The sequence below is a fragment of the Lepidochelys kempii genome, chromosome 3 (genome assembly GCF_965140285.1).
Source record: "Lepidochelys kempii isolate rLepKem1 chromosome 3, rLepKem1.hap1, whole genome shotgun sequence".
In the NCBI taxonomy this organism is placed as follows: Eukaryota; Metazoa; Chordata; order Testudines; family Cheloniidae; genus Lepidochelys; species Lepidochelys kempii.
The window spans coordinates 60086081-60158169 of NC_136382.1; the positions used below are offsets into that span (position 1 = coordinate 60086081).

A 72089-nucleotide genomic window follows, 5' to 3' on the forward strand; every position below is an offset into this window, starting at 1 on the left:
GAAAGAGCAGGGCAAATTATTCATTGCAAATAGGACAAATTTGACAGATTGACTTTCTTCCTGACTGCAAACAAATCACATTGTTTATGAAAATATCAAAATGTCATTTATTCATCTCTTTTTGCAAAATTGTTTGACAGATAATTTCTGAGAACATATTTCAGAAGATTTCACAAAATTGTATTTTACATTTCACATTTGTATTATACATTTCACAAAATGTATGTATCTATCTAGGTTGTTATATCATAGTATTTGAGTGCCTCTGTAATATCTGCGTACTTTTAGGTATTCCTTTGGAATTTACAGTGTCAGCAGTGTGACCAGTTCGCTCAGACACATGATATGGTTTCTGTTCCTTGACAGGATATTTAAAAATGAATGCCTGAAAAAATCCCTGGGTTCATATTCTCTCTGGAAGAGAGTGGTCTTGGAGGCAGCATTATAAGGATAGCGTGCGCACACACAAACTTAGAGAATTTTAGCACATATGCAATCTTTCCCTGTTCTCTTTTCCGCCGAAAGGAACATTATGTTTGGCTACATATATGTAAACTCACATTGGAAAATATCTGTGCTCTTGACTGAGGGAACAAAAAAAGAAATATGAGCTATATGTACTGGCTGTCTAGCAGAATTTACATTCTTTTTTTCACATTTCTATAAAGTACTTGTGCCTGCATGTAAATTTAGAATGTTATTGAGTCACATTTTTTTCTTTCTTATTTAATTGACTCCCTGCCTATATTACAGAAGTGAAAGAGAAAAGTATTCTAGTAAAGATTTTACCACAAGTCTATTTAACTGTAGTTATGTCACCTAATTGTAGTAGCTGAAAATAATGTGGTAATTAAGATAATTATGATGTCATTGTGATTAGATAAGACATTCTCTTAAAAATGATATATTTAAATGGTGCTCTATATTTTTTCCACCACAAATTTACAGAGAAAAACAAAATGTTTCTAGCTGCCAGAAGTTAAAGGAGAATCCCAGACCAAAGGAGTTAAGTCCTGTTCCTGTGCTTCATAAATCATTAGTCATAACCATTCTGGAATCAGAACTCAGTTGGCAGTTTTGCTGATGATAAAGGAGGCAGAAACACACAGAACTTGTTCTTCTCCAGCTACCACTACTCTCATTGACTCAGACAGTGACTTGCAAAAACTTATTTTTGTTAGAAAATTAAAATTATATTACTTTGAAAATGAAATGTCACTTATATAGTGATTTTTCTGACTTGGCTTTAATTTCCACTTAGACTGGAAAGCTACTGAGAAGAAATGATACTTGCACATTTTCATATATTGCATGCTAAAATGGTACTCTTAATTTCTAAAAAAAATGATGTAAATGCCGATGACACATAGTTGTATGATTTTTAATTTTTTTCTTTCCAAACAAATCCAAGATTTCCAGATCAGTGATAATTTTGTGTCAGTGACATACACTTCTAGATGTAGAAAGGCATTCCCAGAACATCTGCATGTTTATGACCTCCATCATACTTTCTAACCTGTTTGCCAACTTTACATCACATGATAGTTCTCTTCATTTCTCACAGAATCATTGGTATGCTTCATTAATTCTGCCTCACTTTCCTTCAGTTTTATTATTTTCTTCTCGGTGGAATGTATATGTCCTCAACGGTGATGATTCTTCTCTACAAAAAAAAAAGAAAGAAAGAAAGAAAGAAAGAAAGAAAGAAAGAAAGAAAGAAAGAAAGAAAGAAAGAAAGAAAGAAAGAAAGAAAGAATTCTACATGCACTGTTTTCTTCTTGGCATAATATAATTGTGCACATGTACAAATCCCTCTATTACTGATTTCATCTTCTATAATAAATAGAGATTAGGAACACATATAGTGAAAAGAGTTACTTAGGTATAGTATAACTATTTACACTATTTTGGATCATTTCATATGGCATGATTAAGTTACCAATAAATGTTTATTCTAGCACAGATGCTAATTGTATAAATCCAGGAGCCTTGACTAGGAAATCTCAGTTCATGTTTTGTTTAGAATTAGATGGTTTGGGTTGTTACATTTGCCTTAAACTCAATATTAACAGGAATGTTTTGCTTTGAGCCATATCCAAATAAAATACTGATGACAGAATTTGGTAATAACATGACAAACTAAATTAAAATGAAGTTAGCATCTGACTTGAAACTTAAAAAAAAACAAAAAAAAGGGAAATTCAGAATGATGGCTTCTGTACTTTGTCCCTAGCTCACCCCTTTATGCATTGGAGAACTGTGTAATGCTATGCACCACATGTCCCACAAATATTAAACTTATACACATTAAGGGGAGTTAAGGACATACTGGTTGTTTTCCTATTTCTGTTCAGTTATTTATATAGATTTACATGTCTTTGACATGGCTGCTTTTTATCAGAACTTTGAGTGACATGATGGCATTATATATGTGGTATGTTTCCTATAGACTGCATTATCTATCTTTAGTTACCCCTGAGGGTTAAGTGTTTGATCAGCAATATACTGGTCACAGATAGAAAGATAGCTCTGGATAGAAGTATTCCTTAATTTGGTGTTATGTCTGCCTATCCATGGAGGTGCTTTTGTTGTCTTTAACCCTGTTGATCATGGAATTTAGGAAGCTCTCCAGGCAATCAGATGCAGTCAGAGATCTGATCTCAGATTTGTCACCAAAAAGTTGGTAGTACTTCTAGGACGGTGGCCCTACTGTAGGATACTTGTTGCACTTTTGCGTCTTTTATTGTGGTGTCATTCACGATTCAGATAGCCAAGAAGAGCACTTTGAAACCTTTCAGAGAAACAGCCATGTTAGTCTGTATTCACAAAAAGAAAAGGAGTACTTGTGGCACCTTAGAGACTAACCAATTTATTTGAGCATAAGCTTTCGTGAGCTACAGCCCACCTATGCTCAAATAAATTGGTTAGTCTCTAAGGTGCCACAAGTACTCCTTTTCTTTTTGAAATCTTGGTCTACTGTGTGTGCTAATCCTTTCAGTGCTATCCTTTTCATGTGGGAGGGAGTCAGTTTGACTTCAAGGACTTCAGTTAAACTGGTGTGAATCCAGGGTAATTACATTTTCACCAGTTTTATTGAGAACTACATTTATCTATGATCAGAGAAATGGTCACAGTTTCAAAAGAAAGAAAGAAAAATCTGCAGCAGGAGAAGGATTTCTGTAATAATTGGATAAAAGGTGAATTCCACCAGATTTTATGGCTCTGATCGTAAGAGTGAACACAGCATTTTGTTTCAAGGATTTTGAGTGTGTCCAGAGCTTCTGCTGAGAGCTGGTAAGAAAACAGAACTTCCATCCTGCAGGATTTTCTGATGTTTCAAAATTTGTTTTCATCCCAGATCAGAATGAAAACTTTAAATCTCAAAATTATTTTGTGGAATGAAATATTCTAAAATATTTTGATTTGGAAACACTGAAATTACCTTATTGAAACGTTTTTGATTGATAATGCAACACAATACAGTACAATCTAATCTAATATTGTCTGTGTGAAAGAAATCAGGGAAGTCGAAATGACATACTCAGTTTTGATTTTTTATCATTCTGAAATGTTTCTGTTGAAAATTTCATCAAAATTGACATAGTCCTGCAAAACGTTCTGATTTTTGATGATACAACATTTATTGATAGAAAGCTGCTTCAGCAAAAAAATTTCAGCCAGCTCTACTCTGATCATTAGATTCTTTCTCCAACTCTCATCACCCCAAAACACTTTTATCAGGAGCCTGACAATATTCCGCATGCCATAAAAGACTAAATAATGTTCACATGCACACTTTATCCCCCCCACCCTCCCCGGGAAGTGCTGACTGTGGATTAGAGCACAAATCTGGGATCCCGGACTCCTGCATTCAGATTTCTGTTTGGCTCTAGACATTTGCATGTGCCTCAGTTTACAATGTAAAATAAGTATAACATGCACTTGAGTTACCTCTCAGTTGTGTTCTCAGATTTAAATAATTAATATTTGTAAAACTGCTTTGAAATCCTCAGGTGAAAGAATCATAGAATCATAGAATATCAGGGTTGGAAGGGACCCCAGAAGGTCATCTAGTCCAACCCCCTGCTCGAAGCAGGACCAATTCCCAGTTAAATCAACCCAGCCAGGGCTTTGTCAAGCCTGACCTTAAAAACCTCGAAGGAAGGAGATTCTACCACCTCCCTAGGTAACGCATTCCAGTGTTTCACCACCCTCTTAGTGAAAAAGTTTTTCCTAATATCCAATCTAAACCTCCCCCACTGCAACTTGAGACCATTACTCCTCGTTCTGTCATCTGCTACCATTGAGAACAGTCTAGAGCCATCCTCTTTGGAACCCCCTTTCAGGTAGTTGAAAGCAGCTATCAAATCCCCCCTCATTCTTCTCTTCTGCAGGCTAAACAATCCCAGCTCCCTCAGCCTCTCCTCATAAGTCATGTGTTCTAGACCCCTAATCATTTTTGTTGCCCTTCGCTGGACCCTCTCCAATTTATCCACATCCTTCTTGTAGTGTGGGGCCCAAAACTGGACACAGTACTCCAGATGAGGCCTCACCAATGTCGAATAGAGGGGAATGATCACGTCCCTCGATCTGCTCGCTATGCCCCTACTTATACATCCCAAAATGCCATTGGCCTTCTTGGCAACAAGGGCACACTGCTGACTCATATCCAGCTTCTCGTCCACTGTCACCCCTAGGTCCTTTTCCGCAGAACTGCTGCCTGGCCATTCGGACATTATGCTGGATAAATGTGTGGTAGGAGGATTTTTTGGCTGCAGTAATTTCTTCATATCTTTACCAAGTGTGATAACTGAAAAAGGTGTACTTCTTCTCTAAGTCACTTTTGTCTCTTGTGATATGGGAATCCAGGCTTTGTGTATTTAAATAGTTCAAACAGAGCAAAACAGTAACGTTTTGACATTTTATTCCTTGAACATGCTCTGGTATTAAGTAGTGGCAGAAAGTTTCCTGTGTTAAGCAATAAAGCAAAGCATTTTTACCATAAGTGGAATGTCATGTACTGCATTATCAGACTGAGTTCTCCCTGTTTCTCATATTTTCCCCATGTGTTTATTTAAAATCATAGGTTTGATATTTTGAGCCTGATTTCCTATTAATCTTTTATTAGATTTGGGTGGATTGTATGTTTGAGTCATTTGTTCTTGTTTATTCCTATGGACATTCTACAGTATGTGTCCATTTCTGCAGAGTAGAAGGCTAGATGCTTCAGTTGTTTAGATATTTATCAGAACAGGCTTTGCAATCTAGTAAATAGTCTATCTTTTATAAGGTTTTTTGCTTTTGAAAAGTCGGAGTGAGTATTCCAGGCAAAAGTTTGACATTTGTTATAATTCTTTGTGTATGATTTGTATTTCGACATTGCAATGGCCATAGATGTGTGGGATATTTGGATTACAGTCCACACTAACATTATAATTTACACAAGCCCAAGACATAAAATTTAAACTTCTGCATAGACTATTTAGGTGATTTCTTGATGCTGACCACATAAACAGCATTAGACAGTGCTCTGGGGTATTATGCCCCAGCCTTTGATGTTTTATAATGTAGATATTTTCTTCAAAGACAAATTGCTATTGGCTTTGTGTGGTTTCCAATAAATTCTTAGAAACAATCAGTTTAGAATGGCAATGCTTTAAACTTTGTTGATATATCTAATGTTGCATTACAATGAAGTCTTAAATCTAACCTATCCTTAGTCCTACAGTGCAGTCCTGATACAGATTACGGTATTGTCCCAGATTTGCTGATGTCAAAAAAGATATGGAGTGGGCTATTTCCTTGTTTGGAGAGATAGTAGACACAGATTCAGGATATTCTTTCCTAGACTATCATATTATGCATATAGTTGCTCTTATAGCTTTGAAGAAGAGTGGAGAAAAACAGCAAAAGCAGCATCAAAGCTCACCTCTTTCGGAACTCCAGCAAGAAAACTCTGTCCTCAGGTTCCCAACCAGAAAGCAGTTTCTCTGTGTGTCTAAACTCCTCCCCAAACATATTAATACATGTGCCTAGCGGTCAATTCAAATCATATATGTGTTGCTATGCCATTGGGTGATGGGGTATATACCCATCTAACTGCCTAAATAGAGTTAAGGATGAATTAGGAATGGGAAATGGAATTTAACCCAATATTATGACATTTTTATTAACAAGGAATAGCACAGATGTAAGTTAAATTTCTATTAGCTATTAAAAGCTGCTAAAGTCTACTTTTTTGTTGTTGCTGTATTGTGGTTAGAGGATCCAATCGCTCCATCAGTCTGATTGTGAGTGATGGTCACCTCTCCTCTCTTCTAGTATATATGGAGTTCTGTTTCTTTTTCCTTTTGCATGACACAACAGTTTTCAGTTTTTCAGATGGAAATAGTATGAGAATGTTCATCCATCCCTAATGACTATAAAGTGAACAGGAATTGCGCTGTCTCACTGAACCCAGAATTGCAGCACTCTTCCAGTAAATCAGAAATTGTTGGGTGCAAGTAATGGTATGTTTAAAGCTTTTGATTTTTCAATTTGAAAAAAAAAACTGCATTGAGAAAAATAAAAACTGATGCCTCTTAACAATAGTGATCTATTATTATTATTATTATTTATTTAAGTATGAGATATTCAGTTGAGACAGGGTACATTTTTAGGGAAGAAGGCTCAAGTTTTCGTGCTAAAAATGTAACTGTATGCTTATATGTCTGGATGCAGGTACTAAGAGTGTGCACACAAATTTAAGGGTAGATTGTAACTTTGGGCATAACCTTCAGGAAGGGTTGGGTAGGATTTCTTTAAAGTATGCAGAACTGGCCTTTGCTCACAATACAGTTGTGATGTTGCACTCCATAATGTTTTATGGAAATATGCTTATGAGTGTGAATACAATGTAACTGGAATATGCTTCATGCAAAAGGTCTCTTGTAAGGTATCATTACAAAGCTTATGATCTACTGAGTGTGTTCATCTCATTTGTTTGCATGTATTATTTCTATGTCTGAGGTTAGGAAAATAAGATATAAACTTGTATTACTGATGTAAACCCATTAAGGTGAAGCCATTAAGGGTGCTTCAGAATCAATGACCTGTAAAGGGCTCTGTCTACTTGCAAACCTTCCTGGGTACATGTGGGCCATCCCTGGAAGAATGGAGGATGGGGTCTCACAGGAAATGTGAACATGTCACCTGATACCGGAATCCATCTTAAACCTGGTGCGTTTCCTTTTAGAAGGTGGGGTGGGGACCCAGAGATACAAAAGATTCCCACCTTGTGCCAAAGCTATAAAAGGGGTGGAAGAAAACAAAAAGGGCTGCCAGTCATGAGAACACCCTTGCTTTCCACCTAAGATGTCTGCTGGAACTAACAAGGACTGTACCCAGGGAAAGGATTGGGCACAGAGTAGGAAGGAGTCTAGTCTATGAAAGAAGCTTATTGGAACATCTCTGAGGGTGAGATTTACCTGTATTCAGTTTCTTAATGTATTAGGCTGAGACTTGCGTGTTTTTGCTTTATTTTGCTTGGTGACTTACCTCGTTCTGTCTGTTATTACTTGAAACCACTTAAATCCTACTTTTTATACTTAATAAAATCACTTTTGTTTATTAGTAAACCCAAAGTAAGTGATTAATATCTGAGAGCGCAAACAGCTGTGCATATCTCTCTATCAGTGTTATAGGGGGCAGACAATTTTATGAGTTTACTCTGTATAGGCTTTATACAGAGTAAAACAGATTTATTTGGGGTTTGGATCCCATTGGGAGCTGGGTGTCTGGGTGCTGGAGATAGGAAACCGGCTGAGCAGTTTTTAGTTAAAGTCTGCAACTTTGGGGGTGTGGACCAGACCTGGGTCTGTGCTGAAGCAGGCTAGGGTGTTTGGCTCAAGAAGCCAGGGTTCTGGAGTCCCAATCTGGCAGGGAAAACAGGCTCAGAGGTAACTTCAGTATATCAAGTGGCAATCCCAAGGGGGACTCTGCAACCGAACCCGTCACAACAGTCAATAAGAGTTTTATGACTGACTTCAGTGGCCACGGAGTTAGGCCAGCTCTAAGCACTTTTGAAAATCTCACCCATTTTGCTTCACGAACACCCTTCTCAGTTGCAAATCCTTTTTGGCTTCCACCTGGCAGAACGGGGGATAGTCATTTACTCTTATCCCAGTAGAAAATTTCAGCTAGAACCAGTCACAAGTTTTTCACCAAAATGTTTATTCAACAAAAAATGGCTTTTTGATTAATGAGAATTTTCACAGAAAATTTTCACTTTGGTTGAAATGTTCAGCTGCTTTGATGGAAAGCCAAAAACTCTGTTTTGGGGGTTTCGCCTCATTTGGAATAGAAGTGGGAAATGAAGCAAATGGTAGGGGGGACTGAAAACGTGTTTGTTTTTTTTTCCTGTGTCAGAAAACTGAAAAATTCAGTGGGTAGGAACAGAAGCAGCCAGAGCTGCTACTCTGGTTGGAGGGCTCGATGTAACATGGGGCTCAGCCAGTATACCACACCTGTCCTCAGCACCACCCTAGGATCCAGAACTGTGCAGGGAAGACCCCCAGAGATTCTGGGAGCACTAGGATCCAGCTGCTGCCTCCTCTCCCCTTATGGAGCATGGGGGAAAATTTCAGAAAACAGCCAGCCAGGGTGTCTACCCAGGTGTGATTCCTGACCTGGGTAGACAGACTCATAGGAGTTGAGCTCAAGCTAGTGTGCTAAAAATAGAAGCATGGACATTGCAGCATTGGTGGCAGCTCAGGCTAACCACCCGAACCCACCTTAGATTCAGGGGTAAGGGAGGCTTGGACTCAAGGCAGCTAGCCCGAGCTGCCTTCCACATTATTATTTTTAGCATGCTAGCTCAGACTGAGCTACTGAAAATCTGACTAAATGTGCTGGGAATCACACTTCCTAGCTGCAGTGCAGACAGACCCTCAGAGACTCCAACCACAACAGGGACCTTTGGACCTCTGGACATTGCAGTCGAAAGCATTGAAAGTTCTCTGACTTTCCCTGCTCTGTAGTGATTGGCTGTTTGCTCCAACCTTCCCTCTTCCTCTTCCCTTTAGTGTCCCCTCTCCCTTCCCGTTTCTTTCCGTTTAGCTGATCCCCTCCTAAGTAACACCCCTCCCCTTCTGTTTGCTGCCTTCCTACTGATGACTCTGCTTGTGTGTTTTGCTCCTTCCCCTACCCTTTGTCTTGTCTACTCAAATGGTAATAATCTCTTTGAGGCAAGGACTGTCTACTACCCTGAGTTTGTACAGTGCCGAGCACAATGGGGCCCTGGTCCATCACTGAGGCACCTAGGCATGACTGTAATGCATGTATTGATGATTATTTAATTATTATCATTATTAGTAATAAACGTTTTTATTTTGTACAATTTTTTTTTTTTGCTGAAGTTATGTAACCTTTTTCAATTAACTCTAATGACAGCAGCCCCAAGCCAGTTTAGCTGTGCTCACACCTATATGTGGGGACTTGAGTTCCAGGAAGCCTATGCAGAGATGGAGTGGTAAAGTTTAGTTCCCTTTACTCCTTTAATCACTGAATTTTTTAGGCACCTAATTATCCCACCTGTGCACACGATTTCCTTATAAATTCCCAGTAATTGCCCATGGTCTTATGGTTGCACTCCTGCACATGGAACTCAGCTTTCCTTTTTAAAAAATGTGGGTTTGTCTGACTCTTGCAAAAGAGCTCTGGAACATTCACCCAAACTGAGCTATTTGGTTAGCTGAAGATCTGTGGCTGCTTTATAATACCCATGATTCATGGAGCACAAAATATTAGTAACATTTGTTCGTTTCACAACACCGCCTCTACTTTTGCTGTCTGAAATAGATTAAACTTTATAGAAGAATTAATGTGACTAGACTTGCATTTTTTAACAAAGAATTTAACTTTTCTTTTTGTGTGAAAATGGAGACACAATATATTTTTATAGCTAATTGTTGTATTATTTATGAAGAATAATATTGTAAGTGGTTTAACAATAAATCTTTAAAAAACAAATTAATCCAGACTTCTTATGTTTCTCAACATCCTAAAGTTCTGTGCTCACAAACAAACCATATTGCCAGTTACTGAGAGGATTAACTGTATTTATTGTTATTTCCTGTAAATTTGCCATTGAAGGAACAGAAATGGACACTGTGTGGAGTCAAGCATGGGGGTTTATTACACACAGCACTGGCGGAGTCTCACTTTGCTTATTAGGCTCAATGAGAAACTGCTAAGCAATTGATTACAATAGATTATATAGGATGCCAATGGGCAGAGAGAAGGGATGGGGTGGGAGTTCCCGAGCCCCTGGGTAGGTTCTAGCTGCAAGACAAGATTCGCACAATAAGCCAATAGTCTAAAAAGATTACATAATGGCTCCGCCCAGAGCTCAGGTTAACATTTTGCTAATACACAGGTGTTTTCCCTCAAACTTTTCCTGTTGCAATATGTAGGTTAAATCCTGATTTTTGGATCCATAGTAATGAGGTAGCTCTTCCAGTTGGCCAACAGGTACATTCCTGGGGGTTTAAAGGAAAAAGACAGGGAATAGCAATTGTTTTAGGGTTCACCATTGTGTTTCTGAGAACTAGAAGTGGCATCTGCGAGGGAGGATGTTATATCTCATACTGACATATCAGGCCTCTCCCTGAACTATGGTTTGCATTTGAGGAGTGGGTCCATATCTCTCTTATGCACCGGGGAGTAGGCTTTGAGGCTCCTCTCAGGGCATTGTGTGCCTGTAATTTATGATAAGGACACCCAATTACTGCTCCCCATCTGGAGTTATGCTGACTCCGCTTATCTAGTTGAAACAAAACAAGGTTGTCTCCTGTTCACCCAGCTTTCCTTTAGCCATATATTGGCCATTGTTAGCTAGGCCTCATGCCTCAGACCAAGCTGTGGAATTTGGGCCTATGTGAAAAGTTCTTAACAGAGACTGTGGTTAAGATCTTACATACATATGAATGGATTTTGGCCCTTCACCCATCTAGAAAGTATGGCTGGAATACAATATTATTTTTTCTGATTAGTAATCAAATTACAGTAATATTAAAAGATATAAACTGTTGATTTGATGATTTCATATTAAACACTTTAGACTGAGGTGTCAAATTCATTTCATATGACTGGCCTGATCTGATACCCTGTCACTTAGTATGGGCCACATTCAGAAAAAGTTAGTAAAATAGAAATAGATAAAAGATAAAACATGTTGGTGATTACATACATTCATCCTTTGACTTGTTTGAATGTAGCGCCCCCCTATCCATCTAGTTACCTTCTTTAGCGCCAGTCATCTTATGGGTTGTAATGGACAGGCCTGGGTTCTTTTGTATCCCACCATCCAGTCAGCATGGTGTAACTTCTTTTTCTTCCCATATGAATGTATTTGGCTGTGCCTCCACTCCCCTTGCTTCTTCCTGGCAGGGTCACCAGGTCAGCTTGGGAGGAAAATTCTAATCGCCATTTACTTGTTGTATAGTTGGAGGCTTCCCAGAAATAGCACAAACACATGCAATATATTTTTAAACAGGAGATAAATATAACATAACAGGGTAAAACTCTGTTTTCAAGGTCACTGGTGCCCATGCTGATAATACGCCATGAATTTCCCCAGTCATGTGATCTGATACAGCAAATGTCAAATTAATGTCCTGTAGGTACGCGTGCCTTCTAGGGGCCATTGATGACCTGTGGCCATGATATCCTCTGTGCAGCAGTTAGCAATGTGGCTGACTGGGTTCAGAACAGCCCAAGAGGCTCACAAGTGGGATAAGGTAGTAAGTCCCTCTGCAGATTTAATAGGCAGCAGGTAATAAAATCCCCATACCCATACCCCCTGACTTGAGACCACAATTCAGGGAGTAGGGGATCTCCCAAACAATTTCCCTGACTAGCTAACTAAAAGAAGGTGCACTCATAAACTGTGACAGATCCTCAGGTTCAGAGATGGCAACCATTGCTGACAGGCATCCCCTTCATATGGGAGTCAGGCTGCTTCTGCTGCCAGGATATCCCTTCACCACAAAGGGGTGCAGGGCTCAAGGTGCAGATTACACAACTGTATTAAAATCCAAACTTTAATCTCCCACACCAGCACTCAGACATACTCACAGCAGGCAGCAGCCCTAGACTAGCAGCCAGAGCAGAGCTGGCCATGTGGTGACTGATCTCACCTAGAGAGCTTGAGGGTTAACTTAGCCTGGCTGCGGGAAGTTTCACCAACAAAACTCTACAAACTGGGAGTCAGCTTGGAGCGGAAAAGGCTCAAGCTGTGGGATCTTGCTTTCAGGTCCCCAGAGGCCAGTTCTCAGGGGAAACCCGGCATGCAGCTCTCCACACAGCTAGTCCTACCCTATCCCTGGCTGGCTCCAGACTACTCCAAAATGGTTTCTCCCATCTCCTGAGCTCCCTTGAAAGGGCATCTTGCTCCCTATCAATTGCTGAGCAGGCTCTGAGTCTGCCTTGCCTCCCCTACCAACAGTGTGCTTCTCCCTGAGCTACCAGCACTCAGAGCCCCAGGAATCTAAATAACCTCCTTGGAGGTTACATGAAGTTTCCTTTTCTTTGACTTGCAAGGCTGGGGTATCTACTCCCTAGCTGGTGAGTAAGCATTTTTCAGTGCTATTTCCTCTCACCTGGACACATACCAGTTTCTGCCAGAATGATATGTGACACTGGCAGACCAGGTGCCAGCTCATGCTGAAACCCCAGACCAATTCACATGTGCATTAGTATAGATCAAAGTGATTGTTAAATGCATAAGAATGTATTTGGTGTTTAAACTTCATGAACCACTGGAATGTTACTTGCGATATTTTTGCTTTTCTGTGTCCTATTATAATGTAGTAGCAAACATTTACATTGTGTATACCACAGTAACTAAATAACGCATCAAAGGAGAAAAATGCCTTGTGGAATGCAAATGAAGAACACTAACAAAAAGAGCTAATTTCAAAGCAAGTGGTCATTGTGTGTGCTGATCGGAGGTTGAAGACTCAAAATGCATTCTCCACTCTGTCATCAAAACGAAAAGCCCATGTGGGTAGTGACCCTGTCAGCTTGTTTTCTGTGAGAAGAAACCATAAATATGGATTCAAGGAAAGATCCAGCATATTTGGATTGTTTGGTCTCTTACAGGGAAATTTACCAGATGCAAAGCAGAGATCCCCAGAGACAATCTGGGAAACCTGAAAAGACTTTTGGGAAACTGGCAGTTTATTACGTCACTGCCACCATCTGGAATTACAAACTGTGACTCACCTGTGAATATATTTTACCTGCTTTAACCTTTCAATAACTCTCATTTCCTTTTCTTAGCTAATAAATTTTTAGTTAGTTTACTATAGAGCTGGCTATAAGTGTTGTCTTTGGCATAAGCTCTCAGTACCAGCTGATCTGGGGTAAATGACTGGTCTCTTGGGACTGGGAGCAAATGTGGTATGATTTTTTTATTTAAGTGACATTTTATCACAAAGTCCAGTTTGTCTGGGTAACAAGATAGACTGAGGGGACTGTCTGTGATTCCATGGTAAGACTGATATAATGATCCAAGAGTTCATATTTGTAATTGTCTTGGTGAAATCTAACTATAGAGTACATCACAAATTTGGGGTGTCCGGCCTGTTTTCTGACAGTCTGCCCTGTCAGGAAGAAATGACCTTTATAAAATTATCTATTTTGGGTTTCCTGTACTTTCTCCTGAAACACCTGATACCAGCCACTGTCAGACACAGGATACCTGACTAGATGGACCACTCTTTTAATTTGATATGGAAATTCCTATGCCCGTAAGAAGGAAATGAGTTTGCGTTTCCAAGCTCCATAATGAGTTTCCAAGCTAACACAGATAAAGCAAAACACATGACAACCATCAGATGAGTGAGGGTGTAGGTGAGGTGATTGGCATAAGTAGGATTCATTAAAGAAGTCAGTATTAAAAAGGGGCTTAGAGGAGGAGATGGCAGGCAATTTGCAGAAACATGCTGTACCAAACATAGGGCCATAATCCTGCAATTGGTTGCACATGGGCAGACCCTTGCACCAGTACAGAGTGGCACTGAAGTCAATGGGGCATCTTTTAGGCACAAGAGTCCACACAAGACAGACCATGAGGAGAACAAGAAGGCAAAGCCAAGAATGTCTACAGGAGACAGAGGAATCTGTAAAGAGAGATAATTGGGAGCATCCATAGGAAACGATTTGGGGAACAGGAAGAACTGATAGAGATGTACACAGGGAAGAGATTATGCAAAATTGTCCTTGAATATGATTTTATTTGTTTTAGCAAGATTTTCAAAAATGTAAAAAAGTTATAACTTCACACTAAACATTTCCAACTACATAGAAATGAAAGGCCATGCTCGGGTCTGCCCATTTTCTCTTGGTTAGCATGCAGTGTTTTGTTTTGTTTTTCCACTAAGAATAGTATTCTATTACAAATGCTTCAGAACATGTGGCATTTCTAATAATGATGTTTTAGCTCCAAAAAGTGAGCAAATTGCTATTTTTGAAACGTCACTCCAGACAAAACAACTTTGACTCTGTAATTCAATCAAGAGGTATCAAAGGCTGCTTACTTAGAAACAATCACTGGAACTTGATATTTTATTGTCGGCAATCCTCTTATAAGTTAGATTGATATTATCTCAATTTGAAATCAGATCACAGTGAGATGAGCTTGAAAATAACATAAATTCCCCCAACTATGAACCTAATTCTGCAACAGGATCCACTAATGCAGACTCCAGTGCCTGTGCAGAGTCCCACTGAGTGCCTGTTAGGGGATCTCAGAGGAGACTTAGCTTTAAAAATATGGGTTTTTTTTCCAGTTACTTAAGAAATCTGAAGGAATCAAATATTGCACTTGGCTGCAAAAGAAGAGAGATGCCTATTCTAATTTTGTACTACAAATGTGATGATGGCTGTCTGTTTTTAATGTCAGTAGATTGCATGGATATTTTATGTTTTCCACTGGGTTTACTCAACTAAAGCATTGGCAAATGTAATTTTATTGTGAAGTTCAAAAATGATTAAAAGTTGACTTAAAAAACTATTCCATCAAAAGATCTCCCACTACAGCCCCCTAGCCCTGTGAGCCATTTATTTCCTTGGTGCAATTATTTATTTATTTATTTGGCAGGGAGGGCTGTCCTTTGCCTGTGTTCACAAGTAGTCCAGTTTGTGACTGTTTCAAAAGTCATTTTAACTCTTGAACAGATTGTTCCATGTTTATCTCAAATTTAAGGATTTTTTTTTTTAATCTCAGCCCAGTCAGAACAGTACCCACCAGTGGCTTGTATTCCCTAGATGGTAGCTCTTTTTAGATGACTCCTGAGTCAGAACTACAACATTCTGTTTTGCGTAATGAATGTGACTCTCTCAACAACAATTTACAATATTAGAAGGTTCTGCATATTCCAGTCTTGGAAGAAAGTAGGGGTGGGATTTTCAAAAGTCACCGAAACAATTTAGATGCCAAATTTCCAATTTTAGTGGAAACTCAGCATCAATATTCCTTAGATAGCTTTGAAAATCTGCTTCTTATCATGTAGCCAATCTGTTATTCTTTTGCACTGGAGCTTTTTAAAATTACTTTCTCATTATACTAACTTGACTTAGGGGGAACAAATTATGTTAGCATTGTTATGCAAACTTAAACACACGAGTTAACCTTTGAAAGACTATAAAACTGATCCCTTACTCAAATGAGAAGTCCTTATTCATGTGAGTAATCCCATTGAAGTCATTGGAACTCGCATCAGAAGTAAGGATTTGTAGGATATGGCTCTCCATAAGGAGCAAGTTACAGTGTTCACATGCTTAAAGTGGCTCTAATCTTATATAAATATATATAAAAATATAACAGGTATGCAAGGGCACTATGAACCAAACATGTTAGTCACAGCTGTCATCACAGCCTTCTCAGTCACAGCTTTCCATGTGGCATGTTTACAATTATTGTACGATGTTCATATATTATGGTAACGGAGGCCATATCAGTACCTTAGAAAGACAGACATTGCTCATGTAATTACTGTATATTTAGCTGATTTGTCCTCATCGCTCCCAAAAATAGTTTATTAAAGATAATACCACTACAGAATATATGAGGAGGTAACAGAGCTGATGGATTATTCATTATGAATAATATCTCATGATTTGGCCATTTTTTGGTTACCGAACAAGTCCTCATTTCTGCAAATGTATTATATTATTCATAAGGTTCAACAAATAGTTTAGAAAAATTACTTTCAGCTTAAGGGTGGTTAGCGAGATGTTCTTTTAAATATTAATTGTTTGTAGTGTGTGGATGAGCCTCAGAGTTCCATGCCCAGGATTCCTGAGCTCCTAGGATGGCTGATTAAAACAGTTCTAAAGGAAATAATGGAACAATGAACTTCTTGTATGAACTTCTGGTCAGAAAGCCATTCATATTTAAATACATCGAACTTTTGGGAGTCACCAACATCACAAATTCCCACTGGTCAGCTGGATATTTGCATATAGTGAATAAAGAATTCCATATATTGTAGTAAATTGAACTTTGCATTTCTATGTGCAAAAATATTAAAATGAATTGTTTTGGGGGTCTTTTCTCACTCTCTTCTGGCAACAGGGATGCAACCTCATGCTCTGGGTGTCCTTAGCCTCTGATTGCCAGAAGTTGGGAGTGAACGACAGGGGATGGATCACTCACTCGATGATTGCCTGTTTCTGTTCAGTCCCTCTGAAGCACCTGGCATTGGCCACTGTCAGAAGACAGGATACTGGGCTAGATGGATCATTGATCTGACCCAGTATGGCCGTTCTTATGCCTTGCTGCAGTACACACAACAAAGCCAGAGCATTCTGTCACTGTGCAACAGCTACCATGGCAAAGCAAACGCTTTTAAGCAGCATTGGCCATACAAATTCTTTTGAGGTTAATCTCATTACAGGACATTGAAGTAATCCAATATGGAGGTTACAAAGGTATAAATATCTGTGTCAAGATCAGCAGAAAAGAATGGACAAAAAATCCTTATAAGACATCAGTTAGACTATCCCCATTTGACCATAGAGAAACTTTGTGGTATTCAAAACAGATATTTACTTTTGATACAATAATGTAGTGCCAAAAAAAGGCACCGGAATACTGTATTTTCCATGTCAAATTTTATGGGCCAGATCCTCATCAATTAACATCAGGTGATGATCTGTCCCTTTAAATTTCCAGATGTATGCTTCCAAACCCCCTAGTGGTGTTTGGGTCAGAGTGCCTTGACGCAGACATTGTTAGTGTCAGGTTGTGTATGTTGAACTTCAGTGCCTCAGCACTTTAGGCAGAGTGAAAGGAAATCCCCTCCAGAGCTACCCAAGCCCAGAAGGGGAGATCGTTCTGAGGTTGACGAAGCTTGGTTACCCTGAGTAAAAAATGCCACTTTTGGGGGGATGCACAGGGAACAGCCTTGTTGCTCTGGACAACATGACTGGCCTGTGGGTGGTAAATAGTATCTTCCACCAACTGAAATGTACCCCATCTCTCTCCCATATTTAAAAGTCACTTATCTGGTCTGGCTCATTTCTAGCTGGCAGTGTATCATATGTATATGTGATCTTGTAAAAAGCTTAATTGAAAAACGAGGAAAGCTGCCAATAAAATCCAGTGGAGTTTACAGATAAATCCAAAGTGATACAGCAGATTTGACCTGTTTAACTCAACAGGTCTAGTTTACTTTTCAGACTGATTTCAATGTTACACTTTGTATGAACACATTTGCTGGTTCCTGTTACCCAAACCACATAGTTTCATAAACACTTACTGGAGACAAATATCTGGCCATTGATTTCATGTCTTTAATTAGCTCTTAGTTTACAATTGCTGTTCAGATAATATGCTGTTCTGCTGAGTCAGTGCATTTATTGGAAATACTTGAACATACCTTTCAAAAATGATACATACAAGATGGGATTATTTTCCCCGCATAGATTACAAAAAGGAGAAGGCTTCATCATTTTGTACAAGGAAGCTAACATTTCCAGGGCTGATTAAATGACATTTTAATAGAATCAGTGCCATATTAGATGTCTTTTGATTTACCTCTGTGTTCAATTAAAATTTTTGACTTCACCTTAGACTTCAGAGGTCATGACAGATAATTCTTTTGATGTGCTGAAAGTTTATGTAAAACTTTCCATCATAATAAAGCCTTGTTCTCTTTCTCTCGCTCTCTTTCTCTCTCTATCTCTCTCTCTCACACACACACACTGTTTTTTTCTTGGTTTGTTTTACCCATGTGTTGCTGGCAGCTGTGTTTATTATTGGCTCACCATTACTTTTTTAGCTGTCACCAAATGTTTTTAAGCTAGTGGGGTGTAGTGGAAAATCTGGCTGTATTATTAATGGCAGAATCAGCTACTGAGTAGACCTGTACACGATCCAGAAGCCAGTCAATGAAAAGGATTCCATTGACTCCAGTTGGACTTCGGATCAGATCTATTAACCATAACTAAATTAGTTCTCTTTACACCAATACTACGTAGTTGCACAGCGTAGTTTTCTGTTTCACTCTGCTTCATTTGTTTTCTGTGGGTGCAGATTTCATTCTACTTTATTCATATTCACCATAATTGAATTTCTTTGTGAGCTCATTGTTTGCTTGCCATGTAATACGCCGCAGCAATCAACCAGCTCACAAAGATGTTAAATCACATTCCGCATTATGTGAGTTTGCCAAAGAAAGCATATAAAGGGGATCAATAATTATCATCCTCAGGGATCAGAGTCCAACTATGCTAACCACAGTACAAACCACTAAAACAAAGACAGTTCCTTCTCCAGACAGCTGACAGGCTATGTTTAGGACAAGATGACGCAGGTGAATAAACAGACAAATGGAGAGCGAGGGATGGTATGTTGGGGTGGGAAGGTACCAGTGAAGAAAGCTATGTTTGTATACGAAACCAGTCTCAGTGATCAAACTTATCACAAGTGGTCACTACTTGTACCAAGACTAATTTTACTCCTAATCAAAGAAATAGTGTTGTTCCTCTAGACAGCAATTAGTGAGTCCCTCTGTGCATTCATCCAAAAATATTCTACCCTTACATTAAATGGCTAAAAGAAGATGAAAAAAGAAATCTTAGCAATAATTTTCCATATTCTTTTCAGTTACCCCTGTAAGCCTTCTTTTCAGGTGAGACAGAAAGTATTTTAACTACACTATGATTGTACCACTAAAACATACATAGCCTACATCAGTCCGTCCTGTTGTTTGTTTACTGCTTATTAATTCTTCTAGCAAAAATATGGCATACAAGAGCAATACAGAGAATGTGATCACTCTGCTTTTTCTTAACTTGTCAAAACAATCTTAGCAATAATTAGTGAATGAAAGGGGCAGATCCTTAGGAAGTGGAAGTTGTAGGAGCTGCATTGAAGTCCATGGTGCTATGACAAGTGACCTGCAAAAGCTGTTGCCAGCTTGCTATTATACCGTAAGAACAGATACTGGAGACTTTTTAAGTAACAGTAAACACTTCACTTGTTGCTGAGAACTGCACAACTAATGCAGGTCTGCCTGTCGGGCTCCAAGTGCAGTGCAAGCAATGTGCTTCTGCTGATAAGGCTCACTACATGATGATTTGTGCCATACCACACTATGGATAACTTTGGTTCCTACTCCAAAGTTCCTGCTATCATTACATCTCTGTTTTTAACTGTTTTATTTAGCTCTATCAATTTAATTTAGTATCCAGAACTCTAATCTCAATCCTTAAAGGGTCTAGAAAAATTAGTCTCTGTATCTAGCGGGTTTTCTTATCACTCACCCTTACGGGTAGTAACAGGAGTATCACTGTCCTATTTTATTTTTCTGTATTCAAACTGACCGGTTGAGACTCAGTAGATTGGTCTCAGATTGTTTACATTTCTGAGCTGGATGTTGAGACCGTTTCTGATTGTTCCAGGTTTTCATTCGCCTCCTGTACAATTCTTTTTCTGCTCATCAAATCCTTTCTGTTTCTTCTATAGACGTCTCCTTCCATTGTATCAATGAGATAAGATCTTAGAGCAGTGTATTGGTCAATCATCTTTACAGGTTTCCATGCTCCTTTTTGACAAATGCAGTCTCTCCATTTTCTAGTGGTGTGCCAGTGGTCTGCCATTCTGTTCAACTGCGGGAACAACAGTTTTCATGTTTAGTGAATAAAGTCTCATTGCTTTGCAAAAGTATTAAAGACACTGGAGCAAAATTGTGGTCCATTGTCTCTAATGAGTTCTTCAGGTATGTCATACCTTGCAAATATAGACTTGTGGTGTCTAATGATGACATACACACTTGTTACCTAAAGCAAGCAGCTTTCTAAGTATTTTGGATAATAAAGCAACCAGAATAAGATAATCTGCACTTTGAAACTCAAACAGGTCCATGCCAAGTTTCTGCCAGGATGTGTTTGGGACCTCATGTAGTAGCACTGGTCCCTTTTGATTTTTGTTTCCATAGGTGCTTGGAACTAGGGATGCTGGGGATGTGGCAGCACCTCCTGGCTTGAAGTGGTTTCCCTCATATACAGGGCAACTAAAATGATTAGGGGTTTGGAAAGGGTCCCATACGAGGAGAGATTAAAGAGGCTAGGACTTTTCAGCTTGGAAAAGAGGAGACTAAGGGGAGCTGTGCTAGAGGTATATAAAGTCATGAGTGGTGTGGAGAAAATGAATAAGGAAAAGTTATTTATTTGTTCTCATAATATAAGAACTAGGGGCCACCAAATGAAATTAACGGGCGGCAGGTTTAAAACAAATAAAATGGACCAAGTAAAGCCCCCAAGAAATTTAGTATTTGAAGGAAATGCAGCAGACACTACCCAAAGTAGAAGCAAGGATTTGAGCTGCATAGCACTGCAAGAGGTGCAGACAAAAAAAAGTGAATGTCTGCAAATAGTATTATTTCTTTATGTGGCAGGTGAAGAAGCAAGAATGGTATTTAACGCTTTTCAGTTTGATTCAGCAGATAAAGAAAATATACAATTTTTAAAGAATAAAGTTTGAGGCATACTGTGGTCCATGAAGATATGTCATGTGGGAGGTACAAATTTTTCACCAGAAGTCAGACAGATGGGGAAAGTATAGACCAATACGTGACTGATTTAAAACTGGCAGTACAATTTTGGAGAATGCTCATTAAAGACCACCTTGTGTGTGGTATTGTGTCAGACTCAGTGCAAGCTAGGTTGTTGAGGGAGACTAGTTTTATCTTTGAACGTGCTGTGGACATATGTCGTGCAGATGAAATTCCTGCAAAATAGTAGAAAGGGCTGGGCAAACCGTAAAAATACATGCACACACTGCAGCGTGTGTCCGCCTTTAGTAAGTACCCAGACATGCTGTCATGGACTGGCGGGCATCCGGCTGCTAATGAAAGCCTGTGATCAAAAGATGTGAAAAAAGAGAAGAGGCAAATAAAGATTGTTATAAATGTTGACGTAGCCATGCCGTAAACAACTGTCCTGCATATAGGCAAGAATGCTGAAGATGTGGCAAATGCAATCATTTTACCAAAATGTGCAACTCTGGAAAGGAGAAGTCCTATGGCAAACAAATGTTTACCCTCAGGGGAGCAGATGAATAATCACAAGCTCTGTTCTTTGGTAAGCTGGGTACTAAGCAGGGTGAAAGTGGGCCGGTACGGCATACCAGTAAGAACCCGCACCAGCCCCTACGCTGCGCCTTAACATACCTGCGTCTTTTGCCTCCTGTCGGTGGCAGCACTTTAACGTTTTTGCACCCCCCCCATCGGCGGCCCTACCAGCAGGGCCACCAAGTGGTGGGGGGAGGCGCAGCAATGTTAAAGCACGGCCACGGCAAAGGACCCTGCAGCGCTTTAACGTTCTCTGCTCCTTTTGCCCCCCCACGGGAGGGGGGGTAAAGGGAGCAGCTGTCCCGGGGCCGGCAATTTAAAAGGACCCAGGGCCCTTTAAATCACCACTGGAGCACTGGGCGGCACGGGCCAGGCAACCTCGAAGGGCTGGCTGTGGGATGCTGACCGCTCAGCCCGCCCCTTCTGCCCGAGGACCCGCCCCTTCCGAGAGCCAGAGCCAGCCCCGGCCCCATACTGGTAAGTGTCTGGAGTTACTTTCACCCGTGGTACTAAGCCTCCCAAGGACAAATGGATTGTGGAATTGCTCATTAATAATCAGAAAACCATGTATTTTAAAATGGATTCTGGGGCACAGGCCAATATGATGTTTGTAAAGGACAGAACCACTTCATAGCTCAAGTATCTGGCTGACAACTTACTCAGGGAAAAAACTGCAAATATCTGGTAAAGGCAAGTTGGACTCTGAGTATCAGAATAAGAAAGCACTGCTGGAATTTCAGGTGGAAGAATTTGATTTGCAAGCCATATTGGGCTTACAGTGCAGAGTCAGTATGGTGAAGGAAAACCAGGAATATAAAGATGTCTTAGAAAGTTTAAGGTGCTTGTAAGACCGGCTCTTGGCACCAGCAAAGCAAGCACGTGCTTGGGGCGGCGCAATTCCAGGGGCGGCGTTCCGGCCAGCCTCTTTTTTTTTTCTTTTTTGTGCTCTCGGAGCTTGGGGCGGCAAATTTTTTGCTTGGGGCAGCAAACAACATACAGCTGGCCCTGGGTGCTTGCCAGGTAAGCATGCCATAGAGATGAACTCACAAGTACCACCAGTAAGTAATACATGTGCCTCATAAAGTTCCAGTGGCATTCAGGGACAAAGTAGAAAAAAGAATTGCATTATACAGAATAGTTACAAATAATATCAAAAGTGCAAGAACCTAAAAAATGGGTCAATTCTATAATAATTGTAGACAAACCACATTGAGATGAAATAAGAATATGCTTGGATCCAAAAGACGTGAATAAAGCAATATGAAGGAAACATTTTCAATTGCCTAGAGTAAAAGAAATCACCAGCAAATTATCAAATACTTAGTCCTGCCACGAGTCCAGGGTACTGGACTAGATGACCTCTCGAGGTCCCTTCCATTACTATGGATTCTATGATTCTAAGAAAAGCTTCAGTTTTCCCTGTCTTAGATGCCAGTAGTGGATTTTGGTAAATAAAGCTGAAGGACAAAAGTTCTACACTTCGTATGTTCAGCACACCATTTGGCAGGTACAGTTTTGCCAGACTTCCTTTTGGCATCTGTTCAGCTCCTGACGTGTATCACAGAGTGATCCAATTGGCATTTGAATGTCTGCGAGGTGTTCAGGTTACATAGATGACATACTGGTGTGGGGAAATAACAGACAAAAATATGATGAAAGGCTCAAGAGAGTTCGAGACAGGTGTTGTGAAAGGAATCAGACAGAGATAAAATATTTTTGGGGGTGACAGAGTTAATGTCTAAGCCAAATTAATTTTGAAAATAAAATTTAATGAGGCATCATGTTCAATAAGGTACTAAAATCCAAACATATAAGCTTTCTCCACATTATCAGTTGTTTTCATCCACTAATTTAGCAGTTCTGTTTTTAAACATAAAACATAAACATAAAAAGTAAGTTTGGCATTATTTGTTCTGGATAAACACTTGCTGCTTATGACTTATGGTTCCGTTTGTCACAGTTAAAGGGCAAGAGATACCTTAGATCCCTTTGTAGTCTCTCTCTAGTTCATGCCTCAGGTGAAAGACTTCACTACTTTTATCAGTCTCTGGGTACAACCCTGCTGTTCTACCCCTCTTAAACTGGATCCCTGAGTTGTACCCCCTGTGTTTGCCAACTGTGATATCTCTACAGGCCCAACCTGGAAGGAGCTTCTATCTGGGAGCCTGTGACTTGCCGCTGATTAAAGTGACTCACAACAGCGTCTTCAAAACAAACATATCATTTATTCACCCAAAGGTACATAGCAATCAGACAAAAAGGTTAAAACAAAAAAGCCTATAATGCATCTGATCTTATCTAAACATTAGCCTTTCCTTCAAGTTTAGGTAGGTTCCACTTAACCCAAGTACCCTCACCTCTGGGCCAGGTAGGGTGACCAGACAGCAAATGTGAAAAATCGGGACGGGGATGGGAGGTAATAGGAGCCTATATAAGAAAAAGACCCCAAAATCAGGACTGTCCCTATAAAATCGGGACATCTGGTCACCCTAGGGCTACTATCTTGATAGCTATGTCACATATTCATAAAACTATTACAGTCATCCCCATGTTCTATACACCATTAATATCCTTCAGCCTCAGTTCTGTGAATACTTATGCACATGCTTAATTTTAGACATTAAACACATGCCTAAGTTTTTGCAAGAACATATCCTTAGATCTCAGTATGCAACTTCCATTGAGTTCAGTGGGAGCTGCAGACTAGTACCCTCAGGCAGAATTTGGATCTGTAGACTTTTTCTCTTAATATTTCTTCCAGTTTATCTAACGATTGAAATCAGACTTACTGAACAGTAATGCCAGATACTGAGACTTCAGAAATCAAGGAACCTCTTTCAACAAATATATCTGAAAAAGGAGCTCTCTGCCAAAAAAAAATACCATATTTAGCAAACAGCTGACAGACTGCGCCACAAAGCAGAAAATATTGATCTGCACAAGCAAGAAAATCAATGTGAAGAGATATGTTTACTGGGGAACAATTGGTTATTAAGGCCTTAAGAAAGCACCCCTCAAAATGCAATACACAATATTACTGACAAAGCTTTTTTAATGACAAATCGCACCTGGAGCTGCAGCTAGCAAGAGATGTCAAGAGTAACAAGAAGGGTTTCTTCAGGTATGTTGGCAACAAGAAGAAAGCCAAGAAAAGTGTGGGCCCCTTACTGAATGAAGGAGGCAACCTAGTGACAGAGGATGTGGAAAAAGCTAATGTACTCAATGCTTTTTTTGCCTCTGTTTTCACTAACAAGGTCAGCTCCCAGACTGCTGCGCTGGGCATCACAAAATGGGGAAGAGATGGCCAGCCCTCTGTGGAGATAGAGGTGGTTAGGGACTATTTAGAAAAGCTGGACGTGCACAAGTCCATGGGGCCGGACGAGTTGCATCCGAGAGTGCTGAAGGAATTGGCGGCTGTGATTGCAGAGCCATTGGCCATTATCTTTGAAAACTCGTGGCGAACGGGGGAAGTCCCGGATGACTGGAAAAAGGCTAATGTAGTGCCAATCGTTAAAAAAGGGAAGAAGGAGGATCCTGGGAACTACAGGCCAGTCAGCCTCACCTCAGTCCCTGGAAAAATCATGGAGCAGGTCCTCAAAGAATCAATCCTGAAGCACTTGCATGAGAGGAAAGTGATCAGGAACAGCCAGCATGGATTCACCAAGGGAAGGTCATGCCTGACTAATCTAATCGCCTTTTATGATGAGATTACTGGTTCTGTGGATGAAGGGAAAGCAGTGGATGTATTGTTTATTGACTTTAGCAAAGCTTTTGACACAGTCTCCCACAGTATTCTTGTCAGCAAGTTAAGGAAGTATGGACTGGATGAATGCACTATAAGGTGGGTAGAAAGCTGGCTAGATTGTCGGGCTCAACGGGTAGTGATCAATGGCTTCATGTCTAGTTGGCAGCCGGTATCAAGTGGAGTGCCCCAAGGGTCGGTCCTGGGGCCGGTTTTGTTCAATATCTTCATAAATGATCTGGAGGATGGTGTGGATTGTACTCTCAGCAAATTTGCGGATGATACTAAACTGGGAGGAGTGGTAGATACGCTGGAGGGGAGGGATAGGATACTAGGATACAGAAGGACCTAGACAAATTGGAGGATTGGGCCAAAAGAAATCTGATGAGGCTCAATAAGGATAAGTGCAGGGTCCTGCACTTAGGATGGAAGAATCCAATGCACCGCTACAGACTAGGGACCGAATGGCTAGGCAGCAGTTCTGCGGAAAAGGACCTAGGGGTGACAGTGGACGAGAAGCTGGATATGAGTCAGCAGTGTGCCCTTGTTGCCAAGAAGGCCAATGGCATTTTGGGATGTATAAGTAGGGGCATAGCGAGCAGATCGAGGGACGTGATCGTTCCCCTCTATTCGACATTGGTGAGGCCTCATCTGGAGTACTGTGTCCAGTTTTGGGCCCCACACTACAAGAAGGATGTGGATAAATTGGAGAGAGTCCAGCGAAGGGCAACAAAAATGATTAGGGGTCTGGAACACATGACTTATGAGGAGAGGCTGAGGGAGCTGGGATTGTTTAGCCTGCAGAAGAGAAGAATGAGGGGGGATTTGATAGCTGCTTTCAACTACCTGAAAGGGGGTTCCAAAGAGGATGGCTCTAGACTGTTCTCAATGGTAGCAGATGACAGAACGAGGAGTAATGGTCTCAAGTTGCAGTGGGGGAGGTTTAGATTGGATATTAGGAAAAACTTTTTCACTAAGAGGGTGGTGAAACACTGGAATGCGTTACCTAGGGAGGTGGTAGAATCTCCTTCCTTCGAGGTTTTTAAGGTCAGGCTTGACAAAGCCCTGGCTGGGATGATTTAACTGGGAATTGGTCCTGCTTCGAGCAGGGGGTTGGACTAGATGACCTTCTGGGGTCCCTTCCAACCCTGATATTCTATGATTCTATGATTTACAAACATGATTCTAGAACTTTGAGCAAATGTCCCATGAAAACCCATGTCTGAAGAAGATAAGAAACACTGACATTAGAGGGGATTGAGATCCCCATAGCTTACCTGTTCAAATAAAAATTAAAGGTTATGATGATACGTATATGTTGAATAATGATACTGAAATATAAATATGAAGACTTGCTAAATGGTGAAAATAAGAGTTTTGTTAGTTATGCTTTAACAATTTATAATTATGGATAGTGAATTAGTTTGGATGAAGTATCACTTATGCCAAGGCCTTGGCCTAGTTTTTGCCTGGCATGAGTGTTGCCTTGCCAATTCTTCTCTATCAGAGACTTGTTTAGATGATGCTTATTGCTGACAGGACAAAAATGATGTTTTGTTACTTCACTGGAAACATTAGATAAAAGGATGTTAATTAGTATAATAAATACATATATGCACTGCTAAAAGTCCCTAGGCTGGGGGAAAAAAGAACAAGATGACATGGAAACACAATAACATGAAAATAGTGTAAACAGCAAAAGTTTTTTAAATCGAAGCTTGTGCATGCATACTGTATGGGTTATGTAAGACACAATGTTTAACATTGACTCGAGGAAAACAAATGAATATGTAACGTGGAAAAAAATATAAAAAAGCAAGTGAATAAGGCCCATATCAGAGAACTACTGCACCAGAAACTGAAGGAATGAGACTGAAGGTCCAGATCAGAGAACAGAGACTGAGGCAACCATCATGAAGTGGAGGAGGGTTTCCCGGTACCCTGGAACTTGGTAATGTAGGCCTCTGTCTGTTCTGTCTTATCTGCTTATTGTGTGGCATAAATATATCTTCAGAAACTATGTGATAATAATTCTGTCTGAAAATTTACAAATAAAGGAGAAAATTGATTAAACCTAAGTTGGGTGGACTTCTGACTCAGTTTCCCACATTCGTCCCCAACATGCTCAATTAAGCATTAGAAATATGAAAATCTGGATAAGATTTGTGGAGAAATGCATCATCTTTCCAAATAATTTTCCCATGTCCACCAATGGCTTAAGTCCACTGAAAATTAATCCAAAAGCCAAATGGCTGACATCATTCTTCTGCCGAAAACTAACAAGAATTTTGGCTTGATATAGAGTACACCAAGGAAAATGTTGACTTAGAAAACAGATTGAAATGGAATAACCTAAAACTAATAAAATTCCCCAAAGTCTTCTCAGCTTGCTAAGGCTGCATTTCATAAGTGGTGCAAAGATCCAACATTAGGGACACAAGAGAAGTAAGAGAGCAGGAATCTTAAAATATGTGAGACTAATTTCTTTAGCACTGAATAACATTTTCCATAATCTCTGTTTAAGATTCAATATGATAGAAATCATTTAAATTAGAGAGACTAAATATGTACTAGTTGAAGGTGAACTACTAGCTGCAGTTTCATCTCATAAACTAAACAGGTTTGAGCCTAGATAATAATTTAATGAGAGAGTTCCAGGAACCCTTATATGTCACAGGAAATGATAATGGTGTCTCAATAGGTCACAGTCTTCCCTCTGAAACAAGGGATAAACTCTCCATGATAACTATACATGAGGGGCACTGCAATTTTTGGATGTTCCATCTTTCAGATGACATACAAAACTGAGTCCATTATCATTTGCAGTTACTAACTATCATATGGTACTTTTTATAAGAGTAGAGATGACAGTTAGTGGGTCAAATTCTGAAGTGACCTGTAAAGATAATTTAAATATTGGGTAATGACTGAGAAGTCTAAATGAGTATGTAAATGAATCTAAGTTAGTCTAAAGGGATCCCGGAGGGAATATAATATGGTACAATAATTTAGGCTGAAAGAAGGAGTAAATTACACTAATTTCAATCCTTCAAGACCCACTTAGAATCACCTTTGAATATGGCCCAGTGAGCAAAATTCAGAGGTGATGTGTAAGGAGTAGTAAGTGAGGATGTGAGTCTAACAAGTCAGTATGTCTAACGGAGTCTAGCAGTCTAAATTGGTATATCATACAGATAGGCTGGCAGAAAAAAGGTATAAATTACAGCAATTCAGATTCTTTCCAGATTCACTTCTGAATTTGGTCCAGTATGTCATAGCAGAATCAAGACTTTCCTCACCTCAAGACAAGAAGTACATTTAAGAGAATTTCCTCCAAATTTAAACTGCTTGTTTTTTCTTTGCTGGTGAAAGCAACACAATGCATTATAAAATGATATTAATTGCTAACAACTTCCCAGCTTTGAATCAAACACAATGATCTAGTTGCCAGCTAAGCCAGAAAATTACATGTATTCTGTGGGTTAATAGAAAGCTGTTTTGTATTTTTATTTGTATTTTCCTTTTTTCTGTTACATGCTGCTAAAATTTGGAATTGTAATGAAAATATTTTTTAAAAAACGATAAACACATCCCCAGGAACAGCCAAAGGAGGCTAGTAACCTCATTTTAAATCAATAAAACCTTCATTGCTCTCAATAGTTCTAGTATCAGATTTGATTTCAGGCAGTCAGCATCCCAGGTGTCAATAGATCCATGAGGAAGTTTTGATTATATTATTAAAAACAACTGACCAATCTTTATTGTATCATAGATTTTGACCCTGAGCTTGACGTGCTCTTGGTTCTTAATCCAGTGACTCTTCTAAGACATAGCCTTTATACTTGTAACTGGAGATTTCATTTTACATTATTGGTATATATTTTTTCTGCTTTTATATAAAAAAACCTGGAGGAAATTCCATGTAGTGTGCAGAATGGTAACATGGCCCAAAGGAATCAGAAATTTTTCATGCATTTGTCAGTTACGCAGTAGTAGTGTATACACTATTCATTATAAATTAATATTTGTTCTTGTTTATCTTTCTTCAAAATGAAGATGCTACGTGGGAAAAGGCTATCATTACTGAACATATTGTGGTAGTCGCAGTATCAAAATTGAACTGGTGTAATAAAGACTATTTTTGTTACAGGGGAAAGCATTTGCACAAATGTTTGTAGGAACAGAACCAGACGGCTCGTCTTTTCACATTCACAATGTTAGCAAAATGATCTCCTACTGTATATGTAGAATTGATTTTCCAGCCAAAAAAGCCTCAGCAGCACGTTATGTTATGTTGTACTGATTGGCTTCAATAGACATACCCATGAACATGGAGCTAGATAAGTTTAACTGGAGTTGAGCCCACTGGCAATTTCCTCCTCTAATTTTAAAGGCATGGTGATCTCTGACCTGTCCATGAGGATGCACCAGGGGTCAATTGAGAAGATTTGTGCTAGGGAGGCCTACCAGGAAGAACAGATGATCTTCCTGTCCTAGACTTGGATGTTTACAGTAAACAATGGGCTGAATTCTGAGGATCTTACTCAGACAAACCTTCCCTGACCTTTATGGGAAACAGACAGAGTGAAGACTGAATAGAAAGTATGGGCTCAGTCGATCCCCTTCAATGTAATAGAGGGAGCCTCCTGTACTTGTGGATCTCCTTCTTTCTCTCACAGAAAGGATGTCAGCTGTCTCTGAGCCAACATTCTTCTCTTCCCCTGCATCTAGCAGCAGGTCTGGCAGGTTTCATTTAAGGAGCAAGCTACAAGGCAGACACACAGGCTCCCCCAGAAATGTAATATAGCCTACCAACATTCACCTCTTTAAGGAAAGGCTGGAGATTGTAGAAGGCCTAATAGCATGGCTCCAATGGAGCTGTGCTGTGAGGCATTTTCTTGCCATTTAGCCCTGTCCATGGTTTTCCCACAGGAGGGTGTAGATCAGGCTCCTAACTGAGAACCTAAGGATCTGGCCGTATGATTGGAGACTGGAAAGCAAACTTAGGTCTTATTCAATCTAAGCAAGTGAAGTGAATACTGGATGTACTGCCAGTCAGTCTTTGCATGAGAAACAGAGTCTATTTCATTTTTACTCACAAATAGATTGCTTTGTAGTGTACTTATCTGTATATTCCTAGTTCTCATCTGCAATAGTTCTGACATAAGAAATAAGATTGTGGTCTAGTGAAGTGTTACATTAAAAAGTGCTAAGTAACATTTACTACAAAATGATATCTGAGATACCACAGTCAATATACATATAGGGTCTCTTATATACCATGGTGGTGGATGCTGACTCCAGTGGAGATTAAACCCCTGATTCAGCAAGATACTGTTAGCACATGCCTAACATTAAGCACATTAGAAGTCTCAGTGAAATCAAGGTAAAAAAGTTGTTCATACAAGTAGTTCTTAAAGCTCCTATAAGATAAAAGCTTTTGTTGTATTTTGGTTTAAAACAAAGCCATACTGTAAAACCAGAATGTTCCATCAGACACAAATCATTGATGTTGTCAGGATTCTCTCCCCACTCTGAACTCTAGGGTACAGATGTGGGGATCCACATGAAAGACCCCCTAAGCTTATTTCTACCAGCTTAGGTTAAAAACTTCCCCAAGACACAAATTCTTCCTTGTTCTTGGATGGTATCGCTGCCACCACCAAGTAAGATAAACAAAGATTTAGGGAAAGGACCACTTGGAGTTCCTGTTTCCCCAAAAAATCCCCCCAAGCTCATTCATCCCCTTTCCTGGGGAGGCTTGAGAGTAAACAAGGTGAGCACAGACCAGACCCTTGGGTTTTTAGGACACTAAAACCTCAATCAGATTCTTAAAAACTGAACTTTTATTATAAAGAAAAAAGAAAAAGAAGCACCTCTGTAAAATCAGGATGGAAGGTAATTTTACAGGGTAATAAGATTTAAAACACAGAGGATTTCCCCCCAGACAAAACTTTAAAATGACAAAAGACAGGAATAAACCTTCCTCTTAGCACAGGGAAAATTCACAAGCTAAAACAAAAGATACTCTAATGCATTTCCTTGCTATTACTTACCATTTCTGCAATTTTAGATGTATCATTCAGTAGGAGCTAGATTACTTACTTCGTCTCTCTCTTTGTCTTGGAGAGAACAACAAAGAGCACAAACAAAAACCTTTTCCCCCGCAGATTTGAAAGTATCTTCTTTCCCCATTGGTCCTTCTGGTCAGGTGCCAATGAGGAACTGATTAACCCTTTACAGGTAAAGAAGGGATTTTATGCTACCCTTAGCTGTATGTTTATGACGGATGTGTCTCTTAAAAGTTTCTCAGAAAAATATTCTCCTTCAGGAGGTACCTGATTTTAATGAAAAAGATCTGCCTGAGTAAAGTTTCATTACTATCTTTTAAAATTTCTTCTTGTTCATTAATAATAATAAATTATTATTATACCATGTTTTAGTAATTTTCTTTTAAAAAATCTATGCAAACTGAGTGTGAGTATTAGTGTAAATTATTTTTTTAGCTTCATAGATTGATAGAAGGGACCATTGTGATCATCTAGTCTGACCTCCATAGAGCCATAGAGCTTCCCAAAAATAAGTCCTAGAGCATAGCTTTGAGAAAAACATTCAATCTTGATTTAAAAATTGTCAGTGTTGGAGAATTACCATGACCCTTGGTAAGTTGTGCAAATGATTAATTACTCTCACTGTTAAAAATTTACACATTATTTGCAGTCTGAATTCATCTAGCTTTAACTTCCAGCCATTGGATCATGTTACACATTTTGCCGTTACACTGAATTATAGACTGTAATCAAGTCACCCCTTAACCTTCTGTTTGTTCAGCTAAATACGTTGCGCTCCTTAAGTCTAGCACTATACGGCATGTTTTCTAATCCTTCAACCGTTCTTGTGGCTCTCCTCTGAACCCTCTCCAACATATCAACCCCTTTCTTGAATTGTGGGCACCAGAAGTGGACATACTATTCCAGCAGCAGTCACACCAGTGCCAATGCAGAGGTAAAATATCCTCTCTACTCTTACTCAAGATTCCCCTGTTTATGCATCCCCAGATAGCCTTAACTCTTTTGGCCTCAGCATCACACTAGCACCTCATGTTCAGCTGATTATCCACCACAACCTCCAAATCTTTTTCAGAGTTACTGCCTCCCACAATAGAGTCCACCATCCTGTAAAAATGGCCTGCATTCTTTGTTCCTAGATGTAGACATTTATATTTAGCTATATTAAAACACATACTGTTTGCTTATGCCCAGTTTACCAATGTCTGGAAAAATATTTTTTCTTGTCTTCCTGAGTGGGGTTAGAATTGTTTGAGCACTGCATTAATATAAATATTCTATATGTAAATAACTATGATATCAGGCAGTAATTATATGAAAGCTTGCATTTAAATACAAAATACTTGCAAATATATATTTAAAAGAAACTTATGCCATTTTAAACGTTTGAGAAACACAAAGGTTTTCATCTTTAAGTGGTACCATGCGTTTGGAAGTAACCAATATCTTCTGTAAAATCTTTCCCACCATAAATGTTTTGGTGTACAAAGAATTAAGACTTTAGGGTGTTTACAGAAGAAATCATTTTCAATAAGGACATTACTCAAATTCTTTGTGTGGGCTTAAACTCATGTTTTTCTTTGAAAAGAAAGGTGGGGGAGGGTTTTAGATTCTTTGCTCTGATAACACAACCTTGCATTCCTTTTCCTAACACATGAATGTTTATATGACTGTCTTCTTGACATTTGATTGTCCTTGGGAAGTTTTTCCTAAGATTTAATCTAAATTTGCTATGATGTAGTTTGAACCCATTGACTCTTGTCCTGCCCTCTGTGGCAAGAGAGAACAACTTTTCTCCATCTTTCTGATGGCAGCCTTTCAAATATTTAAAGACTGCTATCATATCCCCCCCTTAATCTCCTCCTTTCCAAACTATACATACCCACTACCTTCAGCCTTTGTTCACATGGCTTGCAATCCAGCCCTTTGAATATCTTTGTTGCTCACCTCTAGATTTCCAGTTTCTCTACGTTCTTTCTGTACAGCAGTGACCAAAATTGGACACAGTACTCCAAGTAAGGCCTAACCAGTGCCGAGCAGAGGGTATTATCACGTCCCGTGACTTGCATGCTGTGCCTCAGTTAATGCAACCTAAAATTGCACTTGCTTTTTTTGCAACAGTTTTTGAACACATATGGTTATATTTATTCACCTACCAAGCCTATTTTCCATCCAGTAGACACAATATATTTATTTTCAGTGAAAAGAACAGCTAGAAGTTAACACAGATAAATGTTGGTTTAACCATGTAAGAGTTTCTCATATTCTTTTCCAGTTGTTTTCTCATTTTACCAATACCTTTTGAATTTTAAAGCATTCATTTCCATTCCTTTTGCAAATTTCATTTCCAACTCTGACAGCTTTTGGTTTATAAGAATAGGTTTGCTAAGATCAGTTTTTGAATCTGATATACTCATTTTACATTTTTTCCTCTCCCTCATCCAACAGCTTAGATTTTGTGAAAAGTATTTTTTTCTGTTTATAACACAGTTCTATGGCTTTTAACATTTATGTATACTTGAGGCCATCCAGACAGTTTTTTATGGTACTGAATGTGTTTGTTTATTTACCCTTCCAACTGTTTCACATTTGAAGTGTTGAATTTTCTCAATGGAAAAATATTAAAAGGAAATTGCTCAGAGAACCCTATGGTGTAAGTTAGTCACACAAAAACTAGGTTTCCATGTACAGCAGCATCTTTGATAATGTAAAGTATAAGAAAATACCATGTATGTTTCCAAAGCACAACTTAGGTCCTTTTCACTATTATTATGCCATATGCTGGATTTCAAGGATGGTGCAATTGTATACCAGCCAGCTGCTGTGCTCGCTAAGAAATTAGTACTTCATCGCTACTCCTTCTTGAATGCCACACTGGAAGATATGTTCTCAACTTAAAACAAATCACTAGTCAAGATGACATGTCGAGCCAGCTGAAATGACTTTGATCATCTCTCCCATCTGGCTGATCTGAATGTAATGGGAGACTTTGCTTTTAGCTGTTTTGAAAAATGTTGCAGCACCTTGATAGAGACTGACAGAAAAAAACTGAATAAGGAGTTGAAACATCGTAAAATTGCACCTCTCCAGATTGGCATAACAATGGTAGTGACAATGTCATAATGCTTTGGCTTGCATAAAACTGTAGTTAGTTTTAAAATTAAGGCTTTCAATGAGTGATAATTAAATAATAGTTTATAGCTAAAAATTGAAAATGGTGGTCACAATAGATTCTCTGTGAAAGACATCAGAATGGAGGAAACAGATCAAATTCACCTCAAGGGGAGATTCGGGGAAGGACCTATGCAAATGATGACTTCCAAGGGAGGATCTATACAGGAAGGGGAGGACATAGGCAGGAACAGGGTCTCTGCTAATATGTTCAATCTAATTGGCTGAGCAAATATGCTAATGAGCTGGAATTGAAAAAGCAACCAATCAGAGACAAGCTGGGAAGACTGAAACTTGTATATCAAACCAGCAGCCAGCAGGCTTAGGTTTGGATTTTGGGGGGGTTTGTGAAGAACAGCAAGTCTGAAGATAGCAGCAGAAACAAGCCTCAAGACCAGGGCGCCAGCAGACCTTAAAACAGCAGCAGCAAGCCTCACAACCATGGCGGCAGCAGGTGAACAGTGGCGGAAGCAGCAGCAAAGACATCGGCAGCAGCCTGAACAAACAGACTGACAGAGCAGAAGGACCCTGTAAGACAACGCAGCGGGATTTTAAGAAACTACGCGTAAGTTTTACCTTCTGTCTATTTTTCACAGAGTGTCTGGGTTTGCCTGTAAATAAAGCTGGATGCCCGCGTTTGAGTGAGATCTACCCCACCTCTTGGCCGCTGTTCACAGAATGTTTATGTTAAACTATAACATCTCTCTCTTTAGCGTATAGCATCGTAATGCTTGCTTAGGCCAATGTATACAGGCTCAGTCTGTTCCATCGTAATAAGGATAAGATTGTGTAGCTGTAGTGCAGCTTTTTGTACATGCACATAAAGCAGTGGTGGGCAACCTGCGGCCTATGGGCTGCATGCGGCTTATCAGGGTAAGCTGATTGCAGGCTGCGAGATATTTTGCTGATGTTGCTCATCCACAGGCCTGGCCCCCCTCAGCTCCCAGTGGCCGCGGTTCACTGTTCCTGGCCAATGGGAGCTGCGAGAAGCGGCAGGCCTCAGAGATGTGTGGGCCACCACTTCGTGTAGCTCCCATTGGCCGGGAACGGTGAACCGCAGCCACTGGGAGCTGCAGGGAGCCGTGCCTATGGATGGTCAACATCAGCAAAATATCTCGCGGCCCACCAGCGGATTACCCTGATGGGTCACATGCGGCCTGCAGGTTGCCCACCACTGGCATAAAGGGTCTCTATGTACCTTAAGTATTACATTGAAACTGCTATATAGTCCATGTCTCCTGTGTCCTGTGTATTCTGTGTATTTTATTCTATAGCGCTGCTTTAAATATATGATTTTAAATACAGTGTAACTGCTTTACTTTATCTTATGTGCTATAGTGTATTCTTTGTTATTCTATTAAGTGTGTTGTAATTGATATTTTTTTTTAATAAACAGTATTTTGTTTTCGAAGAACTGTTGCTTGTATGTCAATCCTTTGAGGGGAAGGCTGTATCCATGTCCTTCCAAGGGTTAGCAGGATTAGCCTGCTCTGGGGAGTCCTCTCCGGGTTGAAGGCCTCTGGTAATACCATGGCAATTCTTATAGGGCGAGTCACCCCCTTTCTACCCATGTGGATGGAGCAAATTGACAACTGGTTTATGGTCATAGGCAAAACCATTCTTGGAGTGCCTTTTGGTACAAAATTTGGGGTAACATGAATACAATGTGTTCCAAACCATAATATGTGTTTTCTTTTTTTGATAAATATGTTATCAAGTCCCATGATATGTTATAAAAACAAACAAAAAAGTTAATTATCCTTCAACATGCTATTGGATGGAGCAAAAGTAAAAACAAATCTTTTTGTAAGGATGAACTGTCTTGATTCAAAAGATTTTAGAAGCATGTCAAATTTGTGGTCATTTCCCCCTCTTAAACTGCTACTTTAAAAAGATCCATAAAAACATCATTCTTGATAATTCAGGGATTGTGCAATTGTAACCCATCTCTCTCTTCTGCTTGTTAAACCAAGAGGTTATAGTCCTCTGAGTGATATCATACACCAAGTTGCCAAAATTATAGACTTAATATCACAGAGGAGATTAATCTATATGAATAGACAGGAAAAGGGATGACAACCTAACATTTTAGTACAGGAAGATTCCATGGACCCCATCTAGGGCTGTCATTTGGTGTTTGTACGCATTACTGTTTGGCTTTTTTCTTCTGAGTTTCTCAGACTTCTGGATTTTGTTCATGGTTGCAGCTTTCATTGCAAGCTTGGGTCATCTGCTCCTCACATCAGTTTTTCTCTTGATAAAGAGGTTTGTCATAAAATCCCTCTCTACCTTGTACTTTCCTGACTTCAGTTAGTGTCCTGCCACTTCTAAGCCTCCAAATAGTTTGAAAGCATTCACTATTTCTATATCCCGTAATGTTATACAACAGACTACAAAAAAGCTTTTCCTGATGTACAAGTACCTATATTTAATTAGCTGCAAGGAATCTCAAGCCCAAATCGGTAAGATTTAAATATAAATATATTTTACTTCATATCTATTATATATATTGCATGTATTAGTTGGGTGTGGAGGAGTGTAGTTATTTTGTTTCAGCGCAGCTGTTTTTATTTGTGAGTAATCAAAATCATGATATACACATGATCTTTTGTGTTTCTGTCATCAGAAAAAGGAACAAAAGAAATTGGGAAAGGGACAAAAGTTGTACCACTAAGGGCATGGCTACACTTGCAGATGTAGAGCTCTGTGAGTTAAACCCGCCTTCGGAGAGCGCAGTAGGGAAAGTGCTGCAGTCTGTCCACACTGACAGCTGCAAGTGCACTGGTGTGGCCACATTTGCAGCACTTGCAGCGGCATTGGGAGCGGTGCATTATGGGCAGCTATCCCACAGATCACCTCTTCCCATTCTGGCACTGTGGCTTGTGTGAAGGGGGTGGGGGGCTCGGGGCATTCTGGGTCCTGTCCCAACGCCCCGTGATGCATCGGTTCGCATCCCAGCAATCCCTGTGCTTCCACATTTGGCACCATCTTTCAACTTTTTTGTACTGCACGCTCTGTCTTCCCTTTTGGTCTGCGGGAATGGAGCCCGAACTGCTGAGGAGTATGCTGACGAGTCTTGCCAGCACGTCATGTTTGGCAGTCGAGTTATTCCTTATGATCCAAAGTGACAGCGAGGGCTCCGATGATGATATCGACTCGAGTAACGCATATGACATGAGTTTGCTTGTGGCATTCATGGACATGCTCACTACTTTGGAATGCTGCTTTTGGGCTCGGGAAACAAGCACCGAGTGGTGGGATCACATTGTCGTGCAAGTCTGGGATGACAAGCAGTGGCTGCAGAATTTTCGGATGATAAAAGCCACTTTCATGGGACTGCATGAGGAGCTCGCCCCCACCCCGCGGCGCAAGGACACGAGATTGAGAGCTGCCCTGATGGTGGAGAAGTGGGTGGCTATCGCAATCTGGAAGCTGGCAACTCGAGACAGCTACCAATCAGTCGCTAACCAGTTTGGAGTGGGAAAGTCGACCGTTGGAATCGTGTTGATGCAAGTTTGCAGGGCCATTAATTGCATCCTGCTCAGAAGAACCGTAACTCTGGGTAACATGCATGACATTGTGGATGGCTTTGCACAAATGTGTTTCCCTAACTGCGGAGGGGCGATAGATGGCACGCATATTCCAATTCTGGCACCAGCCCTCCTAGCCTCTGAATACGTTAATCGGAAGGGTTATTTCTCTATGGTTCTCCAGGCACTTGTGGATCACTTTGGGTGTTTCATTGACATTAACGCAGGCTGGCCCAGAAAGGTGCATGACGCACACATCTTTTGGAACACTGGCCTGTTCAGAAAGCTGCAAGCCAGGACTTTTTTCCCAGATCAGAAGATCACCGTAGGGGAAGTCAAAATGCCCATTGTGATCCTTGGAAACCCTGCTTACCCTTTAATGCCATGGCTCATGAAACCCTACACAGGGAACCTTGACAGCAGCAAGGAGTGGTTCAACAACAGGCTGAGCTGGTGCAGAATGACTGTGGAGTGTGCTTTTGGCCATTTAAAGGGCCTCTGGGAAAGCGGGTTAGAGGTGATGTGGGAACAAGGGAAAAAGTTTTGGGACAAGTGACGCAGGGTGGGGCGGGCATGGTAGTGCTCTGCCTGCATGGCTACGAGTGCCTGGATAGAGTTCGTTGGCGTTCCATTATGCTTATCAGCTGATCCGTGCTTTGCTGCCAGAGCACCGCACTTTTGTGCCGGCGCTCCTCATTCTGCTGGCGGATCCTCCTTTCACTCTCCCACCACTCCTGCACTTTTTGATTTTCAATACTTGAATGCTGCATTACTTCATGCAACATGTCTTCCTTGCTTCTACGTGGCCTCTTTCTGATTCTTTGGAGTCTTTGGTCTGGTGATAACACAGATGGCTGAGATTTCAAGGTTGCATCAGTAAAGGCAAAATGCAACACTTAACAGAGGCAGCATTGTTCACACCAGACAGAGCAATGATTCCCCCGTACTTAAGAGCAAGCACAGTCTACACAATAGTATAATTTGCCTGTCCCAAAGCAAGCACAGATAACCCACAGGAGCCCCAAAATGGTGAGTAAGCACAGGGTTAAGCGTGACTGATTGTTTCACGGCTGTACTGTCCTCTGGGTTTCTGTGCCTTGGGGAGAGCCAAGAGCAGCAGGGGAACCCTATACTGAACACTGTCTCCACATTTTCCACAGGAGTTCGTCCTGGAAGATATCTCACTGCTGAGGGTGACGTAGGAAGCAAGGGAGGGTCTTCTACGGCAATGCGGCTTCTGCCCTGGCCCATATGCAGCTTGCCTGTGCACAGCAATGGTCCACCCGCCCCTTACGACACAGTGGCCCAGACAAGTTAGCCTCACTGGGACAAGAACCACAATGGCTCTTCCAAGAAACCTGCGCAAGCGCATTGCCCAAGTTCTGGATGAGACCTTTGAAGAGATCACAGAGACTGCTTACAGTGATGTGAGAGAGCACATCAACGTCCTATTCTGCGTCTAGGCATGCATGCAGCCCTAACCCTCCTCACCCCAAGAGTCAGCATGAAATAACTTCCTTCCAAAAATTAAAGCTGCTTACCGAGGACCTCCTCTGGTGTTTGTCCTTCCCCAAGCACCGGCCTCCACGACTGGCTACCCTCCTCCTGGCTTGAGAACAGCTCCTGGCTGCATGCATCTAGGGATTCCGGGGTGTCTTCCTCCGCCTCAGCACCCTCGCTCCCACTTTGCTCCTCCTCCTCCTCCTGCCTTGTTGTCCATGTTGAGTTTGCACCAGTTTAACTAAATCATTTTTAAAAACAATGTAAGTAAAACCACTGTAGCTTTATCAAACAAACCAGGTCACACAACTGTATTACTTAAATACGCTTGTGAGAAAAAAAAATTAGGAAATGAGGAATGAAGAAAAAATCTAGAACCCCATTCACCACTCTATTAAACCAGTTTTATGCCATTGTGTCCTTATTGTTTTCAATGAAGTCACAACATCATAAAATCAGTACCAAAAGTGCTGATTTGGGGGTCTTCTTCCAAGTTCAGAGTGCCACTCAGGTTTTCAAAGCATGAATCAACCATTTGTACCCATTTTCCCACATGTTTATATCTCATGATCATGTTAAGGCAAAGTCCTCAATATTATTTAAACGCCCTGTCATTTAGGTGAACATTGCAAATGGTACAGAATTTAGAGCAAGTTGCTCTAGAAATTTAAAGCAACATTGCCAAGGATTGAGAAGTGTCACTAGCTGATAACCTGAGTGACAATACAAAACGATGAGATGTAGAGGTGTTCTGAAGTATCCAGCAAAGTAGTCAGCACAGTATCTACTTGAAGAATCTGAAGCCAATGTAAGTTTTATGAGATGGGAATGATATGATTCTTGGACTCTGAGTATTCAGACAGCAGCTAGCTACAGCTTTTGCAAATAGTTGGAGCTATCTAGCATAACAGTCAACTGAGAATTACGGTAATCCAATCTAGTCAAAATAGAGGTATGCCAGGTAATGGCAGTGGGGTCTAGGCAAACAGATTTTAAAGTAGTTTTGGGGAAGTAGTGAGAATTAATAAATAAACTCTTTTTTCAGATTTTACAAGCAAATCATAAATATCCCTCCAGCTTCTGGAGACTGTACTGCAAAAGATGTCAAAGTAAAATGAAGAAGGAATTCATGATGCTAGAAATTATATGTATGTATCTCCTGCAATTTATATTAATATCGTGCAGCCATACCACTCAAGCTGTGTCCTGTCATATCTCACAAGTTCAGAAGGGTTGGTTCCGGTTAGCACTTGAATGGAGTCCTCTAAGGAAATCTAAGAGTACATTCTGCCCTCTGAATCAGTACTGAACAAATGCCCTTCAGGACATAACAGGGCTTTGTGTTCAGTTGCTGACTTCTGGAAGAGATGTAAACCCATGGATGAATTCTAATTTGTGTCACTATTTTCTACTTACCTCGATAGCTCCAAAGTTTCAACTGGAAACAGTATTCTCTTTTACTTCCTGCCCTTAGCTGTGGAGTGTTGGAATGATCTGTTAAATAACTGTAGTGGTTCTGATGCTTTCAAAAGCTAGCCGTCATTTTTTTCTTTAACATACTGTATGTGAGACTCATATGCAATTAATAGTCATGACAACAACTTTCCACAGCAGGGCTAACAGCTGCAAGAGTTAGATGCTGAATGAAGGCTTATGTGTCCCAATGTTCAAAGTAACAGGAAGAGATACGGAGAATTAGAACATATTTTTGGAAGCAATCTTCCATCCCCACAAGTGAATATAGCCCACGTTTTGCCCATGGATCCAGGCACAGCCATGACACCCCTGTAGTGGCCCTTATTTTGCATGCTGATGTGTGTAGCTGGAGAAATGCTATTGTTTCTTTGGCCAGGGTATTTACCTGAGTCTTGCTGTTTTTGATACTAGGATTGTTCCTCTAATCTAAATAAAGAAGAATCAACTTTGGGGACACTCAGAGAAGGACAAATTCCCTCACCTTCTGGTGCCTGTGATTTTGAGGGGAACTAAGAGCCCTCTTCATCTCACAGGAGGTGCTCAGCACTAGATGTAGGCAAAGAAATTGTGACAAAACATTTTTTTCATCTGAATATGCCAATTTGTTGACATTTAATTTTTTCTCAGAGACAGTTTGATGTGGACAAAGTTCCAATGGAAATCAGGTTGATTTCTGACAGAACCCAGCCTTCCAGGTAGGTTTTGAAGCCTGCATGAGTTCCTGACAACTCATCTGCCTGGCTCCTCAGCTGCCTGGGCTTGGCAGTCCATGGCTCTGGGGCAGCCTGCCAGGCCCATTCCCCCAGCTGAGCATTTCACAAGTTTTGATTTTCATTACAAATTGGAATGAAACCAAATTTCATAATATTGAAATCCTCTGTACAATGGAATTGCCTCTCTCCTCAGAGCCCGACTCAGCGCCTTATAGGATTTGGACTCGATAGCACATAGAGTATATTTGGGTTCTGCTGTTTCCTACCAGAGTTTGGTTAGAGTCAGAGAAGAAATGTGTTGCTATTAATGAAGGACAAACCGGTCTGCAAAAATAGGCTGGAAATCTTGTGCAAATAGGAACTCTGATGGGATTTCTGATATCTTTGGCTTCTGTTCAGGCCAGACACACAGCAAATGCAACCTTCTTGTGGTACTTGTATTTCAGCACATCTGCTTTTGTGGTCCACAGGACCTGGGAAGTCTAGAGGCACATAAAAATGAAAAATTATCAAAAGAACATTAAACAATTTTTTTTCAAGTCTCAGAGGATCAATTAGAGGTTCAGCAAAGGTTCAATGCTATTATTATTTTTGGCCTACCCGGTTCACCCACCCCTAGCTAATACTAACTGTTACATGAAGTCTTTGCTAAATAAATAAATGAATAAATAAATAATTGCATAATATTTTACACTTACAGAACAAGGACCTCAAAGCACTTTTCAATGTAACTTAATCTTCACAAACCCCTGGTTGGTAGGTAAGTATTGCTCCCTTTTATAGACAGGGAAACTAAAGCAGGAAAGTTGAGCAACTTTCCCAAGGGCAGAGATAGAGTCAATAGCAGACCTGGGATTAAAACTCTGATGTTTCATTATACCAGCTCTCAGTCCTCCCCATCCTGATTCTGAGTTACTAATCCTTCCAGGCTCAGTAATTATGCAGTGCCTCTCCCATGACACTGTCTTGTTCCCTTTTCATTTCCTGATTCTACTTTTTCTACTGATTACCGCAACATAAAAATATTATGTAGAGCAACAAAAATCCACTGAATATCTAGGCACCGAATCTGCAAACTGTTTGCGGTAGGCAGACACTTACGCCTGCACAGAGCCCCATACAGTTGTATTGTTCTTTTTTAGTGTTCTGAAGAACACTAGTATATGAGAAAGAGGTTTCTTTATTGAAGACCCTCACTTCTGCCCTTTCCAAGTGATGATACACACAGCTTTATCGTCATCCAGTTTTAACAACCAGTACCAGTACTTCTGCAATGGGGAAAACCTCAGCAAACTCTAACAATTTTCAATAAGTTTTTGCTGTGTCCTCTGACACCTTAGGGTCTGCATTGCTTTGTTTAATCTTTTTTCTGTTTCTTCCATGTCCCTCTCCGGTTCAGACACTGTAGAGTTGGGCCCTGTCTCCTTGTCCTCCGTTCCGTCTGTGATGTGTTGAAGGTGCTTCCTATGCTGTCTAAAATTCAACTTTCATTAGTGACCCCTTTGTATGACCTAGGAGTTACCTCATGAGAGGCCACTGCTTTTTGTATCCATGTTTTACCATCATACAGGCAAACCCTCTCATGTGGTAGCAAAAACATCAGTTCCTGTGACCTCTTATCATAATAATGTCTTTGTTTACATTTGTTATTTATCCTATAATTATTCATGTCACTATTATGTTTATCATCTGCTACTACAAAATTAGGTAATCTTGTTTTGAACTCCCTGTTAAATAAAAGGTTTGCTGGTGAAAACCCATGTTTTAGAGGACCTGCCAATGAAGCAGGATGATACTAAACTGGGAGGAGTGGTAGATACGCTGGAGGGGAGGGATAGGATACAGAAGGACCTAGACAAATTGGAGGATTGGGCCAAAAGAAATCTGATGAGGTTCAATAAGGATAAGTGCAGAATCCTGCACTTAGGACGGAAGAACCCAATGCACAGCTACAGACTAGGGACCGAATGGCTAGGCAGCAGTTCTGCGGAAAAGGACCTAGGGGTGACAGTGGACGAGAAGCTGGATATGAGTCAGCAGTGTGCCCTTGTTGCCAAGAAGGCCAATGGCATTTTGGGATGTATAAGTAGGGGCATAGCGAGCAGATCGAGGGACGTGATCGTTCCCCTCTATTCGACATTGGTGAGGCCTCATCTGGAGTACTGTGTCCAGTTTTGGGCCCCACACTACAAGAAGGATGTGGATAAATTGGAGAGAGTCCAGTGAAGGGCAACAAAAATGATTAGGGGTCTGGAACACATGACTTATGAGGAGAGGCTGAGGGAGCTGGGATTGTTTAGCCTGCAGAAGAGAAGAATGAGGGGGGATTTGATAGCTGCTTTCAACTACCTGAAAGGGGGTTCCAAAGAGGATGGCTCTAGACTGTTCTCAATGGTAGCAGATGACAGAACGAGGAGTAATGGTCTCAAGTTGCAGTGGGAGAGGTTTAGATTGGATATTAGGAAAAACTTTTTCACTAGGAGGGTGGTGAAACACTGGAATGCGTTACCTAGGGAGGTGGTAGAATCTCCTTCCTTAGAGGTTTTTAAGGTCAGGCTTGACAAAGCCCTGGCTGGGATGATTTAACTGGGAATTGGTCCTGCTTCGAGCAGGGGTTGGACTAGATGACCTTCTGGGGTCCCTTCCAACCCTGATATTCTATGATTCTATGATATTCTATGATTCTAAGCCGGATTGTCTGTGTTAGATGCCTCTACCGTCTCTTGAAAAACATTGGAACTCATAACCATCAAATTGTGGCCCATTGTCTGACATGACCACTTCTGGTATGCTATGCCTGGCAAAGATAGATTTGATAGTCTTAACAACATGTTTTCAGTAGAGTTCTCAAATCTTGTTATTTCTGGAAAGTGAGAATAATAATCCAGAACCAATATGTATTTCTTGCCATCATAAGTAAACCGATCCATGCCTACTTTGGACCAGAGTGCCAACATTTCTTCAGTTACCACCATAGGCTGTGTTGTTTGGCTAGTTCTATATTTTTGGCACTTTTCACAAACCATGTTTTTTTTCTATATCTATATTCATTTGTGGCTAATACAGAACATTTCTAGCCCTTCTTTTGCATTTTTCAATACCAATGTGACCTTCATGTATCCTGGGTAACATATTCTGATGTAATTTTGGGGAACTACAAGTTTGGTGCCCCTGAACAATATCGCCTCTCTTATTGACAATTTTCCTTCAAAGTGGTGATAAGGACTGGACATGTTCCATACAGGCCACCCTGCATTAATGCTTGTTTCAGTTTTTGTAAAGTTACATCTTGTGCTGTGGTGTCAGCAACTAGAGTCCACATTTCATCTGAAACTGGACACATTTTCTTAACAGGTTCACATGCACACTGTCTGAATCTATTCTTGATTCTATTATTGCTCTGTCATAAACTCTAGTCAGAGTGACTGCCACCATTAAATGTTTCCCAGGCTTGTATTTTAATTTTAGATCATATAGCTGCAACTGAAAGAATAATCTCTGCAATCTAGGAGGAGTGTCTGCTAATCCTTTTTTTGCTATTGCCACCAGTGGCTTGTGATCTGTTTCTGGTAATACTGGTCTCCCATACAGGAAAATATGGAACTTCTTGCATCCATGTACCACAGCCAAAGCCTCTTTCTCAGTTTGTGCATACTGACCTTCAGTGTTAGTTAAAGCTCTGGAAGCATATGCTACATGTCTCCAGTACTCACTATACTTTTGAAGAAGTGCTGTCCCAAGACCCTCCCCAGAGGCATCTCTTGACAGTTTCGGCTGATGTTTGCTGTCATAGACTCTAAGTACTGGAGCCTGTTCTATTAACTGTTTTAGTTTCTCAAATTTCTTATTGTGATGTGCCTCCCAAATCCATTGATCATTTTTATGCAATAATATTCCTTACTTTCCGGTTTTAGCAGCCATATTAGGTATAAACTTCCCCACCAAGTTTATCATACCCATGAAACTTTGTACTCCATCTTTACCTGTGCAAGATAGTATATTGGTAATCCCCTGTACCCTGTTTGGTCTAGATGTACCTCTTGCTCTGTTAATATTAGGCCCAAATATGTTATTTCCCTGACTCTAAATTTAAACTTTTGTTGTTTTTTTAATTTTCACCCTGCAAAACAAACTCTTTACAGAGCTCTCTGAAGTCTCTGGTCATGTTACTTCATTGTACATCCCCATATTAAAACATTGTTAATAAATACTTTGGTACCTTCAATGCCATCAAATATTTGTTGTACAATTCTGTGAAACACTTCTGGTGCTGAGCATAATTTGTGAAAGCAGAATCTCCTGTATGATATGTTAAACAACACAAACATACACAAACACTTCCTACTTCTCCACGTGGGCACCAGTGATACTGCCAAGAACAATCTTGAGCAAGTCACTGCAGACTACAGAGCTTTGGGGAGAAAGATAAAGGAGTTTGAGGCGCAAGTCGTGTTCTTGTCCATCCTCCCTATTGAAGGAAAAGGCCCAGGTAGGGACCATCGAATTGTGGAGGTAAATGCGTGGTTGCACAGATGGTGTTGGAGAGAGGGCTTTGGATTCTTCGACCATGGGATGTTGTTCCAGGAAGAAGGATTGCTTCAAAGAGATGGAATCATAGAATCATAGAATCATAGAATATCAGGGTTGGAAGGGACCCCTGAAGGTCATCTAGTCCAACCCCCTGCTCGAAGCAGGACCAATTCCCAGATAAATCATTCCAGCCAGGGCTTTGTCAAGCCTGACCTTAAAAACCTCTAAGGAAGGAGATTCTACCACCTCCCTAGGTAACGCATTCCAGTGTTTCACCACCCTCTTAGTGAAAAAGTTTTTCCTAATATCCAATCTAAACCTCCCCCACTGCAACTTGAGACCATTACTCCTCGTTCTGTCATCTGCTACCATTGAGAACAGTCTAGAGCCATCCTCTTTGGAACCCCCTTTCAGGTAGTTGAAAGCAGCTATCAAATCCCCCCTCATTCTTCTCTTCTGCAGGCTAAACAATCCCAGCTCCCTCAGCCTCTCCTCATAAGTCATGTGTTCCAGACCCCTAATCATTTTTGTTGCCCTTCGCTGGACTCTCTCCAATTTATCCACATCCTTCTTGTAGTGTGGGGCCCAAAACTGGACACAGTACTCCAGATGAGGCCTCACCAATGTCGAATAGAGGGGAACGATCACGTCCCTCGATCTGTTCGCTATGCCCCTACTTATACATCCCAAAATGCCATTGGCCTTCTTGGCAACAAGGGCACACTGCTGACTCATATCCAACTTCTCGCCCACTGTCACCCCTAGGTCCTTTTCCGCAGAACTGCTGCCTAGCCATTCCGTCCCTAGTCTGTAGCGGTGCATTGGATTCTTCCGTCCTAAGTGCAGGACCACCTAACAGAGGGAAGAGCATCTTCGCAGGCAGGCTGGCTAACCTCGTGAGGAGGGATTTAAACTAGGTTCACCGGGGGATGGAGATTTAAGCCCTGAGGTAAGGGGGGAAGTGGGACACCGGGAGGAAACACAAGGAGGAGGGTGCAACCGGGGAGGCCTCCTGATTCATACTGAGAAAGCAGGGCAATCTGCTAGTTATCTTAGGTGCCTGTACAGGAACGCAAGAATCCTGGGAAACAAGAAGGAAGAATTGGAAGTCCTGGTGAGCTGTAGCTCACGAAACCTTATGCTCAAATACATTTGTTAGTCACTAAGGTGCCACAAATACTCCTTTTCTTTTAAAGGACCTATGATGTGATTGGAATAACAGAGAATTGGTGGGGAAACTCACATGACTGGAACACTGTCATGGATGGGTATAAACTCTTCAGGAAGGACAGGAGGGGGAGAAAAGGTGGAGGAGTTGCACTGTATGTAAGTGAATAGTATGATTGCTCAGATCTCCAGTATGAAACTGGAGAAAAGCCTGTTGAGTGTCTTTGGGTTAAGTTTAAAGGTGAGAGCAACAGGGGTGATGTAGTGGTGGGTGTCTACTATAGATCACCTGACCAGGGCAATGAGGTAGACAAGACTTTCTTAGGACAACTAACAGAAATTTACAGATCATAGGCCCTGGTACTCATGGGAGACTTCAATCACCCTTACATCTGCAGGGAGAATAATACAGCAGTGCACAGACAATCCAGGAAGATTTTAGAGAGTGCTAGAGACAAATTCCTGGTGCAGGTGCTGGAGTAACCAATTAGGGGTTGTGCTCCTCTTGACCTGCTGCTCACAAACAGGGAAGAATTGGTAGGGAAAGTAGAAGTGGGTGGTAACCTGGGCAGCAGTAACCATGAGATGGTCTAGTTCAGGATCCTGACAAAAGGAAGAAAGGAGAACAGCAGAATACAGACCATGGACTTCAGAAAAGCAGACTTTGACTCCCTCAGGGAACTGATGGGGAGGATCCCCTGGGAGGCTAATATGAGGGGAAAGGAATCCAGGAGGGCCTGGCTCTATCTTAAAGAAGTCTTATTGAGGGTGCAGGAACAAACCATCCTGATGTGCAGAAAGATTAGCAAATATGGCAGGCAACCAGCTTGGCTTAACAGAGAAATCTTTGGTAAGCTTAAACACAAAAAGGAAGTTTAGAAGAAGTGGAAACTTGGACAGATGACTAGGGAGGAGTATAAAAATATTGCTCAAGCATGCAGGGGTGTAATCAGGAAGGCCAAAACACAATTGGAGTTGGAGCTAGCAAGGGATGTGAAGGGTAAAAAGAAGGGTTTCTACAGGTATGTTAGCAACAATAAGATTAGGGAAAGTATGGGACACTTACTGAATGGGGGAGGCAACCTAGTGACAGGTAATATGGAAAAACCTTAAGTACTCAATGTTTTTTTTGCCTCAGTCTTCACAGACAAGGTCAGTTCCCAGACTGCTGCACTGGGCAGCATAGTTAGGGGGGGAGGTGAGCAGCCCTCATTGGTGAAAGAACAGCTTAAGGACTATTTAGAAAAGCTGGACATACACAAGAACAGCTTAAGGACTATTTAGAAAAGCTGAACATACACAAGTCCATGGGGCTGGATCTAATGCATCCGAGGGTGCTGAGGGAGTTGGCTGATATGATTGCAGAGCCACTGGCCATTATCTTTGAAAATTTGTGGCGATCAGGGGAGGTCCTGGATGATTGGAAAAAGGCAAATATAGTGCCCATCTTTAAAAAAGGGAAGAAGGAGAATCCGGGGAACTACAGGCCAATCAGCGTCACCTCAGTCTCTAGAAAAATCATGGAGCAGGTCCTCAAGGAATCCATTTTGAAGCACTTGGAGGAGAGGAAGGTGAACAGGACACAGTGAACATGGATTCACTAAGTGCAAGTCATGCCTGACCAACCTGATTGCCTTCTAAGATGAGATTACTGGCTCTATAGATATGGGGAAAGCGGTGGACATGATATACCTTGACTTTAGCAAAGCTTTTGATATGGTCTCCCACAATATTCTTGTCAGCAAGTTAAAGAAGTATGGGCTGGATGAATGGACTACAAGGTGGATAGAAAGCTGGCTAGATCATTGGGCTCAAGGGGTAGTGATCAATGGCTTGATGTCTAGTTGGCAGCTGGTATCAAGTGGAGTGCCCCAAGGGTTGGTCCTGGGGCCGGTTTTGTTCAATATCTTCATTAATGATTTGGATGATAGGATGGATTGCACCCTTGGCAAGTTCACAGATGATACTAGGCCAGGGGAAGAGGTAGATACACTGGAGGGTAGGGTTAGGGTCCAGAGTGACCTAGACAAATTGGAGGATTGGGCCAAAAGAAATCTGATGAGGTTCAACAAGGACAGATGTAGAGTCCTGCACATAGGATGGGAGAATCCTATGCACTGCTACATGCTGGGGACTGATTGGTTAAGTGGCAGTTCTGCAGAAAAGGACCTGGGGATTACAGTGGACAAGAAGCTGGACATGAGTCAACAGTGTGCCCTTTTCAGAGTAGCAGCTGTGTTAGTCTGTATTCGCAAAAAGAAAAGGAGTACTTGTGGCACCTCAGAGACTAACCAATTAAGCTAATGGCATATTGGGCTGCATTAATAGGAGTGTTGCCAGCAGATTGAGGGAAGTGCTTATTCCCCTCTATTCAGCACTAGTGAGGCCACAACAGGAGTATTGTGTTCAGTTTTGGCCCCCCACTACAGAAAGGATGTGGACAAATTGGAGAGAGTCCAGCAGAGGATAACAAAAAATATTAGTTTTCAGAGTAGCACCTCAGAGACTAACAAATTTATTTGAGCATAAGCTTTCGTGAGCTACAGCTCACTTCATCGGATCACAAAAATGATTAGGGGGCTGGGGCACATGACTTATGAGGAGAGGCTGAGGGAGCTGGGCTTATTTAGTCCACAGAAGAGAAGAGTGAGGGGGGATTTGATAGAAGCCTTCAACTACTTGAAGGGGGGTTCAAAGAGGATGGAGCTAGGGTGTTCTCAGTGGTGGTAGATGACAGAACAAGGAGCAACAGTCTCAAGTTGCAGTGGGGGAGGTCTAGGTTGGGTATTAGGAAACACTATTTCACTAGGAGGGTGGTGAAGCACTGGAATGGGTTACCTAGGGAAGTGGTGGAATCTCCATCCTTAGAGGTTTTTAAGGCCTGGCTTGACAATGCTGTGGCTGGGATGATTTAGTTGGTGTTGGTCCTGCTTTGAGCAGGGGGTTGGACTAGATGACCTCCTGATGTCTCTTCCAACCCTAATCTTCTATGATTCTATGTGCTAGCATTTTCTAGTGGAACTTGCCAAAACCCAGCTGATGCATCTAATGTGGAGAAATTTTTAGTCTGTGCCATTTCTCCAACATGTTTTTCCCTGTGGGAATGGGAAATGTTCCCTTTTTATATATTCATTGAGTGCCTTTGGGTCTAAGCATAGGTGATGAGTTGTTTTGTTTGTTTGTTTGGTTTGTTTGTTTGTTTGTTGTGCATGATAACTAGAGAATGGACCCACTCTGTGAGTTCCTTCACTCTCTCAATAATGCCTCAAGCAACCAATTTATCTAGTTCCTTTTTTTGTTTTTTGGGGGAGTTTTTAGAGCCAGAGGAACATTCCTAGGAGCACATATCGTGGAACTATTGGGGTCTGACAGCTCATTTTTATACTCTGTGGTCAGTTTCCCAATCCCCGAAAGACATACTGAAATTTATCTTCAATTTTTATCTGCTCCTGCCCTTCTATGGCACATACTTTCTGAATAAGGTCTAATACCTGACATGTCTTATACCCTACTATAGGTATATGCTTCCAACGCATAATAACAAATGTAATATTTTCATTGTTATCTTTTATCTTTACCCCCAGGTCAAATTCACCAACAGTAGGAATCAGCTCCCCACTGTAAGTTCTAAGCTTTATCTGGTTGCTGTGAATTATTTGTTTTTTTTGTTTTTTGCGTGTTTTTTTTTCCCCTCCAAATCATTTATAGAGTCTGGTATAACACTGGCTTGTGCTCTACTGTCCAATTTAAAAGTCACAGGGATTCCAATTATTTCCAGTGTAATAGTCCAGTCATTTGAAGGTGTTACTTCTTGCAAAATTTCTCTGAAAAGGTTTTCTTCATTCTTGCTTGCACTGTTGTGATTCTCCTCTCTGTGCAGCAAATGTACAGTTTGTTTCTTTCTGGACCCATGCTCCTCTTGTCTGCAAACTCTTGAATGATTTAACTTCTTGCACTTGTTGCAACATTGTCCTAAGGTGTGACACTGCTGCAGTCTATGGCTGTTACCATAGGCACCGACCCCATGGGTGCGCCAAAAAAATTAGCGGGTGCTTAGCACCCACCAGCAGCCAGCTCTCCCCCTTCCCCCAGCAGCGCCTCCTGCCTGCTGGTGGCCCCGTTGATCAACTCTTCCCACTCCCTCCCAGCACCTCCCACCTGCCGCAATCAGCTGTTCTGCAGCATGCAGGAGATGCTGGGAGGGAGTGGGAGGAGCAGGGATGGGGTGTGCTCAGGGGAGGGGTGGAGTGGGAACTGGGTGGGAAGAGGTGGGGTGGGGGTGAGGCTTGAGGGAAGGGGTCGGGTCAGAGCCTGGGGCAGAGCTGGGGTGAGAAGAGGCAAGGTGGGGATTTGGGGGTAGGAGGTGGGTGGGGGCGAGGCCTGGGGTGGAGCGGGGGTGTTGATAGGGTTGCCAACTTTCTAATCACACAAAACTGAACACCCTAGCCCTGCCCCTTTCCTGAGGCCCCACCCCCTTCCCCTTCCCCAGACTCTGCCCTCCGCTCACTACATTCCCCCTCCCCCAGTGGCTTGCTCTCCCCCACCCTCACTCACTTTCACTGGGCTGGGGGAGAGATTGGGGTGCGGGAGGGGTGAGGGCTCTAACTGGGGATTCAGGCTCTGGGGTAGGGACAGAAATGAGGGGTTCAGAGTGCAGGAGGGGGTTGTGACTGGGGGTGTGGCTGTGGATGAGGGCTTTGGGTTGTAGGAGGGGGCTCCAGGCTGGGGGGTGAGGGATTTGGCCTGTGGGTTGAGGCATGGAGGAGGGATTTGGAAGGGGTACAGGCTCTGGGCTAGGATGCAGGCTCTGGGGTGAGGCTAGAGATGAGGGGTGCAGGGTACAGGATGGGGCATCAGGTTTGAGGGGGGCTCAGGTCTGGGTCAGGTGGCTGGGGCTCGGGTTGGGGTGTGGGCTTACCTAGGGTAGCTCCCAGTCAGTGGCATAGAGGGGCTATAGCAGGTTCCCTGCCTGTCCTAGCTCCAGGCTGTGCCTTGGAAGTGGCCAGCAGGTCCGGCTCCTAGGCCGGGGGCCAGGCCCAGGAGGCCCTGCATGCTGCTCTCGCCCACAGGCACCGTCCCCTCAGCTCCCACTGGCTGTGATTCCCGGCCAATGGGAGTTGTGCTCGGGGCATGGGCAGCACGTCGAGCCCTGTGGCCTGTCCACATAGGAGCCAGACCTGCTGGCCACTTCTGGGGCACAGCGCAGTGCCAGGACAAGTAGGGACTAGCCTGCCTTAGATTCGCAGCACAGCCGAACAGACTTTTAACAGCCCCGTCGGCAATGCTGACCAGAGCCGCCAGGGTCCCTTTTCGACCAGGCGTTACAGTCAAAAAGCAGATACCTGGCAACCCTAGGGGTTGAGCACCCCCTCGGCCCAGAGAAAGCCGGTGCCTTTGTCTGTTACCATAGCGTACACAGCTCTTTATACTGTCCTCTTCATACTCTTTCTGATTGTGTTTCTCAGCTTTCTCCCAGGGATTTCTGTTCTGTCTCTTCTCTTTTCTCTGAGGATTTGTTTTCCTGTTCACAGTTTTAGTGCCTTGCATTCCCTCCAAAAGCTTCAGGCTGGTCTGGAGAGTCAGTTACTTGGCAGATGCTGATTGCCTTCTCTAGCTTGAGATAAATATCCTCCAGCAATCTTTTTCTGGGATGTGAGTCTTTGATCCCCAGCACTATCTGGTCTCAAATTAGGGATCCTGTAGATATGTCTACACTGCAGTTCTGGGTTCAAACTCAGTCTGAAGCCTAATCCCCCTTCTGTCTACACACAAATTTCAAATTTCACCCAAGATCTCAGAATCCCATGGGGATGGTGGGTCTGAGCCTGAGTCAACTCAGGTGTGGGTTCAAGCACTATTGCTCTGCAGTGTAGATGCGGCCCCATTGTACTCATGCTCTAGGCAGCTGCCAAAAGCATCCCACAGGGTGATGTTATTTGTTCTCTGGACAGTCAAGTTTGGTGGACAGATGAGTTTTCCCACACCACATGATGAACAAGGGACTAGAGCAGCCGCATTTTGGGAAGGTACTAGGAAGCCTGGAATATGAGGGGTTGGGCTCAGGCCTGCATAATGCAGTGTAGACAATGGAACCCCACGTTGGGACCCAGAGTTCAACTATTCCTAACCTGGGGTTACAAATGAGTGTAGACGCTCAAATCCTAGCTTACCTACCCCAAGGTCTCCTAATTCAAGTTCTACTGACCCTGGGCTTACACTGCAGTGTAGACATACCCTGTGAGTCATCCAAAACTACATGATTGCTGAGCGGTTTGAGATCCTTTACAAATTCCTCAGATGAGCCTCCCTCTTTTTGTGACCTCATATGAAATTGATATCTCTCAAATGTCTCATTTTTATTTGGAGTGCAGTACTCCTCAAACTTTCAGAGCACTGTTGTAATGCCAACAGACCCCGGTTGTCGGCAGGCAAAATCAAACCTGGGACCTCTGGAGCTTAGCACATGAGCTTCTACAACCTGAGCTAAAACCCACATGGCTCTTAGTGCAGGCTGTAGAGCAAACTCATTAATCTCTCTCTCTCTAAGTGGTTTTGAAGCCACTAGATGGGACAGAACACTACACCCAGGAGGTATATGGGTTACACTGTCTCATCATCAGCCTGCTCTGCTTGGCTCAACTGCAGACTATTATAGACATCCAACGCCTCATCCCTCACTGTACTGGCTTCTCAATGGCGCCGCTCACCCACAAGTAAAGTCTGAACTGCTGCTCGAACCTCCTCCAGTTGTCTGCCACCTGACGGGAGACATTCAGCTCCACTGGAGCCTTTGGTTGTTCCATTTTCTCGTTCTCAGTGTTCACTCCATATGATCCAGCCACTTACGTTCAGCCTTTTCTGGTACCATGTCTTGTTCTTTTTAGAGTTCTGATGAAGGAGTCCAAAACCAGAGTATGAGAAACATATACTTTATGGAAATTAACACCCAGCCTGTTCCGGCATGTCTAACTAGGAGACAGAGCTCAAATCGAAAGTGAAACCGGAGAGAGGGAGGGAGAGAGAGAGCCCTGAGTAGTAGACTAGCTCTTAAAGAGACATGATTCTCAAAGTATTTAATGGGGCTGGGCCCAGGCCCAGAGGTATGCTCATACGCAAGACCGGTTATTTTTAAAAAAATGCTTTACATGTTTCTTTTGTTATGAGTGGAGAATGGTGGCGAGACAAAGTGGAGAAGTGTAAGTAAATACAGATGAGTTTATCGTATGTTACTTTAAACCCTCTCATTGATGCAAAAACGTTGTTGTTAAAGCTCCAGACTTTATACTGAGTATCTGCACAAATTTCACATACCTGTAGTGTATGGGTGCACGCATAAAGGGATAGCGTGGAGACTTCTGCATAGGCAAACTGAATAGAGTAAACATTTCCAGATTGAATTTTCAATAAATCAGATGTACAAACAGCACTAATATGTCCTGCTGGAAGACTTTCTGAAAGGAGTCTCATTTTTATTGTATTTTTCACTCCTTTGGGAGTGTCTATAGGCAGTAAAGTACCCAAAATTGTTCGGTACTTTATTCGCGGAAAGACTTATATTGCCATGAAATTCCCAGGCATGCTCATCAACCCAGTTTTAGCCAGTTACTTTATTAAAATTAGCATTTGTACTCTGGCAGCCAAATAAGTTGCAAACTATATAGGGTAAGTCCAGCCAACTCTCCTTCTGTCCTTCCCTGGTTAAAAAAGAACCCACAAAAATGTTACTTCCTTCTAAAAAAACACAATAATGTAAGTGCCAGCTGTGATGTCTGTCCAACTTTCTATAGGCAAGCCAGAAGCACTGAAGAAAAGTGTTTTTTGTATTATGCTGACTAAATACTGCCATTCAGATGCATAGTTTCATCTGCAATCTGTTAGATGTGCTTAGGCTTAACTGTAAATTCTGAGGAACAGTTAACATGGAAACCGTTCCACTGCAGAAATATTACACTGATTTTAAAGCTCTGTCTTTGTTATAATGGCCATTTTGTTGTTGATTCCCAGGGCAGCTGTCTCCTCTGACTCTGCATCTGCCCAGGGACTCCCTACATTGGGGTATCTCAAAAGGGGAGATATGGAAGTTTCTGCTCTCTGACCATTGTCTGAGCAGTTCAAAGAAATCAGATTGGGGCAGACAATTACCATTATTGAAAAAGTAAAAATCTAGGATTTATATTTGCCATTTGAGTGTCAAATATTGCAAACCTTCCATAACTCGAATGCTTATGTAGAACTTAAGTGATCCATCATTTTACACTGGCCCTCTCCAGAGGGATGAATTTCATCCAGAAAGAAGGTGATATGAGCCATTAGACTACTCACTGATATCCTGCAAAGTGAACATAAACATACTGAAAAGACAGCCTTTATGCATAGATTTTCGAAATGGTACCCTAGTACCCAAATCCCACTGCCGTTAATAGTGGGCCAAAACCTGAGGCCCTTTCTCAGTTCTCACTCAGTCACTGGGATGTTGGCCAGAGTAAGGATTAAGTAAAAACTTAATAATGACATCCAGGTTAGGTCCTATGGAACTAAAATTATGTGCCGAACTTTGAAAATTTAGAGGTTATCTTGGAGCATGGCAATGTACCATAGTTTCCCAAATTGGGAGGCACTGAAATGACATGTCCCCTTTGTGCTTTCACTGGATAGGTTATGCATGGTTTTATATGCTGTCATCTATTTGTTATTCATTATCATTCTCCAAGTGCTGTGGGCATAATGCATATAAACATAGATCCTGACTCATGATGCTGAAATGCAGGTCACGTGGTGATCAGGATCACAACCCTTTGGACCCTTTGATCCAGCTTTGTAACTAGCTAGAATACCTCCACAAATATTCACTGTTTATTCAGAGGTTTTATTCCTTGTTCTCCTGTTTCATACAGATGATGTGCTTGTTCCACTGCAGCTGAATCATTCATTTTCCAGATGGCAATGGTTTCTGCAAAAAGTAATGTGGTGGCAGGCCTAGCTAACAAGCAAGACTGTCCCAGTTTTCTTATTTGTGCAGTTCCACTGGAAACAAGTTAGAAGAGGCTTCCGAGAAATGATTCAACATCAGGTTTCTTATCTTAATCCCACAAAGCAGCCCTTGATTTTCTTCCCTAAACTGAGTACATATTTAGAAATCATACTTTTCAGTATTTTTTATTAAACTGATTAAGAAATTCTAAAAACTAGGAGTTCACCTTATCTCTTTACTTTTGTGGGATGTCTGCTAGGGATCCCCAAATCTTGATGTCATTAATGTACAAGTATGTATAAAAGTGTCATATAATAATACTTAGCTCTTTTCCCTCAGCACTTTACAAAGGAGACTGGCATCTTTATCCCCTTTTTTATTAATGGGGAAATGACTTCCCTGAAGGCACTCAGTACGCTAATGGTAGAACTAGGAATAACACCCAGGTCTTCTTAATCTCAGTCCAATACTCTAGTCACTAGGCTACATGTACTGTATCTGTAGATAGCCATCTGCTGTAAGTACAGATCAAGTACTGAACAAATAGTGAACTAAGGGAAGGGATATGCATTTTAAGTCATCTCACATAGTTCAGTTTCCAACCAAATCTTTCTTCCATTATTCCTTCTTATTGTTTTCTCTCCTTTCTTCATTTTGTTTTTCCTATCCTGTGATACCACAGACAATTGAAAAAAAAGATGCAGTGCTCCAGGAACTGTTGCTTGAAAATTTCACCATACATTTCTAAATAATTTTGCCATTCATTACTAATTTATTAATTAATTTGCATAATATTGATACACTCTAAGCTTTACAGACTGGTACAATGACAAAGTTCCCTCTCTGATAAGCATGAAAACATCCATGAAAACAAAAATTTCAGGAATAACAACATAGTTTCTAAAAATGTGGAATTTTTGGAAGTGTGTTGTCATTTCCTAATGTAGGAGGTGATATTAACTAGAATGACTAGGCTGCACTTCTGATTAACTCCAAGGGTTTCAACATTTCAGAGAGTTTGCTTCAGATACAGTTAGTGTGTTGTCTTGTCACAAGACTATAGTGATTAGATCTGTGGATTCCTGTGTTCTATTCCCAACTTCGCTATTGTCTCATTGTGTGCATTTGTCAAGCCACCAGATCTCTCTGTGTCTCAATTTACCAGTTGCTGAATGAGTAATAGTTACCTTCATCATAGGAGGGCTGCAATTCATATTTGCAAAGCATTTTGAAATCCCAAGATAAAAAGTGCTTGAACAACAGGTGCTATATTATGACATTATTATCCTAGAAAAGGTGTGATGTGCATTTTTACAGTAACTGGTGAACCAAGAGAGCCAGAAAAGTGTTCAGCTTTTTATGCACATTCTGCTTTAAAGGAGATTGTACTTCAATTGTGTCACAGCTTCGCTGGGCGTTCAATTAATTCGAAAATTCAATCTACTTTGGACATTTGTCAGTTTCATTTAGTAACTTCCCGGTGCCATTCCACTGTACTGGAACACATCTGAAGCTCCAACCCAGTATAATTTTTTAAATTTTAATCCTGCGAAGCACATTTTCCACCAGGACATCTCCATTCTAAGACTCGATCATGAATGGTTTATTTCTGTTTGTAAGTGATGTTTTATTCAGCATTAGCTTTTCTAATCCTTTTCTTGAATGGTGCCTGTGAATGATGGCTCTATATTGTATAATGCTGTTATAAAACAATCATATTGTTCACAGTCTGTATAATATTATGTAAAAGTCAAAAAAATAAATTTTCTTCAACAACAGAAGTCATATTTATTCTATTTTTATATTAGAATTAAAAGGCCATGTGATTTTAGTTGAGTTTTCTTTGCCAGAAAGTCTTTTATATTTCACTGGTTAATATTAACTGGAAGGATACCAGAAATATTCCTCTGTTGATAAACAACTGAAAATGGTCCAAGATGTATTTACAAAACCAAATAAAAATAAATTGAAAAAGACCTTCCATTTACTACAAAGCTTTAGTCTCACAAAGCTTGACTCTAAAGAGCTTAGAGTCCTCACTTTCCCCCGGCCCAATCCTAAAGGTAATGGGCAAGAAAAAACAATGAGTTCATACTTAGTGAAATTATTTATTTTCCACTCTAAACACAAGAGAAATTTAATCACACATTTACAAACAACTAATACAGATTTAGCAAGTGCCTGAGAAGAGAAACATGGATGACTTCATGATTGTGTTTCTTCTATGAAACATGCTGTGTAAACTACACAATATTTAAAGGCCAGCTGGGACTGCTTCTAGGCGGGGATTATTAGTACCTCCATTGGGGAGGATAAGGTTAGCGCTAGCTTGTTTTAAGCAGGCAGTGTTAGGCCGTTATTGAAAACACAATCTCCTGACACAGACAGCATCATTGTTTCCCTGTTTATAATCTCATTGACTTGGAAAAGGTGTTTGAGAAGGTCGTGCTGAGGTAACGCTAGCAATTTGTGGCAGGTTGGTTTGGCTTCAGGCATGACCTTGGGGATGGTACAGACATTTCACCAGCTACATTAGTCACTGATTTCCTGATGTTGATGAGTAAAGATATTGATGCTGATTCTTTTAGATATATCTCTATTACCGTTGAACATCAGGTTTTGCTGGTATTTCTGCAGCCTCTAGAAGGGTTTAATGGAGTAACCTAAGTGGCTCCTATCTTTTTTTTCTGAGAGGTTCCAGAAGGCAATACTAGGAAATGTATTGTCTGCTCCAAAGACTTCCTTGCACTAGGGACTGCAAGGGTCCTTCATCTCATTCCTTCTGTTCAGAGTATATATGAGTCTGCTAAACGATTTAACAAGGAGGTAAAAGCTGACATAACCTCACTGGGCTGACACCCATCTCTATAGTTCCATCCATTCTGAGCCACCTGGAACAGCTGAACAACTCACCCAGGGTTTGAATGGGACTGAAGCTTTGGCGAGGACAAGTTGGTCAGGGTTCAGTCTAGGGAAGATAAAGGTGACACTTGCACATTGGGGAATATAATTAGAAGAAAAGGAGGACACTATGTCAGCCTCTTTGGTGGAGGATATACACCTCTGTTTTCCAGTTTGGGAGTCTTGTTAGAATTCCAACAGCTTTTGAACTTCTTCTTTTCATCTTACACCTGGCAAAAAAACATGTAGAATCTGCTACAATCACCCATGCCTTTGACACCTTAAGTGATGCACTCTACCTGGCACTACCCCCCGAAAGGTCAGTTGGAAACTGCATTTAAGTTTCCAGTTGACCTTAGGGTGAATAGGCAGAGTCCTGATTCCAACTTCTCAAACAGCCAAGCAACACAGCTGAGGTCGCTCAGGGAAGTGTTGCAATTTGTTACTGTTATAAGCCAAGCAGGTTATACCCCTGCCAAGCAGGTTAAGGATTTGGTCCACTTTTAATGCCCTTCTCATTTATACAAAAAAAAAAGGTTCTCCAACATACAGTATCTGAACCAAAATGTATACTGTTGATGTGTGGATTCTGCACACCCTGGAAAAAGTCTTTTTATTCAGTGTTGTCATAACCAATACATTTCTGCCTAATTTACCTTGTGTCTTTATTTTGGATCCTTCTACTGCTCTCCCTCTAAAGCAGGCCAATTACAACAAACATACTTCATCTAAGGAAGATGAAATACTTTAAGATGTTTTTTTCAAGTTGGTTACTGTTATTCACTTGGAACATTCTCTGCCCAGTTTATTTCTTAACGTTTACGTCAGTGACCCAGAGAGAAATTGGACTCTGAAAACATTTTGACCAAAATATAAGTTTAATGAAATTGATGGTTCATCTAAAGTGGCTTGAAGAACCATACTGAATCATTTTGGATACAACCACATTGCAGTATCATTTATCAGTACTTCTATTTTATATTACATATGCAGATGAAAGAAAAATAATAGATGCAGTGGGGGTGTTAATGTGAGGTACGAGCGGTGGGTAATGAGAATGTTAGTAAGAATAGTTAGTTAAATGAATAATACAGTGAAAACTGTTTGCTTTCTCATAAAATGAGAATGGGATGACTTGAAATAATGTCAGGTAAAGAATATAAAAGGAATATGTCTAGTAAAGGAAATAAAAGGTAAAATGTCTGTTTGCATAGATAACCCACAGAACATACTGTTGCAGGAGATCTGACTCATATATGGTAGCTGAATGTTTTAAAGATCCCCAATTGATTTACCAGTAGTACCACTATTTCTTTGTCATCTTTTTTTACTGCACCAGGTATTAGGCCCTGAAGAAGGAAAAGTATGTATTTCATGGGCCAATGGTCTTATTTCAGAATTTCCTCAGTTTTATAGGTGTGGCAGTTTGGTGTTCTCTAGTTTTATTCATGGAGTTTTGAATTATTTAATAGGTGATAAAAACAAAATTTAAAAATTAAAATATATAATTTTTCTCTAGAAAATTCACTATTAAAGAAGCAATTTAATCTAATACTGTGCAGACTAAATAGTTCAGGAAACAACTATTGTAAATTCCCTATTGTGAATTTCCTCAAATTTATTACACACTCAGAGGAATAATAAATAACACATTAAACTTGTTTAAAGATATCAAAGAGTAAAGAAAGCCATTTACCTACTTTCTGGAAATGAGATCAAACAAACACACAAACAAACAAAAATAGACGATATTAAAGATAAGCACTGGATCAGACAATTCATATAACTGAACTTAACAACAATTCTTCATATAAATTTCACTGTATACTATCCTTGTCCCTCACTTTATAATTATATTTGGTGAGCAAATACAAATCGCTTAATAGACTAGCTGTAATAGACTAGCTTTTTTGATCTTTAACAGGAATTTGTATTTTAATAGAAAACAGAAAAGTAGTGTCCATATCTGGAACCTTAAAATCATTTTTGATTAAAGTAACTTTTTCCTCCAACCTTGGGTACAGTTTCTGTTGTTAGTTCAAGAATAGTTATGATATAGAGACAAACTTGGGTTGATACTTTTAAATCTGGGGATAAAATTTTCAAAAAGTGCTGAAGTAACTTAGAAGGCTATGGCCCATTTTGAAAAGTGACTTTAGCACTTAGAAGCCTAAGTGCCATTGAAAATTTAACCATGGATCTGAAATTCCCAATTTTTGACTTCATATTCCCATTCCTGCCACCTGGCTGTGTAGATATCTGAAAAAATATTAAGTCTTCTCCGTTCAGATGATAAGTTTCCATAATTTCTTACTTTGTATAAACATAGAAATTGCTGCATTATCTGTGCTTTACAATAGTTCTGGCTTGACTTTGACAATATATTGCAATTCGGATTTGCTAACAGTATAAGTATATCAAACAATTTATTACAGCAACATAAAAATATACCATATAAAAACCAAAACATTAATACAACAAATGAAAACATATCTGAAGAAATGGGTAGTTGGCAATTCAAGCAAAAGCAACATGATGCAGAAACAAACCTCTTTTTTGCCAGTGACTCTATACTTCTTCCTCAATGAAGTGTTGAGGAACATCATTAACTGCTTTAATGCATTTACTCAGTGACCCTATAAAGAAGCTAGAGTCTTACAAGAAAAAATGAAAACAGGTGGTAATCATTTGGTATGATCCTGGGATGTATGATGGCATCCCATCTCATTTGTTCTCTGACATGGACAAACCCCATGAACAATTTGGTGGCTTTAAATGGAAACAAGATGGAAGTAGACACTATCTCAGGGGTGGGGCAGGGCGGTGAGGGCTGCAACTGGCAGGGCAGGCTCTGGGGTGCAGGAGGGTGGGACTGAGGGGTTCAGAGGGCAGGAAGGGGATCAGGGCTGAGGCAGGATGTTGGGGCGCTGGAGGGGGTCAGGGGCACAGGCTCCGGATGGCTCTTACTTCAAGCAGCTCCCAGAAGCAGTGGCATGTCTCTTCTCTGGCTCCTACGTGGAGGCACGGCCAGGCGGCTCTGCGCACTGCCTCTTCCACAGCTTCCATCAGCCTTTTTTCCTGGCCAGTGGGAGCTGCAGGGGTGACGCTTGGGGCAGGGGCAGCATACAGAGACCTGTGGCTGCCCCTACGTGTAGGAGCCGGAGGGGGAACAGGCTGCTGCTTCTGGGAGCCGTGCAGAGGGTGGAAAGACCTAGACCCCGCTCCCTGGCAGGAGCTCAAGGGCCAGATTAAAATGTCTGAAGGGCCAGATGCGGCCCCTGGGCAGTAGTTTGCCCACCCCTGCACTATCTCCTTTATATGGGGAATACTGAGCTCAAAAAAAAAAAACCTTTCATTTGCATTTTCACAAAATGTATGATACAAAGTGGAAAGAGAGACTGGGATATAAATACAATGTGCCCATTGATCCATGGCAGAAAAAAATCAGACATTGTTTTCAGGAATATATATGGTTCTTTCTTAACATGACATGAGTAAACCTTTTTGTCATTTACAAAGGGCTCATTGACACCGTGTGTTAGTCCATAACAGAGTGGGATAATTTCTGGCACACACCAGTGTGTCATGTACTAACTGGCTCATGTGGAGCTTGCTGGCACACACGGAAATTTCCACAGCGAGTGTTTACATAGTACCACTGGAAACGGGACTACATTCACATGCACTAGAGAACTTTTAGCTTGCACCAGCAAGGTCCACACAGGCCATTATTGCCTAACATGCAGGAGCACACTAGAATTTACAGTCCTTTGGTGAGGACTAATGCACTCTATAGACAAGCCCTAAATCAACACAGACATTCTCCATCAATATACCATTGATTGTGGTCTTGTTAGAGGCTCTGCAAGGGCCTAACATCTCAGCCCTCCCATCCAGCATGTATGTGAGTCCACGAGGGAAGACAGTATGATGATTTGGGCTTCCATGCCATCAGTATGTAGCTATAAGTATGTATCATTTTTTACCAGACCCAGATGCTAGCGTCTGGCAAAGATTAGGATTTAGAGAGTAAATAACTCAGTATGGACAAAATGGAGGTGAAGCTAGTGAGAAGGATCTTGAAAACAATTACAGGAATAGTCTCTGATCCTTTTACTGAAGGATCTGTCCTCCTTTTATTCAAGATGTTTGTAATTTGGGAATGTTCTTGGTCCGCCCTTATCTCCTGGAATCCGAGTTGGCATGGTCAGCCAGAGACTCTAGCTTTTTGTACATCTTGCCAGGTATTCTTGCCTTTTCCATTCAGAACTTAGCATAAAAAGGGTGTGTTAAAGCATTTGATAAACAGTGCAAAGTCACTATGAGTCATGGATAACGGGCATTTTGTAAATTTCAATCCAAATGAATAAATTATACACCAGTGCGTCTATGTTCTATGTTATGGATATCAAATACTTATTCACAGTGAGTGATTGTAAGATACACTATCCATTTGCATATCTTGGTCCCTGTGTGGCCCCACAACTGGCTGAGGTCTAATTTCAGACTTCCCATTGTTAACCCCTTGACATACAGCTTGTATATAGTAGATGCTAGTTTTTCAGGCTCGCTTTATCCCCTTTCTTATATAGCAAGATGACTGAGGTCACTGCTCCGACACAGTCTTCCAAGATGTACATAGTAAAGGGTTTGGATTCTCCACCTTCTTTCATGAGATTCCATCACTTCCATGTGCCTTATTTCTGATCATATCCCACAGCAACTTAGTTGCACTATCACCATTAATATTAACATTTCTGCCCTTCCTCTTCCGTTTAAATAACATAAAGAAAGAAGCAAAAGATAATATTGTAAACCATCAGAGTTACTGTATTCATTTCCTTTTTCTCTACATGAATATTTTAGTCTCATATACTGGCTACATGAAGCTATTATAAGGATTTCAACTGTCTACTTGAGTCACATGGTCTGCTCACGGCTAGGGGTGCCACCACCTGGCCTCTCTAGGAATTAGCTCCTTCCAGGGGCTGCTTCTTCATGGCTTGGCGCTACGTCCAGGTCACCATGCGTGTTCCCCCCTTCTGGGGTATCACAGTCTTTCAGGGCCAACTGTCCCAGGAAGTCCACTCTCCGTTGTGCAACTTCCCCAGTGGCTGGTAGGGGAACCTGGGCCAGCCTTTTACTCTGGGTTCCATCTCAGGGGCTCTTTCATCAGCAGCCAAGGTCTGCCCTATACCATAGCTTGCTGCTATTCCCCTGAGCATTCCTATCTTTCTGTCTCTCCCTGCTCTCTGGGTTTGCCAGCCCAAGCTCCCTCTTCCCAAGGAGTAACTGTAGGCTACTTGCCTCGATAGCCCCAACACACCTCCCTTCTCCCTGCAGACTACTTCCCGCAGCCCCCTAGTTCCCCTCAGCTACTGGGCTTTATACAGGCTGCTCTTGTTCCCATCCAGCAGAGCCTCCTTTGATTAATCTCTGCTCCCTGGCTCCTTCTCCAGGTGCAGCCTGGGGAGTTAATTGGACCACCTAGCCACCTTAACCCCTTTAAGTTTTGTGTGGGGTGGACGCCCCATCACAGCCTTTCTTGAGTGGACTGACAAATACTCCTTTTTCCCCATACTTCTTGAATTATGATAATAGTTAGGGCACAATTAAACTCTTCCATAGAATGGGTTTCTTTCCATTTACCAGTGCAAATAGTTCAGACAAATAAAGTTCCTTGGGATAAATGCAGTCACAAATAGAATGATGCTGCACAGCACAGGAAACTTCACTTTTGAAAACCATTTGACCTGGGTCCACCTCTGCACTCTTCTGTTGCAGCAGACTGAAAAGACAAGTGTTGAGGACAGGGTACAGTAGGGATTGTTACTTCAAATAGTATAATAGAATACCAAACTGGATGCAGGCACATATGAAAGCCTTGTTCTTAGGAAACTGAGCAATAATTACAATTCAAAGCAGCCCACTGAAGTCAGTTGAAGTTTTCCAGTGATTTCAGTGCACTTTGCATCAGGCCCCTTACTGAGCCTATTACTATAGAAACCTAGAATTGTTTGACTTTCATTTGATTTCATTGACTTCCACATATTAGTACATTTTGGGTACAATTTTCAAAAGTGCCTAAGAAACTTAGAAGCCTAAGTCCCATTTTCAAAACAGAGTTAGGCACCGAGAGTCAGATTTTCAAAATATTTAAACACCAAAAAGATGCAGATAGTCACAAAGGTCCATTGATTTCAGTGGTGGTTAGGCCTCTAAATACCTTTGAGGATCTGAGCTCTAATAGGATTTTCAAAAGTGCTTGCTCAGGTTAGGAGCCTGACTCCCATTGAAATCAATCCACCAGGTGCCTATCTGCATTTTTAGGCACCTAACTTGGAAAATCTGGCCCTGAGGAGCCTGATTCCTACTGACTTTCCAAAGTCACTTTTGAAAATGGTGTTTAGCCTCCAAAGTCACTTCGTTGCTTTTGAAAATTTAGCCCTCAATCTAATATAAAAAACCATGAACATAGGGATATTGGTGAGAATCTGAAAAGTTGTAAGCTTTTCTGGAGGATGTGGTTATTCAAACCTTTTGAAATTCCACATCATGTGTCATTACCTGTTCATTTTATTTGCAGGTTAGCGTTGCTTTGCTTCAAATTGAAAACACCTTGATTTGGCTGATCGCTTAGCACCAGTTCCATAGGTTATTGTTGGCTGAGATGAAAGCTTTCCCTTCCTTATCTGTACTGTTTTAAAAGACACTGTCCTGGAAAGACTCTCTTTTATTTGTGCTATATTTCCATTAAAAATAATAACACATTCTGTAGTAGTTAGCAATTGATTCATTGGAAAATTGTCTATGTCACTGTGATACATTTTCCCCAATAAACTAGTCTTCAAAATTTTTAACAGATGTTTTAATTAAACAATGTTCTAAAGATAATTACACAAATTAATATCAGGCCTTGTTTCTCCGCTTTTTGTTCTGTCTCTTCAGACTTGCACAATTCTTTCTACTTTCTCTTCAGAAGCTTCCACTGAGTTCAAGTATCTCTGTCTATAGTCACAGAGAATGGGTGATGCCTATTTTACTTACACTAGATGGAACAGCTGTATCTTTATGCTTGCTTTTAAAATTATGTGAAAATCTGATTTACAGGTTATAAAATCCCCACACACCAGGATGCTAAGTGTTTAGTATTTAACTAGTCAGCATAATAGAAAAACATCAAGTTCTAATACATTTTTGAATACAATGAGGGAACTCCTGGCTCCCACACATTGCAAACTTCTTTAATCTGTATTTAAAATTAGTTACCACTAATAACTTCCAAGATTCTAAGTTACCACAAATGATATAACGTATTAAATATTAGTAACAATTATGTTAGCATACAGGATGAAAATTTTGAACACTGAATATAATTAACCGTTGGAACAGATTACTAAAGGATGTGGTCAATTCTCATCACTTCAAATCTTTACATCAAGACCTGTATATTTTTCTAAAACACATGCTCTAGTTCAACCCCAGTTTTTAGGATAGATGCAGGAATTACTGGGTAAAATTCTGCGGCCTCTGTTATACGTATTGATCCCTTATGACTGTGAAATCTAGGCATTTTTGTATGGTATACTATACCCATTTGCAATTGCAATTGTCTGATTTATGCATCCAATTGCAAGATTTATGGATGCAATAAGCATTTGTGTACCAACTGTTCTTACTTTGAAGATGTTGTCCGTAATGTACTTATGCACTAACGTATTCTTACGTAAGAGGCACATTAGTTGTTCAAACATAAAACTAATTTATATTTGCAGCCACAGCAAATATCACAACATAATGGTTAGTACTGACAACAGCTATTCTTTACTTACTTACTAATGAAATCTCTGTGAATCTTTTGATGCTACTATTCTTTCTCCTGTTTAATTAATCTTTATGTTAGTTTAGAATCATACATGCCCAGATGGAGAACTTCTTACACATAGTACTGAGCAGCAACTTGCAGAAATAGTTTGATGGCATTAAAAGAAACTTAAGATCAATTTGCAACCAAAAAGGAGCTAACTTAATATTTATTCCATGTTCTAAGCTGCACAGTATGAATTGTTGCAAACGACACCATGCAGCACAATTGTTTTCAGGTTTTTCAGTTTATTATATTGTTTTCAAAGTGTTGGTGTCCAGTGGTTTTGTGTACAGCTAGGAAACAGGAGTTTCATAAGCAGACATATTAAAAGAACTGGGAGGAGGACTGTTTTTTTCTATAATTGAGGAAGGTCAGATAACATCTTGTAAAATCCAGACTCAAAAAGTTGCTGTTGGTGTTAAGCAGGCTTGAGTGCATTTGTTATTAGGACTCCACTGAAATTTCAAGAACTGAGAAACAAAGGCCACATTTTTCAAGATTGACATCTATGTTGCAAACACAAAATATTCCTGCATTTCCATCGCATGCTCACACCAAGAAGTTAATTCAAAAATATGTAATTATGCACATAGGTACCTGTTTTCAAGTGCAATTGCCAATTTTGCACATGCAAATGCCTGGGCAAACGATACGCATGAAAACTTATAGTTGCATATGCAAAATAGGTAACTTCACTTGTAATAAATAATCATCATAAGTTACCTATTTTTCAGGAAAAATATTGGTTTTGTATCCACAATGGGAATGTGAACAAATGTGTGAGTGTAACATAGGCAACAGCCTTTGAAAATTTGGGTGAAACTCTCATTAGTCTTAGGTTAAAAGTGATTACAGTACAACTGTCACATAATTTTGGATGTGCTTTGCTTTGGTTGTCAGTATATTCTATTCCATTTTGTGGCTTAAAATATGATGGGCAAAGAAGCTGTTCTTCCTGTCTTCTACTTCCTGTATGCCTGCCAATTCCTCTAAGTCAGCAAATCTGTAAACACCATTGTCCTCATCAGAAAAACAGTAACATTCAGGCCTGGGAGGAATGTCAAAATTGAGAACATCTGCAGGGAATTTGACATCTTTCCCAACCTGCTCTAAAATCAGATCCACATTTGTGGCAGTATCAAAATCTCATTCCTTTTCTGGTTTCAGAGTAACAGCCGTGTTAGTCTGTATTCGCAAAAAGAAAAGGAGTACTTGTGGCACCTTAGAGACTAACCAATTTATTTGAGCATAAGCTTTCATGAGCTACAGCTCACTGGGGCTCTATTAACAAGGTAACACACAATAAGATAACATAATGTTAATCTTTCCCCCCAGATTTGGATGCTCTTAGAGTTCTTATCTCAGGACTGCTCCGCTCACACCCTAGAACCTTCCTCATTTGTGTCTGGATAAGATTAACACTCCACTTGCCATAATGAGTCAGCAGAACTTACTTCAGCCTTTCCCAGAATAGCTACATACTAGACTGGGGTGTTTCAGGACACACTGCCAGGCTATTATACTGCTAATCACTTGCTCTAAAGGTCAGCGCTGAACTTTTCTCCCTTGAGGACAACTTTCTGAACTATATTGGTTAGATGCAGTCACTTCAAAGCCCACACAGTCCTAGTTTCAAAGTAGTTTAGCATGCATGTCTAAAACCACATTTTGAAATATGTAAATGCCAATCACTCTCATGCAATAAGCATAGAAAATGTCAGATAGAATTGTAGCTAGTTGAATATTCACCAAGAATTTGGGGTTAGCTTAAAAAATCATATATCTACATAATTTAATCCTATGGAAAACTTATTATCTGATGTTTAGTTTGCTTTAGCAGTGCGGGGGGGACGGGGAATTCACTATAATGAATTTCCCCTCGCCAACTAGCGTCAGAGGTGGGCTTCTCTGGGCTAAAAGCATGTAAAAGAAAAACAAAGACCCCCCTTTAACGATTATCTCCCACTTCTGCCCCTGTTCTCATGGGAGCCCAGCCTCCTTCTGGGCCAGTGGCTGTGGCATTGGAAAAGTGAGGGTATTGGCTGATCAGTCGATTAGCAGGATGCAATCAAATCCCATTGGCTTCTGTGCACTTATGAGTAGGGCTTATAAAGCACTTACCTTAGCAGAATAAAGTTAAGGGGAATTGTCAAGAAAGGCAGACAATGAACTGGATTTAGACTGATACGCTCCTTCAGAGTGACACATTTGTTAGGCTAGAAGAAAGGACAAATGGAGACCTGTTATTAATGAGACTACTAATATTAAGTTATTTGAGTCTAAGATTGTACTGAAGTAAAGTCACCGCAATATGTTTTTTCGAAAAAGGAAAACCAACCTTCTGACATTGTGTGAGAGACACTACCTATCCTGAAGCACTCAGTTGAAGCAACAGCTAAGATTTCCCAGCCCCATGATGCTCACATGAGGGTCACAAGGAAAGTCATTCAACCACCAGGAGTAGGAGGAAAAGGGCCAAAGATTACCATTATTTTGGGTGGTGTAACTGAAAACAGTCATGAAAATGCTGCGGGATTAAAGTCTCTTTTTGTATTTGTTGTATGTTTAATTTCTAGCACCATGCATGAAAAACCAGCAGGAAATTGTTAAGAGAAAACTAAAGGCATCTGCTGAAACTTGGCGTGGGTTTGTTCAATATATAAAATCCTATATTAAGAATGTAATTATTAAAACCATGTTCCTTTGCATCTCCTGGCAATTTTGGAGGGAAAATTTCTGAGATTAATTTAACTGCCTTTTGAATCTATCAGACTCTAAAGGTTTCTCTGATCACAGTACATGTGTTTGCCAAAATATTTGTAAATTCCTTTGTTTCTGGCAACTCTGAGTGAAGCTGAGACATGCTGTAAAAGTGAAAGGAAGAAGATTCATCATGCTTTACTCCATAGAAAACTATCTACAAATCCTCAAAGGAGACACTTATACCGAGAATGAAATCTAAGTGGAACAAGGCTATCAGGGCACATTATATACAAGTATTATATTCCTCTTCCAGCACTTCAGTTTAATTCTTCGTTGAAGTTGGCCAAAATTCTGTCTTTAGGTCTTTCAGAAAGGCATTACGAAAATATTGGGCCAGATTCTGATCTCACACTGTCATAAAACCAGAATAATCCTGACGTCAATGGAGTTACTCCAGTCTTACAACAGTGTGACAGGATAATCTAATCTATCTATCTATCATTTTACATTAGCATCCATCCATATCATATAATTACAAGGAAGGTAGTATTTTAAATAGTGCTCAAAATATATCATTTTTGATGATAAATCAAACAATTAGGTAACAAGACTACCAGTGCATCCTTCCTACACAGATTTTGTCAAAGACCCATTTTACTGCATATACATAACATATGCATCACAATTTATGGTTTCAAAATAATATTTACGCTCCTTTATTTTAACCACACATCCATATATCCACATTATTTCCCCCCAATCTTTTTCAGAAATGTCTATAGTGTTGCCAAAAATGAAGTGTGTATCACATGAAATTTTGAGTACTGGAATGAAAACTGCCGTGTGTCTTCATTCCATACCCATCTTGAATATATTTCTTCTCTCCTACTTTTTAAAAATGATTTTCAACTGAAAGCATACCTTACTAGATGAGAAAAATAGTACGAAAGATCAAGAAATCACAAGAGAGATGTTGCAAAGTTACAAGTATGATTACACTTTTGCCATACCAATGCTGGGATCAGCCCTCATGCAAGTTAGAACAGCCTAAAGGTTGCTCTAATTTAGGCTAGGAGGCCAGGAGCAGGTAGTGGAAAGACATGTATGTGGGCTTTCCCTACACAAAGAGAATCCCCAGTTTCCTCGTAGGGCAGCTTTCTGACTGCTTTATCCTACTTGAGCAGTGCAAACCACTTGGAAAGGGCACGGTAGATCTGTCCTTGCATGTTTCCCCGTGTTGTCGATAAGGGCCTGATCTTTCACGTAATAGAACATGAGGGTGCTCAGAACATGAAGGAAACATTCAGCACCTCTCAGAATTGGAGTTTGGCTGGAAAGGAAATGCTTTTCCATTAGCGTGCTGCTCTGCTTTTATGCAGTTTAATAAGTCTAAATACTGTGTGGTGGGATAACCAGAGAAACTTATGCAAAATTACTGTTTCTAATAGCAATGCTCAGTACAGTGGCAATAAGAGACCTGTAAGATACTTGACGGAAGTGTTACAGACGAAGACATTTTTTTCTTATTGGCAAGAAAACTCTTCAGGATAGGCACCATCTTTTTTTGTGTGCTCACACAGCACTTCACCCAGTGGGCCCTCAATACAGATAACAAACAAACACAATTACATTAAATAAGCTAAAATTATTAGTGTTATAGACTCTCCTATTTCAAATTCATAAACCAACCACTTCTGACAGGATTAGGTAGAAATGTTCCATGCTCTACCCTGTTCTTAAGCATCTGTTACTGGTCACATGGAATATTGGACGAAGTGAACCAGCTCTTTAATCCAGTAGGACAATGTCTATGTTCCTATGATATTTTTTTTTAATTTAAGTCCTTGTGAAGAAAGATGTGAGGAGCTTTTAGGGGCAGGACTCTCCTTTCTACAGGGACAGAATGTTAAAGAAAAACAAATCGGTCTAAGATACATATGTACAGACAGGATGTGGCAAATTCCTGCAGACTTAGTGTACCAGAACAAATGCAAACACACACAGAGAGAGAGAGAGAGAGAGAACTCTACAAAAGGACTCATAAGGTCAGAATGAACAAGTCTACATAAACCATAAAATTAGACCACGATGGATTAGAAAATAGCAAGAGAGGATTGTAAAACATATGAT

General features: G+C 40.8%; 1 long non-coding RNA gene across 1 annotated transcript; it reads right to left on the bottom strand.

Moving 5' to 3' along the window:
• Window positions 1-19697: 19697 nt before the first annotated feature.
• LOC140908709 (uncharacterized) lies at window positions 19698-54507 on the bottom strand. The gene is made up of 4 exons (XR_012157967.1): window positions 54225-54507; window positions 42087-42302; window positions 39673-39872; window positions 19698-20157 (listed from the first exon to the last, which is right to left on the bottom strand). It is a non-coding gene; the product is annotated as an uncharacterized LOC140908709 (long non-coding RNA).
• Window positions 54508-72089: the final 17582 nt, after the last annotated feature.